Here is a 72,089-nt window from a genome sequence, read left to right on the forward strand (position 1 = left end):
GCTCCCTCCCAAATTCAAAATGCCAGAGTTTGAAAAGTATAACGGGACCAATTGTCCTGAAGCTCATATCACTATGTTTTGCCGAAGGATGACGAGATACATCAACAATGATAAACTGTTGATTCACTGCTTCCAAGACAGTTTGATCAGGTCAGCGGCAATATGGTACAACCAATTGAGCTGGGCCAACATCCACTCATAGAAGGATTTGGTGCAGGCTTTTGTGAAGCAGTACAACCATGTGATGGATATAGCACCTGATCGAATCACATTGCAGAACATGGAAAAGAAGCCTAGTGAGAGCTTCAGACAGTATGCCCAAAGATGGAGAGAAGTAGCAACGTAAGTCCAACCACCGCTTCTGGAGAAAGAGACAACCATACTTTTCATTAATACTTTTAAGGCTCTATTTATCAATCACATGTTGGGCAGCGCCACTAAAAGCTTTTCAGATATAGTGATGTCAAGAGAAATGATAGAGAATGCCATAAGATGCGGTAAGATAAAAGCGGGAGAAAGCGCCCAGAGGTCGGCCCCAAAGAAGAAAGAGCACGAGATAAACAATACAATCGTGTTTAGTAAGGGTTATTCTAAACCAATCATGGTGGGACAAGCAAGAGCAGTAACCACTAACCATCAAGGTTCTTCAAGGCAGGAATCCAATCCAAGGCCAAATGAAGAAAGACCCCAATTCACACCCATCCCAATGACGTATAGAGAGTTGTACCAAAACTTATATGACGCACATGTGGTATCTCCCTCCTATCTAAAACCCATGCAATCTCCATATCCTAAATGGTACAATGCAAATGCCCAATGCGAGTATCATGCGGGAATTACGGGGCTCGATTGAAAATTGTACTACATTCAAGAAGTTGGTTGAAAGATTTATTAAGATGTGGATCGTAAAATTTGGCGACCCATCAGAACCAAACGTAGCAGGGAATCCGCTACCTAATCATGACTGATAATGGAGTGAATACAATGCATGAAGAAGTTTGGGAGCTGTTCACATCTGTTATTAGTGAAAAAGCAACTGAAGAAGGGACCTTGATAGATATCTGCTCTTATAACCCTGGGAGTTTTCTAAGCAATAGGACCGTGGAAGAAATCTCTATAGTATTCAAAGCTTACTTAGAGTAATATTCAGAACACACTTGTTGCTTTTAGCCTAGGGGCAATGAGAACTCTTTTGTTGAATAGGCTCATGTCTGAACGTCATTATTTTAATGAAATGCATCTTTGCGATCATTTTTGAGCCAATATTCTTTCATTCTTTACAAAGAATTATTGTTGATTCTTTCATTCTTTTAGATTTCATTCTAAATCATTATTTTATTCATTCATAATCATACTGTACATAATTTCATATATTCCTTGTATATTCCTTTGTGCCTACAATAGGCCCCTAGATATCAACGACATGAGTAATGCTGCTACAGACTTAGAATCTCCTTTTGAGCGAGACATGTGTTTAGAGAGATCTCATGATTTTGAAGATGACATAGATTGTAGCCTATCTCCGGACTTATTGAGGATGGTAGAACAAGATGAAAAACAGATCCTACCTTACAAAGAATCAATGGAATCTATGACTCCTCCCTATGTGGGGCATGAAGGTTATTGGGTCGATCTCGACAGAAGATTCTAATGGTCATTGATTTATCTTCGCAGGTAGAAGCCGCTTCATATGCCAACGTCACAAGTCGACAGTCAGCAAATTCTCAAAAAATCATATGTCAGTATGGAATGCCAAAAAGGATCATATCTGATAATGTACTAAATTTGAACAAGAGCACGATATTAGAAGTTGGCAATCTGTTCAAGATTAACATCACGTCGCCTCAAAGTAAACAGTGTATTGGAGGCAAAAAAACCTCTGTCGGGGCAATGCATTGCTTTTGGGCCTATCGCGGTTTTGACTATTGAAGATAATGTTCTTTCTCTCTAAGTTTTTAGATCTAATCCCGATTGAAGAGGAATGTTCAAAGTTATCCATCATGGTCAAATGCACCAAAAGCAAATGATGTGAGCTCACAAAAAGTTCGCCCTAGAGAATTCCATGAGAGGGACCTGGTATTGAAGATCTTTCCCATACAAAAATAACTTCATGCCAAGCTGGGAAGAACCTTATGTGGAAGGCCTTATCTGGAAAAGCGTCAATTCTGATCGAAAGGGATAACAAGGACATACCTAATCCTATGAGTTTAGATTCAATAAAAAATATAAAAAAAGAGAAAAAGAGAAAAAAAAAAGAAAAAAGAAAGAAGAAGAGAAAAGAAAAAAATAAAAAGGAGAGGCCAAGGTGAAAACCCGCAAAGGGCGCCTTGAGACCAAAGGGGATTTGAGTTGAAAACCTGAAAAGGGCGGCTCAAATTTTGGAACAAAATGGGGCATGAGGTGATCAGAGCAGCTCAAATTTTGACCAAATTGAGGCATATGGTGATCTTGTTATACCTAAATCAACAGGAAAGGGTAAGCGACATCTTGGGGTATCGACAAAGCCCTGTAGATCTCCTAAACACATGTCAAACTCAGAATGGTCTTTCAAAGAGTTTGTACAGAGAAGATCAAGCTGCAATATCTAGGGCATCTAGTCCTCATACTATTTTATTGAATTTTTTTGGAATACTTCATTCTTTTTCAAGATACGTGTTCCCAATTAATTCCCCTTTTATTCTTACTATCCTTGATAATTTATCCACTTCGGGCTATGCGCTCAAATTAATTCTATTTTATCCATCGCTATGATCTTTTGCAAGCATGTTGCATTGGAATAATGATTAATGGACTAATAATACTTTCACAATGGAAGTTTTGCATATTACTCTAGAAGTTTCTAAATAATATAGGAATCTGAAACAGGACTATTGTTTAGAAAACACCAAGTTTAAAGGGTGAAATATCTAAGAAGGAAGAGTCTAACTTAAAGACTATCCTTTCGGATTTTATTGTCCAAACATTAATTGAACAAAATGGCAAGATGTCATGTTGGTGACAAAGCTTTAATGAACAAACAAGCAATGATCACTGAGTGATAAGAAGATGAAGTTCTATAATTATGCATAAGCATTTGGTACGACACCTGGGAACGGTAAGGCCAAGGAGATTCAGATCCTATACCCCTAAATTACAGTAGGAGAGATTTGAGAAAGAGCCAGATCTTATACTCGATTGGAGGAAAATGGTTCAAATTTTATGTCCTAAAATTACAGTGGCCTTAACCTTGAAGATCACAAGCGGATTGAACTTTGAAGATTACAGTGGGGGCAATCCGGTTAAGTAAGAGATGAGCATTACCAACCGAACAAGATAACATTCTGATGTGTTGGCAATAAAGCCTTATTGAACAATGAGCAATAACAACTTAAACGTTGAGGGATCATTCTCATGACATTTCTGCATTCATACAAATATCATTCATACAAGTCTAGTTAGGAGCATTTAATTCATTCTGATCATGTCATCCTAATCACTAGGCATAATTAGGTTTATAAAATAGATTATACAGGTCATGTTCCCCAGATAACAGATCAATAAAGTTACCCATACCCCTGAAGTTGCAGTGGGATAGATTGAAGTTGTCATACCAGTCCTATCTCCCTAGGCAGTAGTGGAGTAGGTCGAAGATGGTGAATCTTATCTTCCCAAGATAGTGGAGAAGTAGATTTAAGCCATCAGTCCTATCTCCGTAAGCAGTAGTGGAGCAGATCGAAGATGGTGAATCTTATCTTCCCAAGATAATGGAGAAGCAGATTTAAGGCATTAGTCCTATCTCTCTAAGCAGTAGTGGAGTAGGACGAATATTTCAGATTCTGTCTCCCTAAGCAGTAGTGGGGCAGATCGAAGATGGTGAATCTTATCTTCCCAAGATAGTGGAGAAGCAGATTTAAGCCATCAGTCCTATCTCCGTAAGCAGTAGTGGAACAGATCGAAGATGGAGAATCTTATCTTCCCAAGATAGTGGAGAAGCAGATTTAAGGTATTAGTCCTATCTCCTTAAGCAGTAGTGGAGTAGGTCGAAGATTGCAGATTCTATCTCCCTAAGCAATAGGGAAGCAGATCGAAGATGGTGAATCTTATTTTTCCAAGATAGTGGAGAAGCAGATTTAAGCCATTAGTCCTATCTCCCTAAGTAGTAGTGGAGAAGGTCGAAGATTGCAGATTCTATCTCCCTAAGCAGTAGTGGGGCAGATCGAAGATGGTGAATCTTATCTTCCCAATATAGTGGAGAAGCAGATTTAAGCCATTAGTCCTATCTCCCTAAGCAGTAGTGGAGCAGGTTGAAGATTGCAGATTCTGTCTCCCTAAGTAGTAGTAGAGCAGATCGAAGATGGTGAATCTTATCTTCCCAAGATAGTGGAGAAGTAGATTTAAGTCATTAGTCCTATCTCCCTAAGCAGCAGTGGAGTAGGTCGAAGATTGCAGATTCTGTCTCCCTAAGTAGTAGTGGGGCAGATCGAAGATGGTGAATCTTATCTTTCCAAGATAGTGGTGAAGCAGATTTAAGCCACCAGCCCTATCTCCCTAAGCAGTAGTGGAGTAGGTCAAAGATTGCAGATTCTGTCTCCCTAAGCAGTAGTGGAACAGATCGAAGATGGTGAATCTTATCTTCCCAAGATAGTGGAGAAGCAGATTTAAGCCACCAGTCCTATCTCCCTGAGCAGCAATGGAGTAGGTTGAAGATCGTAGATCTTATCTCCCTAAGTAGTAGTGGAGCAGATCGAAGACGGTAAATCTCGTTTCCCCGACATTGTAATTAAAAAGATTGAAGCCACAACGACGAATCTTACTTCCCTTGCGGTGCAGTGGAACAGATTGAAGCTACAATGGCGAATCTTGCTTCCCCGACATTGCAATTAAAAGATTGAGGCCACAACGGTGAATCTTACTTCCCTAGCAGTCCAGTGGAACAGATTGAAGCTACGACGGTGAATCTTACTTCTCCGACATTGCAGTTAAAAAGATTGAAGCTACAACAGCAAATCTTACTTCCCGAGCGGTGCAGTGGAACAGATTGAAGTTATAACGGCAAATCTTGTTTCCTCGACATTGCAATTAAATAGATTGAAGCTACAACAACGAATCTTACTTCCCTAGTGAATAGATTGAAGACAGGCTACTAATCCTATCTCCCTGGAGTTGCAGTGGAGCGGATTAAAATGATGAATCCTATACCTCTGAAGTTGTAGTAGGCCAGACTAAATTTACCATGACACGTCTTATCTCCCTGACGTTGCAGTGGAGCATACTAAAACTACAAACCTCGTCCCCCTGAAGTTGTTGCGAAGAAGATTGAAGCTACAAGTCAGATCTCTCTAAAGTGCAGTGGAGTGGATCAAAACAAGACGCAGTGGACTGGAATGAAGCTACTTGAGAAGAGAAGCATCAAATAAGTCAAGACTCGTCGAGACCGAGCAAAATTGGTCTTTCTTGGTCTTTGCTCTGTTCTCGTTACACGACAACGAGCAAAGAGGGCAATCATCACACCAAATTTTGCAGGCCCAAATACCCAAACAACAAAAGCACCCAAATATTACAAAAAAAGGACACCCAAAACAAACAAAACCCAAAATAAAATAGCAGACCCAAAAGGTCAAATCTAAACCTAGCCCAATACCCAATTAAACCCTACAAAGAATTTCAACACCAAATTAAAAAAAGGGGAAACCCTAGCCACCTAGGTTTTCTGACCCTTGCCCATGTGTCGCCGCTGCCCTCTGTCAGCCACCAACCACCTACAAAACAGAAGAGCAAGCAAAACACGCAAGCAGAGAAGGACAAAACAGTAGTAGAAATAGTAATAAAATAAAATAATGTATCAATGGCTATAAAAGCCGTGAAAACCGATTGTAAAAGGGGAGTTCTTCTTTTTATTAAAAAAATCTATTCAAAAAAAGAAGAAAACAAATATTCAAGAAAAAAGCAATAAAAGGTCTTTTCTTTTTTCATCTGATTCTATTTCATTTACATTTTTTTATTATTTTTTTAATTCGCAATAACAAAAAAGATAGCAAAAAGAAGTTTTTTTACCTCCTTTCGCCGTCGCCGGAAGGGTAAGAGGAGCCGAGAAGTCGCACTAGAGAAGAGGGGAATTTTCCAACCTCCGCTGCCACACACGGAGGCACCGGCACCGGTCACCGGCAGCCGGCTGGGTGGTCGATGGCCGGATCTCTGGCCGGCATCTGGAAAGGGGAGAGAGGGCTTGAGAGAATTTTAGGTTTTTTTTAAGGAAAAGGCAGAAAATGAAATTTTAAGAAAAAGTTTGATTTATATAGGCATTTAAAATGGCGTCGTTTTGGGCTTGCCTCTCAGGCACCAAAACGACGCCGTTTTGGCTTTGACCCGATCCGCCCGACCCACTCCAGGCCAGGATCCGCGTGTTTTTGAGCGGAAGGGCTAATTGCGTTTTCAGCCCTTCCGCTTTTAAATGATTTTGCAATTAAGTTCTTTTTGTTTTTTAATTTCGCCCTGTAATTTATTTTTCTTTACAATCTGGTCCACCTTGAAACGTAGTGTTTTGGAAGGTGGGAATATTTTCCATTTTGATCCTTCCATTTTTACGCGCGTCACATTGGGGCCCTAATTCGTTTTTTTCTTTTTTCTTTTTTTAATTTGGATCTTTAATTTTATTTCTCTCTCAATTTAGTCCCTTTCGCGTTTTATTTTTAATTTGGGCTCTCAATTTTATTTTAACTTTAATTTAATACAGTTTTCATTTATTATCAATTTTTTATATATTTATGTGTACCCTTTTTATTCATGTTTGCACACATTTTTAATTTTTATAAACGTATACATATATATGCATATTTTATATTTTTCATATTTCATAATTTTATATACGTACATATATATATTTTACTTCATGTACATACTTATATATATTCTTTATATTTTAAAATATATATTTTATATGTATATTTTTATATATATATTTTATAATTCACATATACATACATATTTTTAATTTATATCTATATACATATATATATCTCTTTACATTTTTAATTGTATTCATTTTTATTGTTATTTACATGTTCATTATTATTTTGAAAGAATGTTTTAATTCTATTCGTTTATTTATTTACAATTATATGATTGATTTGTCTCTTATATTTATTTCATTTTTGATGATTGTTCATATTATTCATATTTACATTATCGAATTAATTATTGCTTTGCACTCGTATTAACATCGTGTTTTATTCCTACTATTTTGTGTTAGATTAATTTTAGTCGATGCATAAATTATGATTTTTGAATAAGCAAAATCTCGTGTTTAGATTTGAGAAGGTCTAGCCTAACTTACTGGGTTTCGATTTTCACAATAAAATCTAAATACATGAATCTTTTCAAACTCGAGTTTTAAACAATCTCGAGAATTAAGAAAAGATCGTGTCCTAACTCACTGGGCATGATCCCCTTTTTTAAATCCGAGATAGCCAAATATTTTCTTAAATAAGTAAATTTTTGGCATGTATTCTCGTATTGGGAATTTGATACGTTGTGTCCTAACGCATTAGATATGACATGTCGTTTTCTCGAGATGAGGATTTTTCTAAAAAATAATAAAGTTAATATTTTGCGTTTGGAAATTTGAGAAAACGTGCCCTAATGTGTTGGGTTTCGATTTCTCGTTTAGCCAAATAGCCTGATATCCTTTTAAAATTTCAAAGTATGGGTTTTAGAACCATAAGGTGATCTTGGTTTTGAAGGTTTTAAGTATTGTATCCTAACGTGCTCGATGTGATATTTTTTTTTCAGAACAAGAGAATCCTAAATTCCAACCCATGTTATTCGAGTTTTTTTTAGGATCGTATTTTTAAAACTCTTCAAGGTTTTCAATATTCGACATTAAGACATTAATTAATCAACTAGGTACCAATTTTGGGCGTTACGAGGGTGCTAATCCTTCCTCGTACGTAACCGACTCTCGAACTCGTTTTTCTGAATTTCATGGACCAAAATCGTTGTTTTAATAAAATTAAATTGTTTATTAAAAACAACCACTTTTCAAGGTGACCTAATCACACCTTATCAAAAAGGATTGGTGGCGACTCCCATTTTCGTTTTCATTTTCAAAATCCAAGTCGACCCTGTTTTTTAAAAAAAATGGTGTCAACACTAAGTTTTTGAAAAGAATTTCAATTTTTTTATCATTTTAAATATAATCAAGATCAAATTGATAGAAAACAAAAATTCTGAGGACTAAATTATTACTATACCAACTAAAATAATCAAACTTTGAAAAAAATCAACTTGTCCCTTATGGTTTAAAATTTTGTTCTAACCCCAAAGATCTAGATAAGATTTAATTTAGCCCCTGATTTAAGACCAAACTTTTAATATTAATTTTAATTATAAAACCAAATTAAGATTTAACTTGGCCATTGTTTGATAAGAAATTGAAAAAAATCTAAATCATCTAAAACTTAATATTTTATTCACTTAATTTTTAAAGCATGTTTGATAAAAAATAAATTATAGAATTTCTTTCAATAATGAAGTATGAAAAATATAAGTAAATAAAGAGTTATTTATCACCTAATCTAGAATCTTTTATTTTATTTTATTTCTTTTAACATTATCTTTTAAATATTTTATCTTTAAATTTCAAAAATTTCATTTATCTCATAAATTCTACATGTCTATTTTGCAGTCCATGTTCGGAGTTCATGAACACCCCTTCCAACAATATTGTTTCTAAGATTGAACATACATTCTCTTAAAAATATTGTATTTTACAATTGTACCCAACACTTGTAACGTATACTAAACATATTTTATAACTACTTAATTTTCTAATTCTTAGTTACATAACACTTTTTGGTATATGTGAAACTCATTTTCTACTAAATAAATAAATCAGAGTAATCAAATAAATGAGAGTGTAATATGTTGACAATAATGATTAACTGCTTATGAAGACAATAATGGTTTACACGTGGGTCATAGGCTTCTCATGGCAACCCGTAACGACTGGGCTCAAACTAAAATATACAAGGAAGACCTTGACTTCCTAAGCAATACACTTGCTTAATTTCACTTCCATCTTCATCTTTATTCAAACACCAATTTCTTGGCTAGTACCCCATCACCTTTTTCTAATTTTAATTTTTTTTCCTTTCAATTTCTTTGAAAACAAAAACTAAACTCATTAAAATTGAAAGGAAAAATTCATTAATTAATTCCATGAATGGGATCATACAATTTAGAAAAAAAAAAGAAACAATAAACACTCGTCAGTGGTGAAGGACAAACTCCAACAACATGACAAAGACTTTAATCTCAGCATCAATAGAACATTATTACACACTGACAACAGGCTTTATCAAAACTCAAGCTCAACATATCTAGAGAGATTGCAAATAACTATCACAATAAGAAATCAGCCTCGGATGGTCTAAACGGTGGATAGAATCGACAAAAGAAGTGAGCATCTACCAAACTAGAGAGGATGATGACAAAACCCTCTTTAAAATCACTTCTAAAAGTAATAGTACATGCATAAGCAAGACTAAAAAACTTGTGCAAGATTAGATAAAAACTTTCAAAAATAAAAACTTATTAACAATAAGAAATTAAAAATTAAGATAATATGGGTCCAAAACAATTTGTAAAATCATAGTATGCATTATTAAACCAACGTTGATTTACTCGGTGGAGAAATTTTGAATATAGTTAATGGTTTCTATCTAGTTTCTAGGAATGCTGCTAGTGAAGAAAATGATGGTTTCCGCGTGGGTCATAGCGCTCTCATGCCAAGCCATAACCACTGGGCTCAAACCAAAATATACAAGGAATACACTTGGTTAAATTGATTTCCATCCTAACACCAATTTCTTGGTTAGTGTTCCATCACCTTTTTTCTAATTTTATTTTTTTTCTTTTAATTTATTTAACAAAACTAAACTCATTAAAATTGAAATAAAAAATTCATTAATTTATTCCATGAATGGGATTATATAATTCGGGAAAAGGAAAAAAAACAACAAACACTCATCAGCGATGAAAGATAAGCTCCAACAACACGACAACCTTAACATCAATAGAACATTATGGCACATTGACAATCGACTTTATCACAACTCAAGCACAATATATTTGAAATGATTGCAATCAATTATCATGATAGAAAAGTAGCCTCAAATGGTCCAAAGTGACAGGCAAAATCGACAAAATCCGAGAATCCACCAAACTAGAGAGGACGATGACAAAATCATTCTTAAAATCACTTGTAAAAGTAAGACTAAATGTGTAAGCAAGACTAAAAACTTGTACAAGACAAGACAAAAACATTCAAAAGTCAAGGCTTATTAAACATTCGAAGACAAACAACAAAAAAATAAAACTTAAGACAACACAAGTCCAAAGCGACTCATGAAATAATTTATTTTTCTGAAATACTCTCAAAACAGATACAGATTAAGGGTGAGTTTGCATGGGCGGTGCATTTGCCTACTGTTAGTGTAAAAACAGCGGTGGCGGTGAGATTAGATACTGAAGCGATACTGTGGCGTGAGACAAAAAGTAAACTAAACGCACTGCACTGCACCCAATCGCCCATCCAAACTCACCCTAAGAAGCCAACGGAGAGCCATCATTCAAATATCTACAATCAATCCACTTTCCAAAAGAAATTATTGGTGGCTGGTGGAGGTTCAACGACGACATACACCTTCACCTATCAGGCCCCGTTCTTTATTGCGTTTTAAATGGACTTTAGCATTAAAAAGTCCTTTTCTCCTAAAAGGAGAGAAGAACGGCCTCCATCTTCTCAAAAAATTCTCCATCTCAAACGTTATTTTTTCCTGATGGAGAAGCTGAAAATTTCACCATCTAAAAAGCTTGAAGTGCTTTTGGCTGATAAATGACCAAAATAACCTGTCTTCTCCCCCTTGGAAAAACGTTCTTTCCTCTGCTGTGAAAGTTCTATACCTATTTTTTTCACATTTTCGCTGTGAAAGCTCCTTCCTGTTCTTTGTTCCTCTTCCGCAGGTGAGTTCGTTTTCTTCTTCTTCTCTTTAATTATTAGTTATGCTTTGTTTTTATTTACTTTTTAATTCTGGCTTTTGTGCCTCTTTTGCTTTACTGTTTTGTGCCTCTACTGCTGTTTTGCTCTGCCTCTTTTTCTCGCTTCGTAACTCTTCCAAACTATTTTAGTTGATAAGAATAGAAGAATCATGGTTTTACCCTTGTGCTGTGAATCAGTCGAGAGAAGAAAGTAGAAATATGACAATGGAATTTCCATGAATTTATAGTAAACTCAAGACAACATAATTCCTAACTAATTGTCTGACTCTAAACTCAAAGATAGACTCAATAGACCACTCTTTTTCTGTTCTTGGAAGCAAATCCCAGACCTTTTGTAATGGGTATTTGACTTCAATTTGTCCCAGACCTTTTCTGTTCTGAGTTTACTTTCTATAATTTTCCATGTGATGTTGAAAATGGAAATAATCAGGCAGGTTAGAATTTAAGTGATAGGGATTCTGGGAAAGCAATATCCTCTTTGTATATCTTATGTCCAAGAATATTTTGTAAAGCGAGATGTAATTTGGCTTATGATATTGTTTTCCCCTTCTTTTACATACGTGTCTGTATCATGGCATATACAGTTGTTTCTGCTTTCATTTTTGGTTTGATATTACATGTTACTTCACTGTCATCATATATAGCTCAAATCTGTTTGCTAGACTTTAGATTTTGGCCCTATAGGATGTTCCATAATTTCTAATTTCTAACAAATGGTTGTCCTTGTTATTTAGATATTTTATTAAAAACAATCATCACATGCCGAACCATTTTGCTGGGTTTTCAGGTAATTTCTAGTAAAGGTGAAAACGGTGTCCTCCAGAATATGAACCAAACAACAGCCACAATGAAGCTTCCAGATGAAGCACCAAACTTTAATTTTCTTTGTTAGATATTTTATAGCTTTAGCAAGCTTAAATTATACAGGAAATTCTTTGATGGATTCGATGTGATCTGTTTTTTGTTTCATCTTGTTTTTTTTTTTTTAATTTATATGAAAAGCATTCAAGTATATCAGCTTTAGTTTTTGCTTTAGTTTTTGAGGTATAGAGGTAAACATTGAAACATCAAGAGTTAGTGTAAGTTTTATCCTCCCAAAGTTAAGAGAGGGGACTGCTGATGGAGTTTCCTGCTTTAAAAACATGTGTTGCATGCTTTAACTGGCCCCTCCAAATGCAAAATTATCAATTTTTGTTAGTGTTATAGGCTGAAGGATAAGAGACCAAGAATGTATTTGATAATATTGAATTGCAAGTTGATGCGAATCATAATTAAATTTATGTATCATTGCTATAAATGTAAATTGTTTGACATGCAGAGATGCTCTTGATGCTTTGGGATTGGTTCGGTACTGCTGTAGGAGAATGCTTATGACTCATGTTGACCTCATTGAGAAGCTTCTGAACTACAACAGTAAGCTGTCTTTCTTTCTTGCCTTCATTCTGTTTGGACTTCCTCTGTATCTCATGCTTCTGTTCATCTTAGTGCTGGCTTTGTTTAGAATTGCCTTCTCTACTTACTGCCTTATTTTTATTTTTTTTGTGGTAGCATTGGAGAAGTCGGAGACCAGTTGAGGAAACATGTAGAATCTAAGGGTTTGTTGCAGTTTGTGTGAGTGCCTGTCAATGATTCTCAGTTTTGTTTAAGTGGGGCCGTGTTTGAATCCAGAAGAAGGGAAGGAAAGGACTTAAATAGTACTAGTCTAGTTTGTTTTCTTTAGCTCTATGATGGATCGCTGTATGTACGAAATTAGTGGGATTTGAAATGCTGAAAGTGATTGGAATGCTTTGCTGTTTGCTGGGATAATTGTATGATCAAAGACTAACTTTTGTTAGTTGCATTGCTACAGATGTGTTAGTAAGTGTAGGATGCATGGGAATCTTAACCGAGCATTTTAAAATCAATAATGACATGACCTTCTGGTAGCTTACAAGCTAAGTGAGGGAAGTGGGAATGAAGCAAAAGACACCATTTAATTATATCCTTTCCTTCTGCTTGTCTCGACTTTCATTTTCATATGCTTATCAAATATAAGTATTATATTAATCAAATTATTTTCATATGCTTATCAAATATAAGTATGCTATTGACAAATCATTTATTGAATATAACCAAATCATTTTCATATGCTTATCAAATATAGCATCTAGTTTAATCAATTCACTTTAAATTGTAAATGCTATTGACAAATTTTTAGTATTTATATTTGGTATATAAATATTATCCCTTTTAAAACTTTAATCTAAATATATGTAATATTTTAATTGTTAGGTTTATGTTTTCTATGTTATGTTAGTATATAATATGAGTTATATATTCAAATACATTTTAAAATAAAATAATACAAATGTGTTAAAAGCATTAATTAAAAATAAAAATAATTTTTATAATAATACAATCGTGTCAATATTTAATTACAAATATTTAATTTTATATTTAAATATTTAAATATAGTTTATATGTTATAATTAAATTTTATAAATAATTAATATTAATTACTTAGAAATATTTAAAATTAATATTATATATTAAAATATTAACAATAAGTTATAATGAATTATTTTTTAATATTTTTACTAAAATATCATAATATTAACTAATTTTAACATTATTTAAATAAATATTTATTATTTTATAATCTCATGTCTAAAATGGACATTTTATTCTTCAAAAGTACTTTTTGACAGCAATGCCAAACACTCAAATTTTTCAAAAGCACTTCTCAAAAGCACTTCTGAAAAGTACTTCTCAAAAGCACTTCTCAAAAGCAATGAAGAACTGGCCCTCAATCACAACTTGTGAAGGCAATGAAGATACCCACAAAACAAATCTACAAATTGAAAAGAGAGAAGGCGCATGGAGTGAATGAGGAGAAAAAATTAAACAGAAGGTTGGTAGGAGGAAGAAAAAGGTAGGTCGTAACCAACTCGAAAACTAGCACCACTTGTTGGAAAAATCTAGTTAGAAAAATAGTTTTTAGTTATAATGAAAAATTAAAATTTTGAAAAACGAAGTCACTTTATAATATTTATAGCAATAAAATTTTCTCGAAAAGTACTTATGATTTGAGTGAGATGGATCTATATCGTTCATGGCTTTTAACCGAACTACCTTTTCCACTATTCTTGTAACACCCTCGCCCGACCCGATCGCTAGGTCCAAGCTACAGGATGCCACATCCATTGTCGGAGAAACTATCGTCAAATAAATCATAAATAAATCATTCAAACATTCATCCATGCTGTAAACACTTTCATATTATGATATATAATCAATTTCGAGCCTTAAACGAACTTATGAAAGCTCTTTTATTGGCCCGACCACGAAATATAACCAAATTGCAAAGTTTCAAAACTTCAAGAATGACATCATGATGTCATCACTTCCACGTCGTGACGTTGCCAAATAGTTTTTCATGTCACGATGTTAGACCACTCGACGTTGTGACGTCACATATTGTCGGTCGGTATTGCGACGAGGAAGCATAGTTTTCAGGAGGAAGACTCTATTTTTGGCAAAATTTGAACCATTTGATACCTATTTCGAGCTTTGTCCCAAACTTGCTTATTTTTGTGCACAAATACACAACTTTACCTACACCAAAGCATCCCAAACACATACTAAAATAATCCATTTGACCATTTCAATTCAATCACCCCAATATAACCTCAATTTATTGCATAAGTACTATTCTTTTAAGATTGTGGATCATTATCGCTTGCAACTGTAGAGCTTCTCCAGTGACGCCTTTGGCTATGGTGTTCATAACCCCTAGCCTTCCCTCTTGACGCTGGTACAATCTCAGACATGCTAATATGGAAGTAAGAAGTAGGTAAAGAGGAATGAAGGATTTCCTGAAAGTAGGGAAATGCTTACAAAGGAAGAATAACTGTAATGACAGAATCGGGGGAAGAAGAAAAAAAATGGAGAAAGGAGACCTAAGGTTAAAAAAGAAACTTAAACGACAAGGAATTTAGGGGAAATTTAATTTTTGATAAAAGGATTTGCTTTCCTTTATGTCTAAATTTAAATAACCAAATTTCCAAGAGAAGCTTGGATTTCAAAATGAAATAAACTATTCAGGTCTTCAAATATGCAACAGATAGCTATTGATCCAAGGAAGGTTTTTTCTTAAACCATTAGGTATGCAGAAAGAGCGAGAAAATCTGCCACGGCAAGCTACCAATCAAGTATCCGCTAATTAGCCTTTGCTAATAAAAAGTTTACCAAGCAGTGTCATGTTGGATGACTCCCTGATTCGAAATTTAAGTCGGGGTATTTTTGCCAAAATAACTATGATCTAGGTAGAATATAAGCCTTTAGCTTCAAGTTGAGTATGGACGAATCCACCGTTTGAGTGGAGTAGGATTGGGAGAGTCTATGAAAGTGCAAACATTGCTACATAATCAAGAATAGAACAATAATATAGTAGGAAATAAGAATTGCTCTGAGTTTGCTTCTGGATTTTTCTCACGAGAAGAAATTTTAATGACAAAACATTTTTTAGGGTGGGGAGTTGTTACACCTGATTTTCGATAAGTCCAAATTTTGGGAGGGCTTGGGAGTTAATTGAATAAAATAGTAAATCGATGGGCTCTACTAGAAAACTTGAAAATATTTGTGGCTACTTAGTAATTAATTGAGTTTCAATTCTTGTTCAATTAGGATAAAACCAACTGGTTCCTTAGTGGGAGATAAAATGATTGTCGATTGATGGCTTAATAGGGGTTTTGGTGACTGTGCGATAAGGGTTACTATTTAAGTGAGAAGCCTTAATCAGCAGAGGAAATTCTTTTCAATTTTCATTTATATTATTTTCTCATCTGCATCATCTTCTTTGGTTGCTCCAAAGAACAGAAAGTTAAAGAAAGCTTTGCATGAGGTGGTAAATATGAGACTCGAGTATAAAAAGTAGAGGATCCAGTAAGTTGGTAAGCTTTTAAGTCTCTTTGTACTTGTGAATTAGAGGAAAAGAGAAGAAATGATTCTTAAAAAGCGTCTATATAATAATGGATTCGAGGTTTTAAGGTTTGAACACCTTTATTTTAATCGAAATATATGGGTGTCATGCGTAGCTATTAGGATGAAGGAGGCTTTGACGTTTGGACACTACACCAAAACAGACTTTTAGCGGTATTTTTAGTGGCGTTTGGATAAAAAACACCACTAAAAATCAATCATTAGCGGCGCTTTAAAAAACGCCGCTAAAGATCGAGTACTAGCGGCGCTTTCTGAAAAATGCCGCTAAAAATGAGCATTAGCGGCGTTTTCTAATAAGCGCCGCAAAAAACCTAAGCCCAACGACGTCATTTTCTGAGTTTTCAAGGCTTTAGTGGCGTTTTTTAAAAAGTGCCGCTAATTCTCGGGTCTTTAGCGGCGTTTTTGAAAAAGCGTCGCTAATGCTCAGGGCTTTAGCGGCGTTTTTGGAAAAGCACCGCTAATGCTCGGGTCTATAGCGGCGTTTTTGGAAAAGCACCGCTAATGCTCGGGTCTTTAGAAGTGTTTTTAGAAAAGCGCCGCTAATGCTAGGGTCTTTAGCGGCGTTTTTGGAAAAGCGCCGCTAATGCTCAGGGCTTTAGCGGCGTTTTTGAAGAAGCGCTGCTAATGCTCTATTTTAGCTCTGTTTATTATTTAATTGGTTTATTTATATTAATTCAAACTCAAATTATTTTTAATTAAATATTCAAAATCTTCATAAAAAAATAATGACACGTAGAAATAATTTGAAATAAAAAACATAGAAAAATATTTGTTAAAAATGGAAAAATGAAAATATTGTTATTTAAAATAATTTTAAAGTTTTTTGGGTACATTACTGAGTGTTTTTTATTTACATATTAAATAATTTCTTATATAATCGTAAAAGAGATAGTATTAATTTTAAAATATTGAATTAATTATCACTATAGGTAAAGGTTTTGGTTTAAGTTATATGATTTAGAGTTTAAGGTTTAGGAGAGTTACTATTTTAAGGTTTATGGATTATGGGGTTTAGGGTTATGATTTATGGTTTATGATTTAAAGGCTGGGGTTTAAGGTTTAGAGGTTATGTGTTAAGGGTTTAGGATTTTAGGGTTTAGGTTTATAGTTTAGGGTTTAGATAAACTAGTTGTGTACTCTAATTTATATATTAATTAATTTCTTATATAATTGTAAAATAGATAATATTAATTTGGTTCTTCAAAATCGTATCGGTGTATTTAAAGCAGTTAAAGCAACATTATATTTGTTGAGGAATAATAAAACAATAATCTTGAGTTTTAAATATTTTCAAAGAATTTGACATTAAATAGTTTCTAACGTTTTAATAAGTACTGAGGTTAATATTCATTCTTATTACGCTCGAGGATATCCCTTTTTTAATAAGATTTTTTACAATATTTAACAAAAAATTCATTTTAAACTATGCCACTTAAGGCTTGATGTCTCATTTAACTATTAAATTAATGATTTTAGTAATGGAGGGACCATATTGATATAACCTCTTTAGTTTAAGGATGTAATTAGAATATTTTAAAGACTTGGGAACCAATTTAAAATGAAAATTGTAGTTTAGGGATGTATGGTGTAATTAACTCTATTAAAAATTAATTTTAACTAAAACCTAACTTGAAAAGATCATGAGTTGCGTGTTGTCGGACCTATGTATTCTATTAGCATGCATTATATTTTTTCAAGTCTAGCTTAACTTGAAATACGAGTTTTAATTTTTACCTAAATTTGTCTTTATTTTATATAGCTAACTCAAATCCAGACCGCTCGTATTATTATTAATTTAATATATATTAATTATATATTTTTTCATTTATTAAAATTTTAAACATAAATAAATTAATACATATTTTAATAAAAACACCGCAAAAAAGTCATTTCATTTTAAAAAATTCGTGCCCTTTTATCCCAAAATTTCCTGGCTGAAACCGCTAATTTTTTCTTTCGCCTCTTCTTCCCTTTTCAAACTCATTTCTTTCGCCTCTTTTTTTCTTTTTCTCGGATCTTCTTTCTCCCTCTCAGCAAAGATCTTTGATTCTTTGTCTCTTTTTCGTTCGCTCTCTGGTAATTTCATCTTCTCTTTTAGTAATTTAATTTGTTCTGTGCTGATTCATATATCGTTACTGTTACTTGTCTCGCTTTCTTTCTTTTATTTTCTGTTTTTGAATGATTATCTGCTTGGTTGCTGAGAAAATAGAGGCTGGAAACAGGCTTGTCAAACCCCCGTCGTCAGTCGCTGAGCTCATCCCTTTCCTAGACGTAATCCTTAATCCATCCTTTTACTATTTTTCCTTAACTTCGTTTTGCTTTTCGTTAATTTTTTTCCTTATTATTTGACTGCTAAAATTCTAACCTTGCAGATGGGCCATGAGTTCCTTAACTCTTAAAGGCAAAGCTTCTGATCAAGCTCCAGCCTTGGCAAATATTCAGACAGCTCAGAAGCGTCCTGTTTCGCAACCAGTTTCACAGCCTAAACCACAAGGTAGTATTCTGAACATCTATACAATAGAAATTAGTATGAAATTTTAATGAAAGTCGTGAATTTCACAGCCTCTTTGAATCTTCGGTACTTTTTCACCTTTGGTTTGGGAAGCAATATTTGGATAGAAAACCTCTCAGAAAGCATTCTAAGTTTTTTTTTTGTTAGGCTTCTAAAATTTGTAAGTCTCTTTGTCCTACCCTTTTTCTCTTGGCTTACTGTTATTTAATTGCATCTATTATATGGAAGATAGAGTCCAATATATCTGTTATTTTTAAGTGATGCTGATGTTTTTACTTGAAAACAAGCATATCATAGCTTAAATGATCTATCATTTCCATCGTTTATACTAATTAGAGATTTAGCCAAGATTTATTGTTCAACACATACTCATATCTGACACCAGTTAACCTAGGTTTCATGTGTTTCTGTTTTGTCTTTCCTTCGCATATTTTTGCTCTAAATGAATGGTCCGACCTATGGTGTCTCTGAATCTAGTTTCATCTCTAATAATAAATAGATGAAGTTTTTTTTTTCAAATTTATCTTTTCTGCTGAGAATGGGAGTTTACCTGTGAGGAGGAAATGCTGGAAGTTTCCTATAGCAATTGATGAAGACAAATGTTGTATTTCTTTGTTAAAATATTTACTTTATCTTCTGGATTTTCTGTGTGGTTGGTATCGCAATATAATAAAACTAAATCTAATTTAACCTTGTGTCAATTTACTTGCTGGCAACTAGAATTCGAGGTACTAATGGCGTCGTTTAGTTAAATATGATGATATCAGTGTTCGATTAGTTTGCTATATTAACTGGTGTAGATCAGAGTGATGGCTGATAAGAGTTAATTGATTGCCTTCCCTGAATAAGGTAAACGGGATTTTATAAAAAAATATATAAATGGATAACTTTTCTGCGTAAGTTCATATTTTGATGTAAAGTTCCATTTGAAATTTGATGGTGGGTGTGAAGGCTTGCCTGAAAATCATTAGGTTCCTAGTCTGCAAGGATATAGCAAAATTGAAAATTGTTATCTTTCTTTAAGAATTTGAACCGTGTCAAAATTTAAAGGAACCACATATGTAGCTGTTATTTCTCCTCTAACTTGCTGACTGAATTTAATTTTAGACTGAAATTGCTCGAGTGGTTGTCCCACATAAAATCACATATCGTCCTTAATGGTTGCGGATAAGTCTTCTTGTTGAAAATTGTAATAGACTTTTTTTAAAAAGTTCTATAAGGAGAAAATGAACTGTTATCGCAGGCAAGGAAACTCGAAGTTTAGTTGGATGAGCAAATGAATTTATATCGTAAGTTGGTCTCCAGTAAGGCTTCGACAAAAAATGACTTGGAAGAGAATGATAATGAATCTGGTATTGACCGACTACTAAAACAGCTACAAGAAGTAAATATGAAAATGCAAGACTGGGTCTCATCTGGTGGATCTGAAATGGTTTCTCACACCTTGACTAGAGCGCCAGAGGGTTTCTACTGAAGAACGCAAGAAAAACTTATTTCTATTGAAGAACGCAAGAAAAACTTAAGGAAATATGAGCAAGACAAACTTAAAGAATAGTAAGTATAGGAACTGATGTTTTTGTTAGCTTGAATGTGTTTTCTTGGACAAATAAGAGAAAGATCTTGCCTTTGAGTTCCATGTCTTTAACATTGGTTATCTGAAATAACATCTGTAGTATCTTGGGATTTGTCGGAACTGTTTTTCGAAGAACTTGAGATCTTTTGCTATGTTCAACAAGATTTTCTTATTCAAGAATGTGTTGCAAAAGCTACCATACTTTCCCAAGTTGTCTTTTGTTTGGTTGATGTCTTGAAAACAGGGGAAACTTGTTATGTGTCTCTAGGACAGCGAAGAAACTTTGATTTCCATGTATATGCTCATTGCTCACACCATTGCTTTCTGTTCTGTATGTGGTTAACAGAGGTTGTCTTTTGCTATATAATCAACAATATTTACTCATTCAAAAATGTGTTTTGACAATAAACATTTTAGCCTTATGTTCGGTCTCACTGTGGATAATGGCATTTGCATATAATGTAAGACTAACATGCTTGTATAGAATATGACTAACATACTTGTATAGAATACGACTAACATGGTAAAACTTAATGATCATGCATTCTGTCATTCAAAGAAAAATTGTCCCACGAGCACCTTTGATCTTTATTTTCTTTGTTACAATTCTCTTAGTATTATCAACTCTCTGATGTAGGAGCCAATGATTAACACATACGCCAACTTTAGAGATGATGTTCTTCCCCGTATTAAAAGACTTGGGTACAATGCTGTTCAGATCATGGCTATTCAAGAGCACTCATATTATGCTAGCTTCGGGTATTACCTCCATTGTAATATTAGCTCAATCTATTTGTTTCTGTGTATGTTTGAAAGTTTGTAAACTTGTACTAACTGCTATATGGCAGATATAAGTAGACACACTTTTCTGCTTATAACAAGTTGCATTTAATATTTTACATGTACCATGTGACAAACTTCTTTGCACCTAGTAGTCGTTTTGGAACCCTTGATGACCTCAAGTCACTGATAGATAAGGCTCATGAGTTGGGTATACTTGTTCTTATAGATATTGTGCACAGGTAATAGTTATGTCTGCAGGAGAATATAATTTCTAAAAACATGCCCTTCAGCTATATTTGATGTTATACTTTTTGTGCAAACATTTTCCCTGATTGTTTTGTAAATAAAATGAAAACTTAAACTCTTTTGTGTTTGTTGTTAGATTTTTTGTGCAAACAAAATTTCCTGGATTGTTTGTACAGGAAATGAGAACTTGAACTCTTATTCTTTTCCTGCTTTGGCTTTATGCTCATTTTTCCAGTAGACTTGATGCAAATATGGCCATGAGAATTTAGGCTCTTATTAGTTGTCACTTTTACTCCGTTTCTCTAGTTGATTTTTGCTTCCTAAAAAATAAATCTAAAAGAGAGAAGCAAAGTCGTAATTGATTGAGAATATATAAATGACTAGAATACTATAAAATTTCTAGTATGATTGTTCACGACCAGCTTGTTGTGAAAGCATTTATTTGCTATATCCCGTTGTTCACGACCAGCTTGTTGTGAAAGCATTTATTTGCTATATCCCCGTTCATTTTTATTCTATAGTTAAGTTGCTAATTTTATTTTCTTATCTACCTGTGTATCTGAATGATGTTTTATGAATACAGCTATGCTTCCAATAATATGTTAGATGGGCTGAACATGTTTGATGGAACTGATGGTCATTACTTCCACACAGGGTCAAGGGGTCACCACTCGGTGTGGGATTCTCGTCTTTTTAATTATGGAAGTTGAGAAGTATGTACTTCTACCTAAACATTTCTTAATGAATAGCTTGTTTAAAGATTTGGCTTCCTCCCTTCCAGTTGTAAATATTATTTCTTAATTGTTGCTTTAGGTACTGAGGTATCTTCTTTCAAATGCAAGATGGTGGCTGGAGGAGTATAAGTTTGATGGGTACAAATTTGATGGTGTGACTTCAATGATGTATAAGATTTCCTTAAGTAAATGTATTATATCTTTTATTACCAAGATTTACTTGATTAAGAAAATGCATTGTATGTTCTATTACTTAGCATATGTATTATTTATTTTAGTTTTGATTTTAAATTTTATTTTTACTTAAGAGTTCTAACATTTGGATTTTAATTGTGTTATTAATTTATTATTTTAAATTTTAAATTTAAATTCATTAATTTTATATTTAGTTTTAAAGTTAAAATTTTAGTAAAAATTTAATTTAAATAATATTTTTATTTATCTTTAAAACATAATTTAATATTTATCATAGAAATAAATATTATTTAAAATTTTTTTAAAGATATGTTTTTAGCGGCGTTTGTGTGAAAAGCGCCGCTAAAGGTCTGATATATAGCGGCATTTGTGGGAAAAGTGCCGCTAACGGTCGTGATCTTTAGCGGCGTTTGTGGGAAAAGCGCCGCTAAAAGTTATGATCTTTAGTGGTGTTTGTGGGAAAAGGGCTGCTAAAGGTCATGGTCTTTAGCGGTGTTTCTGGAAAAAGCGCCGCTAAAGGTCTTGGTCTTTAGCGGCATTTGTGGTAAAAGTGCTGCTAAAGGTCATGGTCTTTAGCGACGTTTGTGGGAAAAGCGCCGCTAAAGGTCTTGGTCTTTAGCGGCGTTTGTGGGAAAAGCGCCGTTAAAGGTCTTGGTCTTTAGCGACGTTTTAGAAAAAAATGCCGCTAAAGTTAGCGACGCGTTCTTTAGCGGCATTTTTTCTAGCGCTTCTTGAAGCATCGCAAATACTTTTAGCGGCGCTAAAAAGCGCCGCTAAAGGCCTAAAAAAGCGCCGCTAAAAGCCTGTTTTGGTGTAGTGGGACAAGCTAAGCTGGCGAGGACAAAAGATTTAAGGTGAGTTTCTATACTCCATTTTGGTTGTTTGCTACTTGAATATTCCACTCGAATGTTAGTTCTGAGTTCAACTTAAATTCCATGGTTATGTATGAATATGGTGATTGAGTATGTTTTGCATGCAAAGCATTGTATAAATATGTATACGATTGTAAGAATATTCTCTGGTTGCCAAATGGCTGTGAATTGATGTATTGATAAGTGGCATATTACATGTTATAGTAATGAGTATAATGTCTTGCATGATTTGTATGATTATAAAATGTGGACTATGAAGGGAGTCATTTTAACGGGTTAGCGAAGATAGGAATTTGGCGGAACGAAGGAATAGGCAGATTGATAGGGAATACGAGGGAGTTCGAGGGCATCGTGGAATGGATAACTATTGGTCCATCGGGGCGACATCATGTTGACGGTTATCTACTGGTCCTTTCAGGCAACACCTTGAAAGGGGTTTACTGATTCTTTGGAATCAAAAGTCTATGGTTAGCCATGGCATGATCCAGTGGTGAATAGGTAACACTATGGCGAAATGAAGTTCGCCAGGACAGTGAACCAGGAAGCTTGTCAGGGTATAAAAAGAGGAAGTCATTGTATGACTCGCACATCGAGCAACCTGACATGATGATCTTAGTAAGAATGGTCTGATGTAGGAAATCCTATGAGACTAACTTACAATTATGATACCACTAAGAAAAGGGTACTTGTATATCAGTCAAAATTCAAATTCTAGGCTGCAATTGAGGATATAATTAAAGAGGTCTTTCTTAAAAGAAGGGTTTGTGCACAGGCTAAGTCACAAGAACATAATTGTTAGGGTTATACAGAAAGCCTATATTAAGTTCAATATGGAATAAATAGGTTAGGGTATATATCTGTAATTGTGGCGAGATATCTACTAATCCACCAATGATAGTTGTCAATCTATACAAAAATTGTGTATATAATTGTTGTTTTTGAGTCAAAAAGGAAAAGGAAAAAATGAAGTTTGAAATTAAGTTGATCAGGTCAAGTCCTAAAGGAAAGTGTTATTTAGGATATCACACTTATGACTAAGTCAATGGATACATCCGCCAATGGTTAGCTTAATGAACACAAGAGAACAGTAGTAAGAGTAAAACAAGTGATTCAATGCCAATTTCCTTTGAGAAGAGCGTATGGCGTCGTCGTTGCCAAATTAACTATAGAACCTCCTAAAATAAATAGGGAGATAAATTATGTGTATCAGTCATTTATTTATTCAACTTCAAGTCATTTGCAAACACTATAGTATAGACTCTCACTAAGTATGTGAATTTACGTGTGTTTTACCTTGAATGTAGGGTCAATGAATGACTTAATAATTGTGTGGATGGATCAATTCATACACTTCCAAGTCATATGCAAATAGTGTCATGATTGTATCATGCATATAGAGGGGCACCCTAAGAGGCTACACCACGAGGGATTAGTTAAGTGCATTGTTTTGATTTTAGTTTAAAGTTGTAGTATGTGTATATTTACAGGCTTAGCAGGGCTAATTGATTGTAAAAATTTAGTACTTATATAAAAGGGAATTTATTTAAAATAATTTTTTTAAACATGTTGTTTAATCAAGGAATCAGAATAAATTTGTTTGATAAATATGATTCTACAATTTGGCGTTGTCTGAGTCTTTAACGAAATAAATTTAGAAGTAATTAAATATTACGGTTTGTTTGTGACATCCAGTACCTGATCCGGTGATCGGGTCGGGCATAGGGTGTTACAATTACCAATTCCTTCGATGTAGCACATAACATTGCCCATGTTATACTATAATTTCAAATAATTTTTTTTTTGTAATTTTATAATTAGGAATAAAATGACAAATCTTGTAAATATTGAAGGTTAAATTTTTTAATTTTTTAGATTTAAGATCAAATTGATAGAATTTGTAAACATTGGAGCGCTCAATTTGGTATTAGGCCAATAAAATAAAGCTCACATTAGACTTTTGTTAGGCAACCAACGGAAGATTGACTAAAATGGAAAAAAATTAACACTTGGATGACCAAAATAGAATGAACTAATTTTTTACTTTACCCTTTTCTTTTTGAAAATGAAATAGCGAGGAAATAGTTTTGTCAAATAAAGTTGGGGCCACTTCTTTATAGCATTGCTTTTTTATAAACATGTAGGCAAATGTTAAATAAAGGATAACAAAGACTTTGAACTTTCAAGTGAATACTGGTAGATTGATTTTGGGAATTTTTTCTATTTGCCTTTCTACTTGTGGAAATGGTTTACTTGTTTTATAAGTTGTTTTGGTCGTCAAGTATTTTCCAAGGCATCAATGGATTTCAAATGTAATTTACAGGTGTATTAGAATACAGAAGCAACGTTTTACTAACTTTAATTGCCGAACTGGAATAGCATCAAACCTTATTTAAATTACCAATCAACTTGATCGAATTTGGAAGGAGGAAATACTAGCAGTAAATGTAATAGACAAACTATAAAAGATTTATGATGCAATTTCTTGATTTTAAAATGACCAAATTTGAAATCAATGACTATAAAAGTGTATGAACAAGTTTACTTACACAGTCGACAATACAATCAGTAAAGGAGTTTTGACTTCACTTTGGCCCACCACCTTTTGGGGGTGTCTCTTGGAATGATCTTCATGCAAAAAATTCTCATGGCAAGCCGTATCGACTGTGCTCAAACCAAAAGATACAAGGAAGACCTTGACTTCCAAAGTAATGAACTTGTTTAAATTGGATTAAGTTATTATTAGGCTGGAAATCACTGACATACACCATTATCATAACCTACAGAAATAAGCTCAAAGATGCCCTCATCTGTTCATTTCACTACCCTTGTTCTATTTTGTTGAACTTTGGCCTGCAATGCAACAGCAGAGAAGTTTTAAAGCTCAACCAGTGCAGTAGCTATGTTTTGTTTAATATGTACTAAATATTTTTTTCAAGATATAATCTATTCCCATTTCAAAATATAAAAAAAATATATTTTTTGGAATATTTAATTTTAAAATTATAAATAACTAAAACAGAAAAAAAAAATAATACTTAAGTAACCAAAATAGAATGAACTGAGTAATTGGGTCACTATTCTTTTAATTCACCCTTTTCTTTCTGTAAACGAAATAGCAAGGAAATAGTTTGGTCAAGTGAAGTTGGGGCTACTTCTTTATACCGTTGCTTTTTCTGGACCCATTTTTACAAACATATAGGCAAATGTTAGATAAAGGTTACCAAAGACTTTGAACTTTCAAGTCAATAGTGGTAGATTGATTTTGGGAATTTTTTCTATTTCCTTTCCTGCTTGTGGAAATGGTTATTACTTGTTTTATACCTTGTTTTGGTCCTCAAGTATTTTTCAAGGCATCAATTTTAAATAATTAAAAGATATGATTTCAAATGTAATTTACAATGTGATCCGAGTTAAAAATATAGACAAAATTTAATTGTGTACCTGAAAGAGCATTAAATCCTATTTAATTACCAATCAACTTGAACGAATTAGGATGGAGGAGAATCCCAACTTCAGCCTGGCAGCTCATACAAAACACCAAAGCATAATTCAACCGCTTAGTTGATAATACTAGCAGTAAATGTAATAGACAAACTATAAAAGATTTATGATGCAATTTCTTGCTTTAATAAAAATGCCATTAATACCCTGATTTTAAAATGACCAAATTTGAAATCAATGACTATAAAAGTGTATGAACAAGTTTACTTACACTGTCGACAATATAATCAGTGAAGGAGTTTTGACTTCACTTTGGCCCACCACCTTTTAGGGGTGTCTCTAGGAATGATCTTCTTGCAAAAAATTCTCATGGCAAGCCGTATCGACTTGGCTCAAACCAAAAGATACAAGGAAGACCTTGACTTCCAAAGTAATGAACTTGTTTAAATTGGATTAAGTTATTATCAGGCTGGAAATCACTGATATACACCATTATCATAACCTATAGAAATGTTGGAACAATGAACAAGAATGAATGAAACAAGCAATTTCTTGTGCTTGAAGGCTCGATACTTGCTGTGAAAACAAGACAGAATTTCAGCTTAAAGAACAAAACAAAGCAATGAATAAGAGAGTATATTGGATGATGAATTCTTTGATGAATTTTTCATTAACTTAAAAAAATGGCATAATGCCAATATATATACCAGACATAAGCTGGTCAAAGAGAAACAAAACAATTACCTAAACACTACCTACTACCACTAAGTACATTGAAACTTGTTAAACTTAACTTGTACACTTTGCAAAGCTGATTTATTAGCTCAAATATTACCTAATAACATCAAGTACATTGACAGCTTAGTTCTAATCAAACTAAGTAACAAAACAAACACTTAAAGTAACCAAAATAAATCAATGACATGAACTTCAATTTGCAATTTGTTTGCTTCAGGCGGTTTACATTGCTTCTTGTCAGCATGCAGGCCAGCTTCAACACTCCTCCTTGGCTTGCATGTTGCAAACTCTCAATCTTATTCTCAAATACTCGAACCTTGATACACTAAGGGGCTTTGTCAGGATATCAGCTAGTTGATCCTCAGAACTACAATGAATCAGTTTCACCTCTTGAGCTTGTTCCATTTCCCTAACAAAATGAAATTTAAAGTTCTTTGTCCTTCCATGGAGCACTGGATTCTTTGCAATTGCAACAGCAGACTGGTTGTCACATTTGATCTCTATTGCTTCCCTTTGATGTAGATTCAAGTCTGTCATGATCTTTCTTAACCAAATGACTTGGTTAACAGCACTGGCAGCTGTTACATACTCTGCCTCAGCTGTTGATTGAGCAACAACAGTTTGCTTCTTTGAACTCCAACAAAAAATTGTTGAACCAAGGGTAAATAGATACCTTGAGGTGCTTTTCATGTCATCTATCGACCCAGCCCAATCACTATCAGCATAACCAAGTAGCTTCAAGCATTCAGCCTTGGTGAACATCATTCTAAAGCTCAGTGTGCCTTTGATGTATCTGAGAACTCTTTTGGCAGTTTGGAAGTGCTTCACATTGCAGCAATGCATGAATCTAGATAGTAAACTTACATCAAACATAATGTCTGGCCTTGTGGCAGTCAAATAAAGAGGCATCCAATCAAACTCCTATAGGTTTATTCACAAGCCTTCTTAAAATCAATTTGGCTTGACAGTTTTTCTCCAACAGCAACTGGTGTGCTTGTTGCCTTGCAGTTCAGCATAGAGAATTTGTTCAGAATCTTCAAGGTAAATACCTTCTGGCTTAAGAAGATCCCTTATTGAGTTTGAAAAACTTCCATGCCAAGGAAGTAGGACATTTGTCCCAAATCAGATATCTCAAACTTTTTCTCCATTTTGCCTTTAAAATCAGCCAGCGTTTCATAACTCTCTCCTGTCACAAGCCGGTCATCAACATACAGGGACACTATGAGCTGTGTTGCATTACCTTTCTTTTTCACATACAAGGTTGGTTCACTGATGCTTCTCTCGAACCTCAAGCTAGCTAGGTAGCTATCAATTTTGTCATACCAGGCTCTTGGTGCTTGTTTTAAGCCATACAAGGCCTTTTTCAGTTTGTACACTTTGTCCTCTTCACCAACAACTTTGAAACCTTCAGGCTGCTCGACATTAATCTCTTCTTCAAGTAAACTATTGAAGAAAGCTGACTTTACATCAAGTTGATGCATCTTCCATTGCTTCTGTGCAGCCAAAGCAACTAGCAGCCTAATTGTGTCAAGCCTAGCCACTGGTGCAAATGTCTCAAAGTAGTCAATATCATACTTCTGACTGAATCCCTTCACTACTACTCTTGCCTTCAACTTGTTCAGAGTTCCATCACCATTGTGTTTGGCTCGAAACACCCATTTCACTCCTATGACTTTCCTGTTGGCTGGTCTTGCAAATAGCTCCCAGGTCTGGTTTTTATGAATCATGTTCATTTCATCGAGCATAGCCTATTTCCATCCTTGTTGAGCTTCAACTTCTTCAAAATAGCTTGGTTCAATAGCAACCACTTCAGCCCTTTCATATATTTCACTTAAAGATTTGGTTCCCCTGACTAGCTTATGGTCAATGTCCATTTCAGGACAATTTTGATCAGCTTCAGTCTAATCAGTCACCAGGTCTTCAGCAGCAACATCTGATTCATTTTTATCCCAATTTCAACTTGAATTTTCATCAAATACAACATCCGTACTTACAATTCTTTTTTGGATGAAGGATCCAAGACCCTATAGCCTTTCTTAATACTGTTATAGCCCACTAGGATGCCAGGTTGAGCCTTCTTGGCCAACTTATCTCTTTTTACTGCTGGGACATGTGCATAGCAAAGCAGCCAAAGACCCTCAGATGAGCTAGTGATGGTTTGAACCCAAACCAGGCCTCGAATGGATTTTTATGAACCAATACCTTAGTTGGTAGCCTGTTTTGAAGATATACAATAGTGTTAACTGCCTCAGCCCACAAGATTTTAGGTAAATTTCTCTCAAACAACAGACATCTTGCCATATCCATCAAATTTCTATTATGTTTTTCACTAACACCATTTTATTGAGGTGTGTAGGTGTTGGTGAGTTGGTGCTTAGTGTCTTCTTCATCACAGAAAATCTGAAACTTTGTTGAGGTACACTCTGTCCCATTATCTGACTTCAATGTCTTCAGCTTGCAACCTATTTCTGTTTCTGCTGTAGCCTTGAACTTCCAAAATACTGAGGCCACTTCTGACTTGTGTTTTAGGAAATAAATCCAACAATACCTCGAGTAATCATCAATGAAAAGAATGAAATACCTGCTACCGTTCAAGGACTATGTCTTCATAGGGCCACATACATCATTGTAGACTAGCTGCAACCTTTTAGAAACTCTCTAGGCCTTGCTTGAAAAAAATGGCAATCTGGCTTGTTTTCCTAGCTAGCATACCTCACATACATCTTCCTTCTCAACAGAATTGGTGAAGTTTTCAACCAAGTCTTCTTTGGTTAGTTTAGCTAGTGAGTTGTAGTTGACATGGCCTAGCCTCTTGTGCCACAACTTGGATTCATCTAACACTACTGTGTGGCATTGTCTGAGCTTTTATTCAAGTATACTACAAAACTTCTATCAACCATAGTCACTGACATAAGCTTGGATCCACTTGGATCACTGATCAGACATTATTTGCCTTTGAACACTACTAAATAGCCCTTTTTCAGCAACTGAGCTATACTGAGTAGATTTCTATCAATTTCAGGCACAAACAAGACATTTGAAACAAGTTTGATACCTGTGAGAGTGTCAATCAACACATCTCCTTTGCCTTCAGCTTTGATGGAGTGTCCATTGCCAACTTTCACCATTGTTTTGAAGCTTCTGTCAATGTTCTTGAAGATAGCAGCATTAGGAGTCATGTGGTTTGTGCAACCACTGTCTATCAGCCATCCTTTTGTGGCTTTTCCTTTGGCAGCTGAGCAAGAAACTACAAAGACTTGCTCTTCATGGTCACTACCATCTTCTGCCACTTGAGCTTCAGCTCTTAGCTGTTAAGGTTGGTTTTGTCTCAGCTTGCCTTTGTTTCTACAAACTTTCTCATCATGGCCCATCTTTTTGCAGACTTTGCACTGCACATCAGGCCTAAACCAAAAATTTTCTCTTGGATGACTGATCCTTTTGTAGTATGGGAAAGGAGGATATTTCCTTCTTACTCCTCTTTTTGGCTTGTCAGACTAGACCTTTCTCCTTTTGTAGCCAAAGGAGCTCGAGGCAAGTCTGCTATTGGCTTGGAAGGCACCTTCTTGATACTTCTCCTGCCTGCTGGCCCTTCTTTGCTCTTGAGCACAAAGAGCATTGATCAGCTCAATCAAAGAGATACTAGTCAAATATTTCGAGTCTTCAAGGGAAGAGATCTTTGCTTCATATCTCTCAGGCAAAGTTGAGATAACCTTCTCTACAATTCTTGCTTTACTAAACTGGTCCCCAAGCAATCTGATGTTGTTTACTAGGGGTGAGCAAAACTCGATTCGACTCGAAAAAATAAAAAAAATTCGAATTTCGAGTTAAACGAATCGAGTTATTCGAGTTAATCGAGTTATTCGAATCAACTCGAATTTTTTTTTTTGAATTTCGAGTTTGAATCGAGTTGAGTTTTCGAATTCGAATAACTCGAATAATTCGAATAATTCGAATATCAAACTATAATATTTTACATTTTTACCCTAAACTCCCAAACTTTATTACTTTTCCCTCAAAACTTTTACTCCTTCCCACTTTCCCCCCAAAACTTTTGCTCCCTTCCCCTCCCAACCCCCCAATCTACCCAAAATCCATTTCCCACCAAAATTTTACTCTTCCATTTACTTTTTCTCAAAATTTTATTCCCAAAAACCCTCAAAACCTTTTATTTTCCCTAAAATTTTTACTCCTCCACTTTTCCCTAAAACTTTTATTCTCTTCCCATCCCACCTCCCATCTACCCCAAACCCTCCCCCTCCAATTTTTTTAATATTTTCCTCCAAAATTTTACTCCCCACATTTACTTTCCTCAAACTTTTATTCCCCAAAACTTTTATTTTCCCCTAAACTTTTACTTCTCACCCTTTACTCTCAAATAAAAATCAAAATTATCCAAAAAAATCACTAAACATAAATAGTAATAATTTTATTTATATATACTACTTATATTATTAAATTAAATTTCACATTTTATATTATTTATATTATTGAATTGTTTAGTCATATTGAATATTTATATTAAAATTAAATTCTTAATTATGCCATAAAATATTCGTGTTAAAATTTTATATTGGTATCAATTTCACATTTTATTTTTAAAATAAATTTTATTAAAAATCATATTTTTATATTTAATATATTTTTAATTCCAAAATACATAGTAACAAGAATCAAGATAATTGAAACAACTAAGCAAACAAATAAGCTAACCAGTATATAAAAAATTAATAAATAAATTATGAGGTGATGAAAGTTAATAAAAAAATTGATTAAGGTGGACAAATTTTATTACGATGGGTGACAATGGTTACAAGGACCCAAAATTATTTTTAAAATTTAACTTGAACAAATATATTCGATTCGGTTCAATTCGATTCGAATTCCATCTCACTCAACTCGATTCGAGAAAACTTCAAATAAAGTTAGGATGATAAAATGAGATTCAAAAACTCGATTAACTCGAAAATTTTTAATTCGATTCGATTCGATCGAATGCTCACCCCTATTGTTCACTACAGCCATGATTTTGTCTGAATATTGCTTCACTGTTTCTTTTTCCTTCATCTTTAAATTTTTAAAGTCCCTTCTCAAATTCAGTAGTTGTTGCTGTCTTGTTCTTTCAGTCCCTTAAAACTCCTCCTTCAACCTATCCCAGGTCTGCTTTGGTGACTCACATGTCATGATCCTTGTGAAAATCACAACAGATACATTGTTTTGGATACAAGACATAGCCTTGTGTCTTTTGGTTCTTTCATCTGTGTGCTGCCTGATCTGAGCCACTGTAGGATTGGCTCTTAGTGGTGCTAGTTCAACATCTAAGTTAAAAACCTCCCACAAGTCGAATGCCTGCAGGTAGGTCTTCATTTTTACTACCTAAATGTGGTAGCCCTCACCATTGAACACTGGTGGTGGAGCTGGAGAGAATCCAGATGAAGACATGGTTTTTAGACTTGAAAAATGACAAGTCCACTAAGAAATAAGCTCTAGATACCGATTGTTGGAACAATGAACAGAAATGAATAAAATAAGCAATTTCTTGTGCTTGAAGGCTCGATACTTGCTGTGTAAACAAGATAGAATTTTAGCTTAAAGAGCAAAAAAACAATGAATAAGAAAGTATATTGGATGATGAATTCTTTGATGAATTCTTCATTAACTTAAAAAAATGGCATAATGCCAATACATATACCAGAAGTTGGTCAAAGAGAAACAAAACAATCACCTAAACACTACCTACTACCACTAAGTACATTGAAACTTGTTAAACTTAACTTGTACACTTTGCAAAGTTGATTTATCAGCTCAAATATTACCTAATTACATCAAGTACATTGAAAACTTAGTTCTAATCAAACTAAGTAACAAAACAAACACTTGAAGCAACCAAAATGAATCAGCAGCATGAACTTCAGCTGCAACTGCTTGGCTCGGGCATTTTTTGTTGCTTCTTGTCAGTATGCAGGCCAGCTTTAACAAGAAATAAGCTTAATGAAGCCCTCACATGTTGTTCTATTTTATGTTTTGAACGCGTTCATGGTTGCCATTGGTCTAACTTTGGGTACCAATTCAACCGAATTGGTGACAACATCTTCCTTAGAGATGGAAGCAGAAGTTCTCCTCCATACTGGTGGGTGGCATTGAGACGTCAATCACACCCCGAAACATTGCAAATAGTAAGGTATATCTTGCAATGAAGCTGGAAGCGTCACCCGCATTGATTGTACATGGTTTAAGCTTACTGGAAACATCCTGCCTCAAATAGGTGCTTTCTCATCCCTCAAGTACCTCAACCTTTCTCTCAATAGTCTAACAGGCTAGTCACCTCAATCTTTTAGAAAACTTACACATTTAAAAGAGCTCAACCTTTTCTATAACTCTTTGGAGGGTTCTATCCCTTTACCCTAGGGAAACTTGAAGAGCTTGAAACTTTTGGACCTATAACATAATCATATTACTGGTATTATCCCTTCTACCTTGGGCAAATTAACTAACTTGGAATTGTTGAACCTATTTGAAAACCAATTTATTGGTCCTATTCCTTTTAACCTGGGCAACTTAATCAACTTGAAACTGTTGGACCTATCTGATAATCAAATTACGAGTCATGTCCCTTCTATCCTGGTTAACTTAACCAACTTGAAATTGCTGAACCTATGTAAAAAACCAAATTACGGGTCATATCCCTTCTATCATAGGAAACTTAACCAACTTGAACTTGTTGAACCTATTTGAAAACCAAATTACCAGTCCTATCCCTTCTACCCTGGGCAGCTTAATCAACTTGAATTTGTTGGACCAATCTAATAATCAAATAACAAGTCATGTCTTTCTTCCCTGGGCAGCTTAACCAATTTGAAATTGTTGGACCTATCTTAAAATCAAATAACGGGTCATATCCCTTCTACCATGGGCAACTTAACCAGTTTGAAATTGTTAAACTTATCCGAAAACCAAATTACTGGTCCTACCCCTTCTACCTTAGGTAAATTAAGCAATTTACAAGAGTTGGACTTATCCTTTAATTAAATCACTTAGGCAATTCCTCATGAATTTTGAAACTTAAAGAGCTTGGTAGCATTGAATCTAAGTAAAAACAAGCTCAATGGTTTGGTCCCTTCATCCTGTTAATACAAATTTCCGGTGAGGAAAATCTTGAACACACGAACGGAACTCAAACAGAAAAAGAAGAAATAGGACAAAACTCCAAGGCGTGTATCAAACCATTATCTTTAATGTTCTATTCGCCTCCACCTATCTTCAGTGTGCAAATGAGTTCCAAGAAAATTAACCTCGATGATACAGTGAAGCCAATGACTATTTACGTTTTGCACTGACGAGAAAAGTCCACTACGCACTAAGCAATGTATAACAAGAAACTCAATTTCTATAAAGGATTTCTACAATAATACTTTTTAGAATAATCTAATAATATTAGAAAATGAAGGAAGGAAAGAAAGAATATTAGAATTTGTTGGTGTGATTTCCAAATGAAATCTCATTCCTATTTATAGGAATTTTCATGTCTCTTCATATAGACATCTTTCAATAGGTGTCTTTCTTGATAATAATGTCTTTAAAATAAACACATAAGTATTCATTTAATGTTATAACTATTCAAATAATATTACTTAAATAATTATAATTCTTTTTCAAAAATCAAATAATATAACTTTTGATTAATTACACCCATTCATTTATAGTTATTGGAACACTATAAATATTTGAAAATGTTCCAACAATCTCCTCCCATTTTCAAAATATTTTAGATTTTGATATTCTCGGAAATCAATTTGCATAAATGAAGGCATCTTACGATTGAACCTTCACTTAGTGAAAACATGTTAAAGTTAATCGAAATTGCATGGACTAAGCTTTGAACTAACTATTCCATTTGATTAACCGAACACATCTCACACAATGATTTCAACATCGGTCAATGCATAGTATCTAGGGACACTATTATAGCCATGTGTCTGTATCCTCTTTACATGAGTGCTGTCAGAGCCAAGCCCTTGAGCTCCTAGAAGCGGTCGCACTTCCACTCACATAGGTTTATCCCGTCAAGAGTGTTCCCGTAATTATAACACTCTAACATATTTATGTTATGGGTCCATTAAGAGTAAATTATTCATCCTTCCCTTATCATTACGGGTACCTAGCACTTTAATCTTAGGATGGATTTATTTATAGTGCTAACAGTCACATACTAATAATGTGCTTTCTCTCATTGAACTCAAGACTTGATGTTATACCAAAAGTTGATTCGATTTTCCATCATGGGTGACTTTAATTAATGGCCTTGAGTCCCATCCCTTTTGAGGTCCTTTTTACTGCATCTCTAGCAAGACTTTTTGCCAAAGGATCCGCCAGATTTTCACTTGACCTCACATAATTAATAGTGACCACTCCATCAGAGATTAATTATCGGGCATAGCTATGTCTTAATCTAATGTGTCTAGACTTTCCATTTTATACTTGGTTATATGTCTTCGCTAGAGTAGCCTCAGTATCGCAACGGATAGAAATAGGCGAAATTGGCTTAGGCCATAAAGGTACATCATAAAGCAAATTTATTAATCATTCTACTCTTTTAGATGCAGCGACTAATGCAATAAATTCTGCTTCCATGGTGGAATCAGTAATACATGTTTGTTTTTTAAAACCCCAAGAAATGGCTCCTCCACCAAGAATGAAGATCCATCCACTAGTAGATGCATGATCTTCCAAAATTGTAATCCAACTAGCATCCGAATACCCTTCTAAAACTGGAGGATATCCATTACAACACAATCCATAGTTAATAGTTTTCTTTAAGTACCTAAGTACTCTATTCAAATCTTGCCAATGCAAACTACTTGGATTACTTATGTACCTACTCAATTTCCCAACAGCATATGCAATATCTGGTCTTATACAAGTCATTATGTACATAAGACAACCAACTAGACTTGTATATTTCAATTGATAAATTTTCCTACAGCATTAGATACTAATTTTATTTGAGGATTCATGGGTGTAGATGCTTGTATACAGTTGAAAAGATCAAACTTTTTAAGCACCTTTTCAATATAATGTGATTGTGATAAAGCTATAGTGCTTTCATCTCAGGTTATTTTAATCCCAAGAATAACATCTGCTACACCCATATCTTTCACAGCAAAGTTGTTTGTCAAGAATTTCTTTGTGTTTTCTATTTGTTCCAAATTTATGCCAAAAATGAGCATGCCATCTATATATAAGCAAATTATGACACTTTTTCCATTTTCAAATTTGTTATATTTGCACTTATTGGATTCATTTATTTCATATCCATTAGCTAAAACAACCTTGTCAAACTTTTGGTGCCATTTTTTGGTGCTTTTTTAAGTCCATATAAAGATTTAACAAGCTCACATACTTTATGCTCCTGTCCTGGAACAACAAATCCTTCCGGTTGTTCCATGTGCATTTCCTCCTTCAATTCACCATTTAAAAATACAATTTTTTACTTTCATTTGGTGAACCAAATTATATATAGAGGTAAGTGAAATTAAGAGTCTAATTGTAGCAGTTCTTGCTACTGGAGCATAGGTATCAAAGTAATCAATACCTTGTTTTGTGTAAAACCTTTGGCTATCAACCTTCCTTTAAATTTATCAATGGTTCCATCAACCTTCATTTTGTTTTTGAATATCCATTTACAACCAATTGGTTTGGAACCTGGTGGAAGACCAATTAAGGTCCAAGTTTGATTTCCCATAATTGAATCCATCTCATCATTTATTTCTTCTTTCCAAAAAGCAAAGTCTTGAGATTTCATTTCCTCTTCAAATATAATAGGATCAGATTCCGTATTATAACAATAAGGTATTGTATTGCATATACTTTCACATTTTCCTTCTACAAGAAACATAATGAAATCTGGTCCAAAATCTTTAACCTTTTTAATCCTCTTACTTCTTCTTAATTCTTGACAAGATCCATCATTATTATCAATTTGTTTCAATGGAATATCATTCTCATTTGAAGAATGAATCAATTGATGTGCTGTAATTGTCTTGAAATAAAATTAAATCTATTTTTATCAAAAATAACATCTCTTGATTCAATAACAATATTAATTAAAATTGAATCATTTGGTTCAATTACGATAAACCTATATGCCTTGCTATTATGTGCATATCCTATAAATATGCATACAGTTCCTCTTTTACCTAACTTTTTACATTTAGGTGTTGGAACTTTGACAATAGCTCTAAAACCACAAACCTTCAAATAATTAAGGTTTGGCTTCTTTTTCTTCCATTGTTTATAGGTGGTTATTTTAGTTTCCTTATTAGGAACTCTATTCAATATATGATAAGCTATTAGAAAAGCTTCTCCCCAAAAGCCTTGTCCAAGACCTAAATATGATAACATTGAATTTACCATTTCATTCGAGACTCAATTTTTCCTTTCAATTACACCATTTTGTTATGGTGTGTAAGGGGTTGAAACTTGATGGACAATTTCAGTGGATTCAAAATAACTTGGATTATAGTATTCTCCACCTTTATTCCTACCTTAAGCACTTGATAAATTATTCACACTGAAGTTCAACTTCAGATTATAAACTTAAAATTTATCAAGCGCTTCATCTTTTGAATACAATAAATATACATAATAATATATAGAACAATCATCAATAAAAGTAACAAAATATTTCTTTCCACCTCTGTAGGAGTATTATGCATGTCACATAAATCACTATGTATCAAATCCAACAATTTTGTTTTCCTTTTAACCTTAGGGAAGGGTTTCTTGTAATTTTAGTCAACATACATGTATTGCATTTTCAATGTTATTATTAAAAACAGAATTAAATCTAACTTATACATGTCATTCAATTTTCTTTAATTCAAATTACCTAATCTATAATGCCATAAACAAAAGATTCAACCATATAAGCGAAATAATATTTTTATTCTTATTAATACTATTGATTTTGAACATACTCACACATATACCCTTTCACTATAAAAATTCCTCCCTTAGACAAAATAAACTTATTTGCCTCAAAAACAAGTTTGAAACCAAACTTATTCAACAGACTTTTAGACACTAAATTCTTCCTAATTTCTGGTACATAATATACATCATTTAAGGTTAAAACCTTTCTAGAAGTGAATTGTAGTTCAACAGACCCTTTACCTTTGATTGCTGCGGTGGAAGAATTTCTCATGTACAAGACATTGTCATTTTCAAATTGTGTGAGCTTTGTGAACATGCTTTTGTTTTTGCACACATGTTTGGTTGCTCCGGTATCAATCCACCATGTATTATCAACTTGTGCCCAATTTGCCCCATAAATGACCTCGTTTTGGTAGGTGTTGAACAAACCATCAGATAAACCATTCAATATGTGACCCAAGCACATGTAATCAGCATTGTCCCATTTTTGTCTTTCTCAGGTTGCAGCAACAGATTCATTTTCATTCTGTTCAGATCTTGGAGTATCCAAAACATAAGCAATCTTCAAAGTTGATAAAAAAAGTGGATCTTTTTCTGCCATCGTTGAAAATTGCAACCATCAAACCAATCAAGTTTGACAAAGTTGGAAGCCAACTCCCATAGTGTTTCACTTTCATGTGTTGTGGTAGTCATCATTAAATATAACCTTAAAAATGTTAGTACAAATATCCGGTATCCGGTGAGGAAAATGTCGAACACATGAATGAAACTCGAACAGAAAAAGAAGAAATAGGACAAAGCTCCAAGGCGTGTATCAAGCCACTATCTTTAAGGTTATATTCACCCCCACCTATCTTCGGTGTGCAAATGAGTTCCAAGAAAATTAACCTCGAGGATACAATGAAGCCAATGATTATTTGCGTTTTGCACTGATGAGAATAGTCCACTACGCACTGAGCAATGTATAATAAGAAACTCAATTTCTACAAAGGATTTCTGCAGTAATACTTTATAGAATAATCTAATAATATTAGAAAATGAAGGAAGGAAAGAAAGAATATTAGAATTTGTTAGTGTGAAAGAATATTAGAATTTGTTAGTGTAATTTCCAAATGAAATCTCATTCCTATTTATATGAATTTTTATGTCGTTTCATATAGACATCTTTCAATAAGTGTCTTTCTTGATAATAATGTCTTTAAAATAAAAACATAATTATTTGTTTAATATTATAACTATTCAAATAATATTATTTAAATAGTTATAATTCTTTTTCAAAAATCAAATAATATAATTTTTGATTAATTACACTCATTCATTTATAATTATTGGAACACTATATATATTTAAAAATGTTCCAACAATCACTAGCTAATTTATCTAGATTGAGATCTTTGTTTCTTGATTCAAATCATTTAGAAGGTCCCTTTCCGCAAGAAATGGAGAATTTGAAAGGTTTAAGTTTCCTTGACCTCTCCAGTAACAAATTGATTGACCTATTCCATCTCGAACTGGGGATTGCTCAATTTTACAAATATTGTCTTTGAGTAACAATTATATAACTGGAAGCATTCCCTTTCAATTTTCATTTGTCCTTATGATACTCTTAATCTCAGTTATAACTTCATCGAGGGAAAAATACCGCATCAATTTGATAACGATGTTAACATCAACATTTTGGATCTTAGCTACAACAATTTGACAGGCAAGATTCCTAAATCTTTGAGGCCATTGAAAGAAGTCAATTTGTCCTATAATTCTCTAGTGGGACCTATTCCAGAATACCTGAGTTATTGGTTTTCATCTGATTTATTTTGGGGAAACAAGTATTTGTGTGGAAACCTACCAGATTTCTCTCCTTGCCCTTGAAATCATTCTTCCAGTTCTCTGTTTTTTGGCCTTCTTGACTTTAGGAGTTTTACTCTTCCTTAGATCCAGAGCCAAAGATAACATTCCTGAACCAAATGTCAAAAAAAATGGAGATTTATTTTCAATCTTGAACTTTGATGGAAGAATTGCATTTGAAGATATCATTGAGGCGACCAACGACTTTGACATCCGATACTGTATTGGGACTGGTGGTTATGGTTGTGTTTATAGAGCACAATTACCAAGTGGAAAGATTGTTGCCTTAAAGAAACTACATCGTAGAGAATCAGAGGTCCTAGCTTTTGACAAGAGTTTCAAGAATGAGGCAAAAATGTTATCAGAAATACGACACAAGAACATAGTGAAGCTTCATGGATTTTGTCTCCATAATCGTTGCATGTTTTTAATTTATGAATACATGGCTGGAGGGAGCTTATTTTGTGTCTTCTTAGACAACACCGAAGCACTGGAGTTGGATTGGATTAAAAGAGTAAAAACAGTCAAAGATACAGCATGTGCTTTATCTTATCTGCATCATGATTGGCACCCTGCAATAGTTTATCGAGACATATCAAGCTATAACATTTTATTGAACTCCAATCTTGAGGCTTGTATCTCGGATTTTGGCACAGCTAGACTCCTTGATCCAGATTCATCCAATCAGACAATGCTTGTCAGAACCAACGGCTATATTGCGCCAGGTCAAGTTTCCAAACTTTGAGTCTGTTTTTGTTTGGTTTTATTCTACTTTGGGTTGTAAGTATGCCTTATAGGTATTGAAAATTAGACGCCTGATTCTTAAACCATAAAGAAAAGTGGCATCTTAGCTATTTTTCAAATGCTTGTGGTTAAAGATGAGCAACAGTTTATGGATATAGTGCCATGATTACCAAGTGCTGAAGTTCTGTTGTTATAAACACATTCTTTCAAATGATTTTAATAACTATATTTTAATTGCATTCTTTCATTAAATGCAGAACTTGCTTATACTATAGTGTAACTGAAAACTGCGATGTTTATAGCTTTGGAGTATTGGCACTTGAAACACTCATGGGAAAGCATTCCAGTGAACTCTTGGTATCATTATCGGCATCATCTTCCAAGAACATAATCTTAAGTGATATTTTAGATCCACGCTTATCGCTTCCAAGCGATCGAAGAGTTGCAAAGGATATCGTTTTTGCAGCAACAATGGCCTTTGCTTGCTTAAGTTTGAACCCAAAGTTCCGACCAACAATGAAGTGTGTATCACGAGAGCTTCTTTCCCGGAAAAGACTGGTAGCACACCGTCTCCAAGCTGTCTCACTGCTGCAACTCAAGGACCGTGATCTGTATATGGATGAAGGCAGAATTCAATCTCAGAATTCGGGGGATATTGTTGAAATCCAAGCTAGTTCTTCAACTTGATTTTCATGTATAGCATTATTTGAACAAAGCAAGGCATCTTTGCGTTGTTTGACCTCTTCACTTCCATTCTTTCCATTCAATATCAGATGCTTGTTAATTCTATCATTAGAATTTTGAAAACTGCCCTTTGTGTATGGTTTTGCAGATCTATTATTATCAATAGTTCTAGTGATATGAAACCATGTCATATTGATCAGTAGTCTTACAAAAGTTCATCGGTGACTACCAACCATGTCCTGCCAATCACTGTATAATCAATTTGAAAACAAAATTTTGGGTGATTGTTTGATCAAAACGAATAAAGTGAAAAAATTTCGAGTTAGTTTAGTTGACAAGTTCTATTTTATATTTAACTTAATTTGAATTTTTTTAATAAATTCAAGTTAAAGAAAATTCAAGTCAAATCAAATATAATAAAATTTTAAAAATATTAAATAGGTGAACTTGAAATGTTGTAGATAATATGACGAAATTTTAAGTTGAAGGGCACATAAATTTGGCTCATATGTATTTGAAAACTTTTTCAAAGAAAATAAGGAAAATAAAGGATAAGTTAGTATAATCAACTTAATTTGGTAATTTATTTACTTACGACCTCAATTTTATTATTTTGAAAGTTTTTAAAATATATAATTTAACATTTTATATAATTTAAAGAAATTTTTAGTTTAGGTCATTTTAGTTTTGAAAATTTTCTTTACTTTTTTATTATACTTTGTAATTTTCATAAATATTTTGAGTACTATGTTGAATTTTTTTATGACCAACTTGCTCATTTTAGAAATTGATAGGGACCAAAGAAGTATTTACATCAATTTATTATTCGACTAATTCGAGTTGTAAAATTCAATTCAACTTAAACTCAAAAATTAAATTACTAATTTGAGTTTATGCAAAAAACTAAATAATTCGATTAACTCGAAATTTAAAAAAATCTAATTTTTCAAATTCAATCAATTTTATTCAGTCTTAAGTCAACTTTTATTTGAGTCAAAACTAGAGCTAAATGTATTTTTGCAAAATAGAAAATTATTTCCATGCTCAAATTGTTTGGAAACTAATCTCAAATTTGCATATCTAATGACTAAAGTGAAAGACAAAAAGCCCATGGCTTGACTTGAGTTTGACTTCTCTAATTACATCTTTAATTATTAACCATGTTCATATTTTCTTAAACACTATAACTGAGAAAAAGATTTACTTGTGAGTAGGGTCTAAATCAAACACATATACTTTGTAATGGTAGAATTAAGTTTGAGCTATTAAGCTTTATTTGAGTATATTAATATTTGACTCGAGCAACTCGAATTTAGTTGAAATATACAAAAAATGATAATAGTAACTAATCCGTGAAAAGATATTTTTAAATATGACTAACACACCTTATATACTGCTATATTGACTGCTAACCAACTATTACAACATCCATGCAACTAATTATGGTTTCGTTGCAACTAATTATCGTTTTAGCGGTTGCTAACTATCATTTTCAACAATACAACTAAGCAATATATATACTAGCAAATTTGAGTAGCAATAAAAAGTTTGAAGTTGAACACAATACAAGTTTTAGGTGAGCATGTGTAATCAAATAAGATTGAATTTTTTATTTTTAGTTTTATCTTATTTGAATTTAGACTTTGTAAATGAAATACAATTGAGCTTGTGTTTAAATTCCTCTGACTTTGATTATCATGAATAAGACTTTACTATAAATGCGATTACATTTTTAATTAAATTTAAATTCGTTCGAATAAATATTTTTAAAATTAAATTAAAAAATCGAATCACCCAAATTGGAAAAAAATTAAGAAAAAACCCGAGTCTTAAAACTCATAAATAATTTATCTAAACTCAACTTGAGTTTATTACTAAAAATAAGATAATCAAATTGTATTTTTTCAAACAAAAGCATATTCTAATAAAATATTAGTTGACTCTAAAAACTCTATTGACAATTTACCAAAATTATTCTAAAATGTAATTTATTCTCATTTTAAAAATAAAAATAATAATGGATTACATAAATGGAGAAAGCTACATCACATATTTTTCCATATGAACTATTGTATTGTAAATTTTCCTTTCCATTAGTTCGTTCATTTTGCAATTAATTTGGAATTTGTCTAACATTTCTCTACAAATTTTAATATCTTTTCATCCAGATTATTGAAATATCAAGGATAATAATTATGTACGTTTGAAAACTTGGAAAGTAATTGAGTTTATTTAGTGTGGTATTCATATATTTCTTCATGTTATTTTCATGTTTAACTTAATTTAAATTTATATAACTTTAAAAGATTAATTATTTGCATTATAAAATCACGACATTGTTTATTTATTCATATCACATGTTTTTCATGGGAATAAATTATATTAGGATGATCTTAAAAGTATGGTTTTAGGCATAAATAAAATAATGACACGTCATAAAATTTTAAAATAATAAATTACTATTATACACTCGTATATATCTAATATCTTCTCCAACTTAATTTAACTTTAATTAAATTACTTATATAATTAATTTTTAAATTATAAACAAACATCTTTTCTTCTTTTGCAAAATTTAATCATTCTTTTTTTTTCATAAGTTAATATTTTTTATTTTTGTGCAACCAATTTTTTTAAAAAATTAGTAATTTTATGCAAAATTTTCATATTATTAACACATAATTTCAGTAATTATTCTATCCGAGTTTAAGGTTTAGGGTTATAGTGTTTAGGATTTAAGTGTAAGGGTTATTGGCTTGAGTTTAAGGTTTGGGGTTCTTAGTTTTGGGTTCAAGGTTCGAGATACTAAATTTAGAGTTTATGGTTCATGGTTATGAGTTTGAGTTTAGGGTTTGAGTTTCAAGGCTTTGGGTTAAGGACTTGAGTTTTAAAATTTAAGATTTTAAAGTTTATGAGTTTAGGATTTAGGGTTTGGGTTTCTATGTGATATTATTATGCGCGAAATATGTAGCGAAAGCGAGCGAAATTCCGATAAGTATATATGTGTTGAATTGTGGAATGGGATATTATTATGACAGGTAATATGTGAGAATACTTGTATGTGATATATGATGTATTGATTTTAATGCGCACATATGTGATCAGATATGTGATAGCTCAATAAGCATTATTGTAGCACTTAAAGTGCAATTAAATGTGAATCTGATAAGCATGCTTTGTGTACAAGTTTTAATGTAAATTGATGAATATGAACAGAGATGATGTGCATTAAATCAATAATTAAAATTGTGTAATTGTGGATATTTTGGTCTTGTGATCTCTTGAAACCGTTGGATATAGTTGGCATGTCATAGGATTGTGAGTACTCACCTGTATGTATAGTGTTTTTGGGCATTGAAGCCCTAGGACAGGTTGGAGAGATAAGGGAATGTGAACTAAGCTCCATTCAACAGGACATGTTTAGTGTGTTGGAAACTGTTGCTTTATGCTTCACTTTTGGGATATGTTCGACTCTACGAGTCATTTGGTGTGCTAGAGATTCGTGCATTCGATGTGTGGTGATAGAGCCCACTTTTATGTTTCATAGCCTCAAATGCCAAATTATCATTTAAATGTGATCTTATATATTGTGATAATACGATGTGAGATGGATGCATAAACATTTGAATAATATGCTAAATGAGTTTATTTATGTTTCATAAAATGTTAGTATGTTCTCATAATAATCGTATATGTAATTGTGGTTTGGGTCATCTTTATTTAACTTGTGAATGCATGTGAATATATGAGCTAGACTTGTGAGTTATTAAATATGTATACACTATTTAGTCTTGATGAATTATTGTTAAATGAATTATATATGTAAGCGAGTTGAGTGTAATTGCATGTAAGAGTATATGCTAGTTTTATGATTTAATGAAACGTGAATATGTTATAGCATGCTCTTATTTAACTTTTGATGTTGTGTATACATTGCGGTTATTCTGACATTCACTGAGCTTGTTTAAGCTCACCCACTCCTTTTAAAACCATTGCAGATATTTAGCGTTTGTGGTGTGAGTGATACGGGGATACTAAGGAAGTGATCTAAGTTAGGGTTTAGTATTTGCGTAGGTGGTATTAATATTATTCTTTGAACTGTGGGGATAAAGGTTTAAGCAACCAATGGAAGAGTGACTAAAATATTTAATTTTGAAAAATTAAATGACTTTTATGAAAAAAATTAATACTTAGGTAACCAAAATAAAATGAATTGAATCATTAGATCACTATTCTTTTGCTTTACCTTTTCTTTTCAAAAACAAAATAGTGAGGAAATAGTTTTGCCAAGTAGAGATGGGGCCACTTCTTTATACCATTACTCTTTCTAAACCTATTTTTATAATTATGTTTATAAACATGTAGGAAATAGTTTGAGGTTTAAGAACCAAAACAAGTTCTCAAGCGAGCATGCCTAACAAATAAGATTGATTTTTTTTAGTTTTATTTTATATGAATTTAAACTTTGAAAATGAAGCACAATTGAGCTTGAATTTTAGATATTGTATTTGAGCTCCTTGACATGATTAGCACAAATAAGAATTTTTGAAAATTTAATTACCAGTGTATGTTAAAAAAATAGAACGTCGCCAATGACAATGTATCTCAAAGAAAAGAGAAAGAAAAATAAAGAGCACATAGATTTTTATGTGAAAACCTTTTTGAAAAAAAACCATAGACAGAGGAGAAGATAATTCACTATGTCGAATTTGAATGAATACAAGATGAGTAGACTATGTTTATTTATAGGCTTAAAAAACCATATTCTAATAGAAAGAGTGTAGTAAGGTTGAAACACCTTATTCTAATCAGTATCAAATAGATGAAGTGTAATAAGGTTGAAAAACCTTATTCTAAAATAAAATAAAAGAACTGCAGTTCTATATGCATTTTACTTTTATTTTATTTTACCTATGTTTTATTTTAACAAGGATTCAGGTCACTCAATTCTAACAATCTCCACCTCGAATTCTCAATAAACAAGTTCTTCACCACGAACTTTAAACGAATAAGTTATCTACCATTTCCATGAAACCCCTTAAGGGGTATTTTTCAACAATAAACACCAACCAAGTCTAAGCAATGCTCAAATTTGGTTATGGGAAGTGACTTAATCATTATATCTATAAGATTTTCATGAGTACTAATTTTGCTCACAATAATATCACCGTGAGCAATAATATCATGAACAAAATGATACCGAACACCAATGTGCTTTATTCTCTCATGAAACATTTGATCTTTTGTAAGAAAGATGACACTTTGACTGTCACAAAATACTGTACTGATTTGAATATCTTCATTAAGTTCACTAAAAATTCCCTTCAACCAAATGACTTCTTTACAAGCCTCAGTAATTACCATGTACTCAGCTTCAGTGGTAGACAAAGCAATTGTAGTTTACAAAGTGGTTTTCCAACTAATTGCACAACCTCCGATTGTAAAGACATAGCCTGTGAGAGATCTTTTTCTATCAAGGTTGTAACACCCCTTACCCGAGACCATTTCCGGAGTCGAGCACGAGGCATTACTTAGCTTATCTTACTAATTCAAAGCATAAAAACTTGTTTTGAAAATTAATTTCACTATTTACTGCAATCTGTCCAATCGCGCAGCAGTTACTAAATTAATTATAAATCGGGCTACGGAACTCGAAATTTAACTCTGTAAATTTTATCTGAAACTAGACTCATATGTCTTCCTACCATAAAATTTTTAGAATTTTTGGCTCAGTCAATTAGTACAGTTTATTAGTTGAAGTATCCCCTGTTTCACCAATCGATTGCCCTGACCTCTTGTCACTAAAATTAAAAATTCTCATTGTGGGATTTTCATATAGTGTTACCGCTTGTTTCTACAAGAAATAGACTCAATAAGGATTCTATAAATATAAAATAAAACTCATAAATATTTTTTTACCATTTTTAGTGATTTTCTAAACTCAGAAAAGGGGACTCCAAAAACAGTTCTGATTTTGTCTCACTAAAATTCACATATCTTAAAATATAAATTTACTTTTGCTAAACCGTTATTTTTCCATGAAAATAGACTCAAAAAGATTTCATTTCATATATCATTCACTCTCTAATTAATTTTATACCATCTTAGGTGATTTTTCAAAGTCACATCACTGTGCTGCTTGAATTCTGTTTCTTTACAAGATTTTACCCTTTCATGATTTCCATGCATAATTTATCACCTAGACTTTTATAACAACAAACATCTTCATACTTAACCATTTTAATAACCATTCATCATCAGATACTCACACACCATTCTTTAGCAAAATCATAATTACAAACATGCAAAATAACTAAGTCCCTATACATGCCATAACTCAAACGTTTTTCATCATAAAGTACCGAGCAATTGTTCTTGATAGTGTAGACGATCTCTGACTTCTTTAGGATCCTTAAAGCAGCTTTGCAATACTATAAGAGAAAGAAAAATAAAATAAGTAAGCATTAAGCTTAGTAAGTTTACTAGCAAATAAATAACAACATTTAACACAAATGATTATACTCAAATGTCAAGGTCTCTAATTTACTCTTTAATTAATCTCATTCTTATTCTCTTGCTTGTTTATTTAGTTAACTCGTGATCATAACTTACTCTTCCCTTGCTGAAACGTTGAGTATCAATTGATAATATAATAAGCTCTTAACTCTTATAATTTACCTAAGCTCGCCATTTATGCTTTTAACTGAACTTTCCTGAACATGATTTGTTTATTAGCCCGTTGAGCTACATTGGAATAATAAGGATACTCGGGCCTCTTCTGATAATAACATGCCAAAGCCATGTCCCAGACATGGTCTTACATGGGATGTTCTCATGTCGGTGCCCATGCCATGTCCCAGACATGGTCTTACGGGGGACCTCTCATCTCGGTGCCAACGCCATGTCCCAGACATAGTCTTACATGGGACCTCTCATCTCGGTGCCAATGCCATGTCCCAGACATGGTCTTACATGGGACCTCTCATCTCAGTGCCCATGCCATGTCTCAGACATGGTCTTACAGGGGACCTCTCATGATCTCAAGGATGCCAATGCCATGTCACAAACATGGTCTTACATGGGATCTCTTTACCCAAATGTCATGACATTCGTATCCAGTACCATCCTTATGTATCAACCGGACTTTTTAATTTTAATTCTCTATCATTTCATGCTTGGATCATCATCAAATAAATTCATGGAATAAATTCATAGTTGCTGTAAAATAGCAGCATTAATAATAATTATTGGAATATTGCATTTATTTACCGTAAACTTACCCCGGGACCAAATATAGCCCAATTCGCCAACTTAGTCTTCAACTTTATTCTTCCCTTTGTCTAACCTCGAGTTACATTCTTCTTGATCTAAAATATCAAATTTAACTTATTTAATACTCACATTTATCAAAACAGCCCTCGACTCTAACTTTGTCAAAATTATGATTTTGCCCCTAAACTTTTACATAATTACATTTTTGCCCCAAGGCTCAGAAATTAAACTTCATCCCTTATTCTTATGTTTTATGACATGCTGAACAATTTTCCCTTCTATGCCAACATCAAATTCCCACTTTAACATGTACTTATGAACATTAGGTATTTTTACCGATTATGTCGTTTTACTCATTTTCGCTTAAAATCGGCTAGCAAAAGTTGTTTAACATAATTTATAGCTTCATGTTCTATCATAAAATATCAAAATAAACACTTTTCACCTATGGGTATTTTTCCAAATATAAACCCTAGGTTAAATTATTACTAGAAAAAGCTAAATTAAGCTACCGAGATTACAAAAACGTAAAAAAACATTAAAAACGAGGCTTGGGATCACTTACTATGAAGCTTGGAAGTTTGAAAACCCTAACTATGGCTTCCCCCCTTTCTGATTTCGTCCAAATGAAGAAGATGAGCACAATTTGCCATCTTTTTCCCTTTTAATTCATTTTAATTACTAGATTACCAAATTGCCCCTAACTTAAAATTTTCCTATTTCACTTATCTCATGTCCATTTTTGTCTACCAACTTAACCAATGGTCTAATTACCATATAAAGACCTCCAATTTAAATTTTCATAACAATTGGACACCTCTAACATGTAGAACTCAACTTTTGCACTTTTTACAATTTAGTCTTTTTGACTAAATTGAGTGCCCAAACGTCAAAATTTTCGAACGAAATTTTCACGAATTCATTTTGTGAAATCGTAGACCATAAAAATATAAGAGAAATAAATTTTTCTTCATCGAATTTGTGGTCCCGAAACCACGGTTTCGATAACCTTGAATTTAGGCCATTACAAAGGTCTCCAGCACAATCAGCACCAACATATCCAATGACTCCATCTATAATTCTTCCAAACTGTAAGAAAACATCAGTAATACCTCGTAAGTATCTCAAAATCCACTAAACTACTTTCTAGTGTTCTTTACCAAGATTCGCCATGTGTCTGCTAACTGCACTGGCTGCATATGATAAATATGGACATGAACAAACCATAGCATGCATGAGAGATCCCATAGCTCAAAACAAAACGATGATCAAAATTTTGACTTTCTTTTTCGAAAACCACTTTCTTTTCATGATTAACAGAAATTCGATAATAACTTATTTTATGTCTAACAAATCGTGATTAAATTGTTGTTAAAATTAAGTTCAAACTAATTGATATCTCCTAAATTGGTTTACAACCATTTCAGATTAAACAAATTTTTGCCCGAATTTACAAAAACATCATTGCAGCAAAAAACCATTGTATAACCATAATACAAAATTTATAAAAGTAACACTTTATAATTTGAGTGTTTATGTAAACATCACAGTCTCAAGAATCCATGTTATTTAAATAAATAAAAAAACATGCATGGAAACACCCGTTTAATTTCAAACCGAAAACCCATAACTTTTCACAAAATCCAAGTCCAAACTCATACCACCATTCGTAAAATTTATTTACAATCCGAATAAAAATAGTTTACTAAAACTTATAAAGACTTTATTAAAAAAACCAAAACGTGTCATTTTCAAGACCTTCGGTTTGCCGAGTCCAACACCTAACCACGTGTATTACTTGAAAAGGGAAAAACTAAGGGAGTGAGCTGCGAAAGCTCAATGTGGGTCTTAGACAAACATAATTAGACAGAGTTGAACAGTTAATAAAATTTACAATTACCATAAACAATTCGATAACAGAGATTATAACATATTAGCGTATCATAATATAACAACTCTTAACATATATTCAAATCTTATTCATGTGAAGTTGCTCAAACATACTAAAGTCGAGATCAAATCATAATCAGATAGTTATATGTGAAGTACCTACTTAAAAACAGAACTATTGCAATTCATGTACAAATGCACTTGTCCTAGTACCAACTCATCCAACCTCTACACACCATCTTCAACCATCCGTCACACACCAAATAGGGTATTCTAACCATTTCCAATCTTTACACACCAATATTTGGGTAATGGCAGACTCATCCAACAGAACACACCTTATTGTGGTCATTTGCCACTTAAGTTATTATGCAGTCAATCTGCTAATATGATTGTGGTTTAACCACCATATTTTAATAATGCAGTTAATATTGTCAAATCAATCTTCCTTCTCTCCAAACAAATCTCAAACTCAAATGCAGATGCAAACAGTACCATGCATACAGATTTACAAAATGAGATAAGCTCATTTTTTATTTTTGTAATCAACAATCATATTGACAAGCAGTTCAGATTAGCAAAATCAAAATCAGACATAATCGTGTGTAGTTACAAAGTAGAAAAAGCGACATTGTACACAAGTTTCTAATAAACTCAGCATTTAAGCACTTACACAAATAACAAAATTAAATCATACGAATTCGTATAGACAAATAAATTCAAGTAGTAATACTCCTTTACTAAACCTCCCTCGAACAATAATAACGTCTCAAACACTCCTACAAAGGCTTAAACGAGTAATGGATTACTCGGGGACCAAAACGAGCCAATTTGTGAATAAATAGTGAAAATTGCAAAAACTGGACCACATGGCTGTGTGGTCAGGTCGTGTGGAAGGGTCCAGACTGTGTGACAGGGTACACGGCCGTGTGGGTAGATCGTGTAACTGACTAATCTCGTGTGACAAAATTACACAATTTTAAAGTAAGGGAGACACAACCGTGTGGCTGAACAATTTGCTCGTCTGACTGAGGAAGACGCTCATGTACAATTGACAAATTTTTCAACAGGGATAACACAGTCGTGTGGCCAACCCATGTGACCCACTCCAAGCCGTGTGACAAGAAATTACCCTAACTCTTTAAGCGGCACACGACCATGTGGCTGCCCGTGTGGTCCAAAAACCACACCCAAATCTATTGCAAAAATCGAATTTCAGCATTAAACCGATCCCTAATTACAAATGTTAAAGAACACACTTGAAAATGCAATTCCAAGCACCAAATAATGACAGATTCGCCTTTACGCTACCAGTTTGAAAACTTAATATCACATATGTACAAAACCTATAAGAATTCCATCATAACGACACTACAAAAATCGAATAAAAGTTTATCTAAAACTCAAGCAAACAACACTTACACTACGCCCGTTTCAAATCCTTGATTGAACGAGGAACGGAGGAAACAAATGAAACCTTTGAGAGCAGCAATCAACAATACTGTCGAAACCAAAAAGAGAGAAATTGAGAAACAAAAGAGAAAGAAAAAAAAACTAAACAAAAGTCCTAATCTGAGATTTTGGAAAAAAAAAAGGGGAAACCAACGTGAGAGAGTAGAGTGGAGGAACGTTAGAGAAACTATTGGAATTTTTTTTTATTTCAAAAATCAAAAATTAAAACAAATAAAATCTAAATAAAGTAAAATGTAACTCAACTTTGGCCCATTAGATTTTTATTTTTATTTTTAAAGGGGACTCAAACACAAGATCTAAAGGTAAGTTAAAGTTTTACCATTGAACCAATAAACTTATTATTACTCTAGAACGCAAAAATAAATTTAAAAAGCCATTCGAGTCACTAACCCAACTAGCATACCATAATTCTTCTAACCCTAAATCTCGAGGTGTTACACGACTCGAACTCGAAATTCAAATTACTTAGTTGAGTTGACTCAAAAAACTTGAATAAAATTAAGTTTTGTTCACTCATACTTTTAATAGTTTTTATATTTTTGATATTTTTATTTTTATTTCTAAATTTTTAATATTTTCCATATATTTTTATTGATTTTAATAATTTTATCAATTTCCCACCATTTGTCACAACCACATTGTACATGTGGTGGAGATAACAACTTCAAATTTTATAACTTTTTTACAATTCTTCCTACATTTTAATAAATTTTCTATATTTTGCTTATATTTCTAATACTTTTCTATAATTCTTTCATTTTTTAATAATCTATTTTCTAAATTTTAAACATTTTTCTATATTTTATAATCTTTTAATAATCTTTATTGATTTTAATTTTTTATTATTTAAAAAAAACCAAGCTTAATTACTTTTTATTTTTAAGTTCAGGATTCCTTATACAATTTCTCTTTCCATTGATATGGTGATTTGGCAATTAATTTAAGACTTCTCTAACATTTTTCCATTGATTTTGATACGTATAATTTTTTTCCATTTCATATTTATGTTGATGTTCCATTTCACACCTACTTGCTAAAGAAGGGATCAAGAAGGAAGGAGGGATTTACCTGGCGGAGGAGGTTCCAGCGTTTGCAGAGATGGCACTGGCGAACGATATATGATGGGTCGATCCACCTCACTAAGACTGATGTTTTAAAAAGGGGTGCTGAAATTTCGACTACTATCTGCCTCTGAGGAAGGCTTGATTTGTTATTCAAAGTTAAACATCATCTAATTTACTTCAAAAAGATCATCTAATTATGACCAAATGCATTACGTTGCAAGAAATGCATGAAAACAGTATTATATGAATGGTACTAAGTTGGAGTGCATCTTAAATTAATATAGATTAAATCTTAAAATTATACATAAATTTGATTTAATGTGTAATTATATGTATAAACTGTAATTTAGTGTAATTATATATGTAAAACTTTAATTGTAATTCAAACTTATTTAAGCTTATTAATATATGCTCATGATAAAAGGTAATAAATTATGTATATTAAAATAAAAATAAAGCTTTAGCTTTTATTAATCCAACATATATGGGTTTAACTCTATTTTTATTTAAATAAAAAATTGCAATATTTTCAAATAATAATTATAAAAATAATTTGTTGGTAAATTAACACAATTAAAACTTTAAATAATAATATAGATAATCTCAATTTTTTTGTGTCCCCCTGGTAAAGGGTGTAAGATAATCTAATTTTATTTTAGACAAAAAGAAAAAGTTAAAAGCGTAATCCCTGATGAGGTGGCAAGTAAAAAGAAGCCCCAAAAATCTCCAATGCCTACTAAAAATGGGGATAACGGTTTTTGAACCTTTAAAACCTGTCTCTTTCACCACATGTCTTTTCAATCCACCACGTGATGCTCGCCAACGCACCGTTTTCATCCTCCCTATAAATTCCTCCCCGCCAAATCACATCAACAACCACCCTCGTCTCAATCCATGGAGCCCAAGGAGGAGCTTCCACTTACGGAGGTTGAGAGCGGAGATTCATCGACGGAGGAGGCGGAGTTGGAGTCCCCTAGGTCGGTGGTGTTACAGATGAAGAAGAAACTAGACAGAGTACTTCATAGTCAGGTTTTGAGAATTAGACAGGAAGATTCGCATCTCGGCCAAGATTTCATCGCTGCCGGCGATAAAGCGATTAATAAGAACCAAGTTGTTTTTGGAGGAGACGTCACTGGTGGCGGTGGTGGAGTTTTTACTGAAAACACACGACGCAGTCTCAACCTGGTTCTTGTTTCGAAGCCGATCTTGCCTTCCTCCCCTCTCAGCGGCAAGAACAGCGTTAAAAAGGCCTTGTAATGAAGCAACCTAAATCAATCACGCTGTCAAGGTTTCATTTCTTCTTGGTTTATCTTTTAAACGTTCTTTTCTTTTCTTTTTACTTTTACTTTTTCTTTTTCTTGAGCTGTTTGGTTGCTGAGAAAACTTAATTCCTTTCTGAAATTATATATAGTTTTTTTTTCTTCTCCTTTCTAATTGTAAATGACAGGTAGTTTTTAAAGAAAGGCAGTTTTAAGCATAGGAAAGCTTGAAGATCATTTTAATGGAGTATCTAGATTTTAGTTTTGATTTCTTAATTAGGGTTTAAGAAGTCTTCTTTTAGTCTGAATTTGATTAGATCATGATATACAGAACAGTGTTACATGTACAATGGAATTATTCTACATCTTAAAAGAGTGTAGTAAACAACAGTTTCCTTGTAAATAATTTCTAATTTTCTTCTTCTTATCAAACAATAAAACAAACCTAACCAATGATTAAATATTATTATTTTTATTGAAATATTCATTTCCGTAATACATATTTTTTTCCTTTTTGAGCATTTAAGTTTATATTCATACAACATAAATAATTTTAAATTAATTAATGAGATGAATTAAGATTTAGTTTGATTGACATCTTTTTATTGTGACGAACGTGAGTACAGTGAATTCGGATATGTTTAAATATTTTTATTTAAAATTTTGAAAATGTATAAATACACATTATATAAAACAATTTTTCACTGTCAAAATAAATTCACAAACAGATGATCATATTCTATATAATGGAATTATTATATTTCTCACAACCATCGGTAAATTTACTACCGGTGTTTTATTTATATTTCTATATACTAAGAGTATAACAAAAGGTTGGTTGAGTTCGTCTTAACAAACAAAATTATTTAAAATTTAAGAGTAAATTATACAGTTAAATTATTAATAAATTTATATTTTGGTCACTTAATTTAAAAAAGTTATAAAATGGTTATTGAATTATTTGAAATTTTTCATTCAAGTCACTTGGTTGTTAAAATTATTACTATTTGCGTTGCCTACACCAGTCGGAAGCTCTCCTTCCCCTTCTCTCCTACAGTTCAGTGTTTTCATGAAACATTAAATGTAACAACTTTACATACTAAAATTCAAACAGTTTTCTTCTTCTACTCGTTGATGGGTATTAATCCACCATATTGATCGTAAATCGTTACTTGGAGCTCATTAGCTAGATTTAAAAAAAAAAAAAACTTAATAGCCTAGTGACTTAAATAAAAACTTTCAAATAATTCAGTGACTTAAATGAAAATTTTTTTATTAATTGAATGATCATTTTATAATTTTTTAAATTAGGTAACCAAAATGCAAACTTACTAGAAGTTTAATAAACTTAGATGTAGTTTACCCAAAAACTAAATAGTTTAAATTAGAATAAAAAAATGGAGGGTTTCTTTTAATTTTATAAATAAATAAATAAATCTTTTAATAAAAACAAAATAAACCGAGGGTTTTTCTTCTTCTATCGTTCAATTTAAAGATTTAAAAAGTAAGCGTTATATATAAATAAATAAAACATATTTTCACTATGCACGTATCAAAACTAAATCCACAAAGAGATTATTATATTCTATATAATGGAATTATTATATTTATTACAAGCATAATGAATTAAACTTACTATCACCGTATTATCTATACTTTTATATACTTAATACTGGTTGATTGAGTCGGTGTTACTATGTTAATTTGATATAATTTAAAAATATAAAAGCTTTTTGTTGGTGTTGGAAGAAGTTTGGGGTTAAATACGGGCTTGAAGGAGCTCAAAACATCAAAACAGTGCAGTACACTAGGGGCAAGGTATCGGCACCTTGACCTGGAATTAGCAATTTAACTATTGCCAAACAATGTTTCGATACGTATAAGGTTAGGTACTTGGACCAAGGTCCCCTGGAGCAAAAATCAGTCCAAAACCACTTTAAAAAATCCCCAAGCAACATTAGAATATACCAATAAGTAGTAAATCATTTTAAAGCACATTCAAATGACATTTAAACCCATACCTATCAAAAGAACATGCACGACCAATTCAACAATTAAACTATAACTTATAAATCATCAAATTTAATAAATTTGTCACTTATTAATATAGAATAAATAATTACAAACTCTTCTAGCATGCACATTCCATTACATTAACATATCTAAGTACAATATTTCATGTTTTACCCTCTTCAATCTTCGACTTGTGATGCGATTCTCCCAAATCACAAGTTCAATCATCTCGAAAAGGCTCTCACCTACATGTTTAAACAACTAAAACGGTAAGAATGGAGAGCTTCGTAAGTATTGTTGGATTATCCTACCTTATCTTAGTAGTCTTTTAAAAACATTATGCCTATTTCATTAAAGCCACATAATAAGGGAGATTTCTTTCATATCTTATTAGCACATCATTAATGCTGAAGCCACTTGAGATTATTTAATCTCCTTTATTCCATTACATATCATGGGTGGTACCACTTATGATGTTTTTCCTCTTAAAGTGAGCATTCATTTATAGCACTTTTTATTACACTTTTTTTATCCGAATGATACACATTTTTAAACAATTTAATCACTTAGCTCTTATGGTTTCTCTTAAAAGTCCCTTGTTTCATTTATGCACCAAGTGACCAATGTTAAGTTTCAATTCCACTTTTTTCATGAACAAGTGTTTAATCACCTTTTTTCAAAGCACATATTGTTTATTTCACACAATGTATACCTATTAAGAAAGCTTATTATCACAATTTTAATTCATTTCCTCTTAGTAGACCTTAATAAAATGAAATTGATTACACAAGATCCTAACCGATCACACCAAGAATAACGTGCTAGAAATGCTAATGTTCGAACACCGTAGAAATGAATCTATAATGCACAAAATTGCTATGCCCTAAAGCTTTAAACACAATTTAAAACCGTATCTTCTAACATACGCGTGCTAATGACCTCTATGGTATGTCAATTGTGTCCTCACTAACCACTAAATTTACTAGAGCATTACACTATTTAGTCACTTAGGCCGTTTCTAGATTTCACGGAATGGTCAATTAATGTTTGCAACATGTTTTACATGTTCATATATAAATAAAGGTATTTTTTATTTTACAATATAAAGAACATTTCAAAGTCACATAATTTGGGAGCTCTTAGAGTATCTGTAACGCCTTGAATAATTCAAGTCTGGTTTTTGTGAAATTTGACACAGACGTGTATTTGTTTTAGTGGTTAAGTGTTCTAGGTGTGTGTGTGTGAGGTCTTGGGTTCAAGTCCCACATTTGGAAAATTTTGTTATTTTTTATCCAAGCCTTATCCCTGTTGGGTGGGCTTATATAATATTGTTTGTAAATTGATATTACAATGAGTTAGCATATTAGAGGTCTTGTTTTTGAATCCTTGTGTGTGCGTGAATGTTAATCTTTTGCGCCGATTGTGTGATAGAGGTTCAACGGAAGAGAAAATATAAGGTAGTTGAGAGTTAGTGGATCGGTTGGTAGTGGGATCATGTGAGGGGTTGGGATATTATGGGGTTCTAATTTGATTTGATTTTATTTTTATATATTTTCTCTCTTCTCAAAGTTTTTGACGTCAGTTTTCACTTCTCCCCTTCCTTCCCTCTGTGCTTTTTGTTTTGTTCCTTATTTCGAATCAATTGTTCTAATCGTTGGGGTTCGTTAATTCGTTTGCTCTCTTCGTTCGTTTGGGTAAGTAAGTTCATCAGTGTGTTTCTTTTTCTTTTCTTTCCACTTGAATTGGTGTAACAGTGTGAATTTGGGGATGTTAATGTTCTGTGGAATTATTGCGTAGGAGAAGACGGTGAAGCAGTGAGTTCTACTCCAATAGTCTAATTTGTGCATGTGATCGGGTTTGATAGTGGTAAGTGTGTGCGCGTTGCTCGGTTTAGTATTGATAGATTTGCAATTTGATTGCTAAAAAGGGCATGCCACATGAGCGTGTGGGTTTTGGGCTAGGCCGTGTGGGCCTAAAATTTTGAAATTTATCTAGGGTCGCATGGGTCGTTCCGATCGACTGTGGGCCTACCGTAGGGTCGATAAGGGCTAATCAAACCATTTTTAATGTGAGCTAATATTCTGATAGTCTGATCTGAGTAAAAATTGATATGTATGTCTAATCGTACTATTTAAATATGTATGTTATCTGTATACGAGCATGTTAAGCATGTTAAATCTATTATTTTTGTATCTGTATTTTGTATTTGCATTTAGGATGAGATTTGCATATGTGGAGGAAGTGATCTGTACGGCGACCTTTTTCCTATTATCTGAAAGCTTAGCTGCATATTATTTGTTATGTGTCACATCTACACTATATGTGTGTAGGGTTGGGTGGGTGTTTTTAACCCCACATGGTGTGATGGGATGGATGGAGATGGTATGTAGAGGATGGGGGTAGGATTCTGTATATCTGTTATATACATCTGATTCTAATATTTGTATCTGATACAGACTTAGGTCCGATTCTATTTCTGTTTGTATTTGAGATTCTGTGAATGTTGCATGACTATATCTGTTGAGTTACACACAGGGTTTACGAAAACTCACATTTTTTTGTCTGTACTGCTCAGGTAATCTCCAGACTTAGTATTATCGGTGACCACTCGATAGAAAACGGTTTTTATTTAGTATTATCAGTTTTATTTTAAAATCTGGTTTTTCTTGAGAGTTTGTAATTTTTGGGACTCTTTGAACTGTTTGGTTTTAAATTTTGGGATTTGGATTTTATTTTGCTTTCTTTTCCGCTACATTGACAAACACACTTTATCCAAACAAACAATTTTAACAAATAGTTTTTCAAAACACAAGCTTGGTTTCAAATGGTTTTGTTTTAAACGGTTTTCACACTTCTATTGCGAAATAATTGACCAACTTTAAAGAACAACATGTAACAGTTTCAGTAATATATATAAATGAATATGTTTTATAAAACTTGGACATTTTATCAAATAACTAAACATTGATTCATCGAAGTTTCATCGATTTCAAAACCCTTCTTCGTAACACTCCCAGATTCAGCCATAACGTCTAGGTTGAGTTTAGGGTGTTACAGTATCCATCCATTATCTTGTATTTTCATTTTTTTTTCACATATTCATCTATTAATATCTTTAAGTACTTAGTGCTTTCAACAATATTTTTCACATGCATGTGTAAAAGCATTTCACGTTCCATGATTTTTTTTTCCGTTGTCTCTTTTAAGACATTTCATTGTATCAAATTTTAACATTTGGCTCGTTTTAGAAATAATATACATTTCATCGTATTATGCTATAGTAATAAATTTTTTGACACAATATGTTGAGAGTTAAAGTTACTATTATGAAAATTTTAAAAGTTGTCAAGTTATGTTTCCATTACCTATTCAAAGATTGGTGACCAAAAAGAAAAATTCGAATAGTTGAGTAGCAAAAAAAAAGTAGAATAATTAGATGACTATTTTGTAATTTTCATAGTTAAATGACCAAAATAAAATTTACTAATAGTTTGTTGACTACCAAGGTAGTTTACCCACATTACTTTTTATGTAAAATTAGTAATGAAATGGAATAAAGAATATTTTCTTCAATTCAAAAGTTTCTCTATAACCCATGCTTTTATATATTGTATACGGTAATATATTTTCATCACTTATAAATAATTATTAAGTCTTAAACTTATAATTTTCAGTTAAAAGCTATAGACTTTTGTTTTCTCCAATAACTGCAAATATCCAGTGCTTTTGAGGTTGCGGGTTTGAAGTCTATTCTCTTATGCATGTTTTATATTTATGGTTTAGTTGTTAATTTTATGCTATGGATATTTATTCAATGTTTAGATTCTTTGATGCAAACTCATGAATATTTGGATTTTGCATTTTATGGTTAAATTATGATTATATGATTTATTTTATAAATTATGATATATGTCAATTATTAATATATATATATATTTGGTGGTTACAAAATTTTATAAGTATTCATGCATATAAAGGTTTTTATGCTAACCCACTCAATAAGGCAGTATGAGTATGAAAATATGATTTTCTAAACATTTTCAAATACATAAAACTTTAAAAATATAAAAATACTCAAGCATTCGATCCTTACACTCGAATCCAAGTGGCATAGATTAAAACCGGTGTTTATTTTTTCTTTTCTAACAAAATCCTAACCAAATAACTCACATTTATAATCAAACCCTAAAAAAGCTGGGCTTATTAAATCATAAAATAAATAAAATACCAATAAAACATAAAGCACAGCAATCATTTGCTCATAAGAATAGAACTAAAAATTTAAAGAAAAAGAAAAGCGAAATAAACAAAATGAAGGGAGAAACACGCTTCGAAGATCTAATAACGGAAGAGGTAGCGACGACGAGAGAAAATGCGATGAAGAAAGAAGCTAAGACTCGTTGGGCTTCTCTAATAACTAGAAAACAAACACAGAAGATCGATACTTCTTCCCAAACCCTAGACATGCAAAAATCCCCAAATTCCCCAAATTCCCAAACAAACTGGTTCAAGCTTGGTGATTGAACTTGGTATCTAAACCCCAAATTCCCAAATTACATTGAACCAAAACCCTAAATCAAGATACAGTGTTTCGAAAGAAAAAAACTCTTACCTTTTAACCACAAATTCCGCAGCTTTGATAGTATCCTGTCAAGATTGACTAAACCTTTGCTTCGTTTGTGATGATTTCTGAGTTTTTTTTCACGATTTTTGGGGAAAAATTGGGGGGGAATTTTTGGGGAGAAAATACCCTTTTCGGCTAAGTGTTGGGAGTAATTGGGATGAAATACAGAATGAACAATTGCGGCGTTTGTAATATAGCGCCACTAATGCCGTTAATGTTGTAGAAAAACGGCAGAGTTTTTTTAAAACTGGAAAGCAAATTTGCGGCGTTTTTGCATAGCGCCGCTAAAACATACATTTTCTGGCGCTTTTACAATTGCACCGCAAAAGCCAGTAAATTTCCGAACAAAAACTACATCGTTTTGCCCAAACTATTCATAATTTTTTGCGGCGTTTACGAATAAAACGCCGCTAATGCCCATATTTCTGGCGTTTTTGTAAAAAGCGCCACTAAAAAATTAAATTCTTCTACTGAAACGGCACTGTTTTTTAGAAATTTTAAAATATATTTTTTAATTCATATTTAAAAAACACAATAAATAATTACAAATTGCGGCGTTTTTAGCGGCGCGCCACTAATGTCGTTAATATGCCATAGAAAACGACAACGTTTTGATTAAACTACAGAGCAACTTTGCAGCGTTTTCTTCCTAGCGCCGCTAATTCCCAACTTTAGTGGCGTTTTCGCCCTTGCGCCGCGAACGCCGTTAAATTCCCAGCCAAAAACTACACCGTTTTTACCAAATTATTAATAACTTTTGCAGCGTTTCTCACATCTTTTACTTATTTTTTTATTTCTTTCTTCTATGTTTCATTAGAATTTTAATTAATTAATTATTAAAATTTTAAGTAATGTTTAAAAGTATTTGATATGTTAACACCATTTTTTTGATGAAAACGGGGTCGATTTGGATTTTGAAAAATGAAAACGAAAACGGGAGCCGCCACCAATCTTTTTTGGTGAGGTGTGATCGGGCCACCTCGAAAAATGGTTGTTTTTAATAAATAACTTAATTTTATAAAAACAACGGTTTTGGTCTACGAAATTTAGAAAAATGAGTTCGGGAATGGTTACGTACAAGGAAGGATTAGCACCCTCGTAATGCCCAAAAGTTGGTACCTAGTTGATTAGTTAATGTCTTGATGTCGAGAATTGAAAACTTTGAAAAATTTTAAAGATACGATCCTTGTATTAAACATTAAAAATTTTGGGAAAAGAATCATATTTTACGTTAATCGAGAAAGAGAATCGTATCCAGTAAGTTAGGACACAATATCTCGAATTCCCAATACACAAAAAAAATGCTTATTTAAAAAGTATTCTTAGCTATCTCGGATTTGAAAGCGAGATCACAACCAGTAAGTTAGGACGCGATTCTTTTTCCAAATCCCGAGATCATTTAAAACTTGAGTTTGAAAAGATTCGTGTATTTAGATTTATTGTGAAAATTGAGACCCAGTAAGTTAGGGTACGACATTCTCAAATCTAAACACGAGATTTTGCTTATTCAAAAATCGTAATTTATGCATTGAAATAAATTAATCTAACATGAAATAATAAAACATGATGTTAATACTCGTAACAAGACGATATTGAATACAATAGTGCAAAAATAATACGAGCAATGGCAACAAAAATAAGATAAATACAAGGTACAAATCAATAACATACGAAATAGCAACGATACAAGCAAATAAAATTAAAGCATTCATTCAAATCAATAATGACAGTGAAATAAATAAATAAATGAATAAGGATATAAAAAGTAAAAAGATATATGTGTGTGCATAAAATTATGAAAATGTGAAAAATCTATGTACGTAAAAATATATGTAAATATGTATGTGTACATTTATGTATATGTATAAAGTTATGAAATATATAAAATATAAAGGTAGGTATATGTATATGTTTTATAAAAATAAAATGTACACATATATATTATGTGCATGGGTGCATAAAAATATAAAATATATGTATACAAGGATATATAAATATATAAGATATAAATTATATAGATATGGAAATTAAAAATACGTATATAAAGATATTCAAATAATATAAGGTATAAGATATAAAGTATATAAGTATGTATTTCTGAAAATTAAAAATATATATATAGAGGTGCAGCTATATACATAAAATAATAAAAGATAAATGTGTGCATATATTAAGAAAATAAAATATGTGTATACGTATATTAAAGTATAAAGTATAAATAATATATATCTAAGTAGATATACATATGTAAGTAAACTTGAAAATTATATGAGTACGCATATTATAAAAATATGAATGCGTATATATATATAAATTATGTATATATATAACATAATCTAAAAACAGTACAAAGGGGTAAATAATGATAAGGCAAATAATAATAATAAATGCAATAACAAGAATAATAATAATAATAATAATAATAATAATAATAATAATAATAATAATAATAATAATAATAAAGGATTAGATTGAAAACAAAACAAAGTCCTAGGGGAGAAATCAGAATAAAATAAAGCAAAAGATTAATTTGGGATGCATGTGAAAGGAGGGGGACCAAAAAAGGAAATACCCCATCCTTCCCAACGCATCACTTTACGCGGGACTAAAATGAAAAAACGATAAAACTATACGGCTAAATTAAAAATAAAGAAAAGATGGAAAGAGGGGCAAATTGCAACGCGCTACAAAATCAGAGGGACCGCGCGCGCAAATAGCCCTTTTAAAGAAAACACGCGGATCTTCCCTCAGGGTCGGGTCACCGCGAGGGTCTAAGGCAAAACGGCGCCGTTTTGGCTATTGTTGCTCAAGCCCAAAACGACGCCGTTTCATGGGCCCTATTTAAGTTAAAATTTTTTAAAAATTTTCATTCTTCATCCCTTCCTAAAAAAAAAACTCTCTAAACTCTCTCAAGCCCCTCTCCTTCCGATCTTGGCTCCAGCCAATGACCACCGTGTCGTACTCCGATCGCCGACGTCGGCGCCGCCGTGCACGGTGGCCGGCAAAGGAAAAAAAATTCCCCTTTTTTAGATCTCGGCCCACTAAACTCAAATCCGGCCTCAAAACACCCAAAAAACAAAAGGAAAAGCTCTACCAGCCCTCTCAACGACTGATTTTGTCACCGGAGAAGAAGCCTCCGACGACAAAGGCACGTAATGACTATGGTGAGTTCCTCTTTTCCTTTTTTGTGTTTATTTCCATATGTAAAAAAAATGAAAGAAAGAATAAAAATGAAATAAAAATAAAATAAAAACAAAAACAGTAATGAACCCGTTCAAAATCACCTTCAAAGTTCCTTCTTTTATTTCTGATTCTAGTAAAAAAAAGACCCTTACAATCAGTTTTTGCTTGGCTTTTATAGCCATTTTACAAGTTTTTTTATATTTTCTTGCTTGCTACTGTTTCTTTGTGTGTTTTCTTCTCATTGCAGGTGGAGCAGGTGGCGTTGGAGGTGGTGGTGGCAGAGTTGGTGATGGCAGAGGGTAAGTGGTGCGGCGCCTAGGGTTAGGGGGGATTAGAGTTTTCTGAAATTTTTTAGTTTTTGGGCTGGGTTTTTAATTTTTTTTGGCTGTTTTGATTTGTTTTATTTTCTCTAATGGGCTGAGAAAATTTGGGCTTCTACAGCTGCCCCTCTTTGCTCGTTGTCGTGTAACGAGAACAGAGCAAAGACTAAGAAAGATGAAATTTGCCTGGTCTTGCCGAGTCTTGACTTCTTTGAGTGCTTCTCTTTTCCAAGTAGCATCCTTCCAGTCTACTATGTCGTTGCTCTAATCCACTCCACTGCCCTTCAAGGAGATCTGACTTGTAGCTTTAATAAAGTCTGATGCGATCTGCTCTACTGCAACTTCGGAGAGATAAGCTTCACCCTTTTCGATCTGCTCCACTACTGCTTAAGGAGACATGATCTGCAATCTTTAACCTACTCCGCTTCTGCTCAGGGAGATAAGGCTAGTGTTCTCGATCTGCTTCCTTGCCAGTACAAGAAGACAAGATCTGCAATCTTCGATCTACTCCGCTGCCAAATACAGGAAGACAAGATCTGCTATCTTCGATCTACTCCGCTGCCAAATACAGGAAGACAAGATCTGCTATCTTCGATCTACTCCGCTGCTAAATACAGGAAGACAAGATATGTTATCTTCGATCTCCTCTACTGCCAAATACAGGAAGACAAGATCTGCTATCTTTGATCTCCTCCGCTGCCAAATACAGGAAGACAAGATCTGCTATCTTCGATCTACTCCGCTGCCAAATGCAGGAAGGCAAGATCTGCTATCTTCGATCTACTCCGCTGTAAAATACAATAAGACAAGATCTGCTATCTTTGATCTACTCCACTGCCAAATACAGGAAGACAAGATCTGTTATCTTCGATCTACTCTGCTGCCAAATACAGGAAGACAAGACCTGCTATATCTTTGATCTACTCCGCTGCCAAATACAGGAAGGCAAGATCTGCTATCTTCGATCTACTCCACTGTAAAATACAATAAGACAATATATGCTATCTTTGATCTACTCCACTGCCAAATACAGGAAGACAAGATCTGTTATCTTCAATCTACTCTGCTGCCAAATACAGGAAGACAAGATCTGCTATATCTTCGATCTACTCTGCTGCCAAATATAGGAAGACAAGATCTGCTATATCTTCGATCTACTCTGCTACCAAATACAGGAAGACAAGGTCTGCTATCTTTGATCTACTCCGCTACCAAATATAGGAAGACAAGGTCTGCTATCTTTGATCTACTCCGCTGCCAAATACAGGAAGACAAGATCTGCTATCTTCGATCTACTCCACTGCCAAATATAGGAAGACAAGATCTACTGCTTTTAGTCCATTTCTCTGTAATTTCTGAGAGATAGGACTTGATATGACGGCTTCAATTCATCCCACTGCAACTTCAGAGGTATGGGTAACTTCATTAATATGCTCTGTGGGGAACATAACCTGTAAAGTCTATTTTATGAACCTATTTATGCCTAATGACTAGGATGTTATGATTAGAACGAATCAAATGCTCCTAACTAGGTGTGTATGAATTATAATTGCATGAATACAGAATGTCATGAGAATGATCCCTTTTTAATGTTAAGGTTGTCATTACTCGTTATTCAATAAGGTTTTATCACCAACACGTCAGAATGCTATCTTGGTCGGCTGGTAACACTCATCTCTTACTTAGCCGGATTGCCCCCTACTGTAATCTTCGGAGTTCAATCCGTTGTAATCTTCAAGGTTAAGTCCACGGTAATTTTGGGGACATAAAATTTGAGCCATCTTCCTCCCACTGAGTGTATGACTTGGCTCTTTCTCAATCTTCTCCCACTGTAACTCAAAGATACAGGATCTGAATCTCTTTGGTCTCCTACACCATTCCCAGAGTGTCGTACCAAATGTTTATGCACAATTGTGGAACTTTCTCTTCCAAGAAACCTCTTTTTACCACTCAGTGATCATTGCTCTTTTGTTCATTGAAGCTTTGTCACCAACTCGACATTTTGTCGTTTTGTTCAGTCCATGCGTGGACAACAAAGTTCGAAAGGATAATCTTGATTTAGACATTTCCTTCTTAGACATTTCGACCTTTAACTTGGTGTGTTCTAAACAATAGTCCTGTTTCAGGTTCCTATATTATTTAGAAGCTTTCAGAGTAATATGCAAAACTCCTTTTGCTTGAATATTATCAGTCCATTAGTCATTATTTCAATGAAAAATGCTTGAAAAAGATTACCAAAATAGACAAGATGGAATTTTATTGAGAATAAGGCTCAAAATGAATAAATTAATCAGGATAGCAAATTTTGCTAATATTCAAAATGAATAAGATGAAAAGGATTATCACAATGGATAAGATAAAATTTTATTGAGAGCAAAGCTCGGAACAAGTAAATTAATCAGGATAGCCAATTTTGCTAAGATCAAAAATGAATAAGATGAAAAGGATTATCACAATGGATAAGATGAAATTTTATTGAGAGCAAGCTCGAAATGAATAAATTAATCAAGATAGCAAATTTTGCTAAGATAAGATGAAAAAGATTATCACAATGGATAAAATGAAATTTTATTGAGAGCATAGCTTGAAATGAATAAATTAATCAAGATAGAAAATTTTGCTAATATACGAAATGAATAAGATAAAAACAGGTGTCCCAGATATCGCAGCATGAGCTTCTCTGCCCCAAATTTCTTGAGGACCCTTTTGAACTTGATATGTGTCTAGAAGTCCTAGAAGACTTTGTTGATGCCCCAATATGTAGCATCTCTCCTTCTTATTAATTCAAAGAGGACAAGGCTACCGCATGCCCCACTTTTGATTAAAATTTGAATTGCCCATTCTTGGATTTTCAATTCAAAACCCCTTTGGTCTCAAGGCGCCCTTTGTGGGTTTTCACCTTGGCCTCTCCTTTTTCTTTTTCTTCTTTTCTTTTTTTTTCTATTCTTTTTTCTTTTCTTTTTTCTCTTTTTTTTGGACATTCCTTGATTGAATTCGCACTCGTAGGATCAAGTAAGTTCTTGCTATCCTTTCTGGTCAAAATCAACACTTCTCTAGATAAAACCTTCCACATAAGGTTCTTTTTAGTTTGATATCCTCTTTCTTCTAAAGTCCTTTTTGTGTGGAGAGGATTTTCTTCAATACTAGGTCCTCCTCATGGAACTCTCTAAGGCGACCCTTCTTTGGTGAGCTTGCGTCTTTTGTTTTTGATGCATTTGACCCAGACGAATAACTTTGAACATTTCTCTTCAATTGGGATCTAATTCAACACTCAGAGAGAAGGAATCTTGACCTTAATGAGTAAAACTGCGATAAGGCAAGGTGTTGCCCCAATAACAATTTTTTTCTTCCTTTTTTTGTTTTATTTTTACTCCCACTGCACCGTGCCTTTTAGGGCGAAATGTGTTAACCTTGAACAGACTGCAAATTTCTAACATCGTGTCGTTGTTCAATTTTAGTGCATTGTCAGATATGCTCATTTTTGGCATTTCATACTGACATGATTCTTCAAGAATTCACAGTCTATTGACTTTGCGACATTGGCATATGAAGCAGCTTCTGCCTACTTAGTGAGGTAATTGATGACCATAAAGATAATCGTCAAAAACCTTAGGTGAGATCGGCCCTATGACATCTGTGCCCCACATAGAGAAAGGCCATGGCTTCTATTGATTCTGCGTAAGGTAGGATCTTGTTCTCCCGTCCTTAACAAATCAGGAGATAAGCTACATTCTCAGTTATCTCCAAAGTCTTGAAGTTTAATCTGGACACATATCTTGCTCAAAAGAAGGTTCTGAGTCAATAGCAGTGTCGTTCATATCAGTGATATTTGGAGACCTGTTATAAGACGAAAGTAGAGCCAAAGAATAAAAGAATCTACGAACATTTATCTGTATAGTATGATTATGAATGAAATGGAAACAATAAAAGAATATTTGCTCGAAGTGAGAAACAAAGATGCATTTTTTTTGAAATAAAGATATTGGACATAAGCCTATCACACAAAAGGATTCTTATTGCCCCTAGGCTTATAACAATAAGCGTGTTTTAGACATTACTCTAAATTAGCTCTAAAAAGTATAGGGATCTCTTCCGCAGTCCCACTGCTCAAAACACACCTAAGTATGTAAAGGTAAATATCTAACAAGGTCCTTTTTCAATTGTTTCTTCGTGCGGCGTTGATGTGAATGTTTCCCAACACTTCTTCGTAGATCACACTCGCCTCGTTATCAATATGATTGGGTAGTAGATTTTCTGCACTGGAGGCCTCATCGAATCTAACAATGCCTATTTTAATGAATCTTTCAACTAGTTTCTTGAAGGCAATGCAATTCTCTATTGAATGCCCCGTAATTCCCGCATGGTAGTCGCATTGTGCGTTCGTGTCATACCATTTGGGATACAGAGGCTGTATGGGTTTTTTAAGTAATAAGGAGCAACAACATGCTCATCGAACAAGCTTTGATACAGCTCCTTATATGACGTCGGAATTGGTGTGAACTGGAGCTTCTCGGTACCTGGTTTCACTCCAGATTCTTACTTTAAAGGACTCTGATATCTGGTGGTTTCTATCTTTGGCCGGCCCACAGTGATTGGTTTTGAATGGCCCTTGTTACACCTGTTTGCATTATCCCTCCTATTCCCCTTCTTCCTTGGGGCCTCTATAGTATCTGGGTACTCTGCCCTCACCTGCTTCATTGCAACAAGAAAATTGTTCCTCAAATTGGATCTTGGGCCCGTCAAGCCACTCACTGGTGCTATTGTACCAGTCTGATATTGTTGAGATCTTATGGTAAAGAGTGCCCCTTATGGGTGCCCATCTGGCTGGACCTAGATACTTGTCGGAGTATAATCTAGGGAATAGTCAAGATCCTCATTATCAACCCCAAAGTGGACCACCGAGTCCTTCCTTTTTTCTAACTCTCCAGCTAGCAATCGGTTGAACTGGCTCATCATTGTTCTCCGTAATTCCAGCATCTGATCTCTCATCTCCTGTTGAAATTCAGTCAATTGCTCCTGCATCTACAATTGCATTCGCTCTAATTTTTCCAACGTTTGTTCCATTTCTCTGACTTTTGTTTGGATACCATAAGGGTGTTGGGTTAGTTAGTTTTCCAAGTTAGCTGAAATAAATGCAAATAAATGCATGTAATGCAAATGCATGAAATGAATGCCTAAAGAGACGTTGAATCTGATTCAATTACATTTAGAAAAATTTTCTAGAAAGCAAATTCCTTTACATAAAGCAGAGGCATGTACGGCTTCGCCCTTATATTCCAAGAGACAATATCGATCTTTTTCTTCATCCGCACGTTTGAGGTAATCTCGCCAATAGATGCCATTGCCAGCTCCTTTTCTTGATCTTGGTCGCGATCCACCATATACCCGTCTTCATAAGGCTCGTCAGCTTCTTTAAGGGGTTGGAACGTCGAAGGCTCTGAGATGATCGCCTTGAATCCTCATGCCAAGAAGTAAGGTTACGGACTCTTCCATCGCTCTTCTTATGTTTCTCAGAATATAGTCAGGCAACCGTATTATCTTCCACTTTATCAAGGAACCCGTATTCCATGACAAACTTTCTAATTTAGTAATCAAACTTGAATCAATATCTCCTTCCTAAGATGCAAATACAATTCAATCTCAATCAAAACACCACAGGACGGGTTAGTAGAAAACATAAACAAGCAAGGAAAACAAAAGTACCTAGTCGGGTAACCACTAGGGATTTGGAGTGGCTCTACCTATGGTGGGCTCCTAAGGTCTTCTACATGTAGTTTGGCTCTAAAGGTACCCGAACCAACAAATTCCTCAATCTTCACCCATTATAGGCTCATACGGACTGAGTTCAGTTCAGGGGAATACATTTCCCTATGGCTGCACGGAGATGAAAATCTCACGAAGACATAGGTACAGATGTATCCCGAAAGCAATCCCCTATCCTGCACGGAGGTGAAAACCTCACGAAGGACTAGTTTCTCACTCCCACTTAAAAGGGAATAATCGAGCGATTATGTAATGCAATATGCAGAAATATATCAAAATTCAAACAATTAGAGCAATTACAAACCGAAGTAATGATAATCGTAACAAAAACAAACAAACATACAACAAAATGACCGTAGCTTTGAACCAAGCTTTCGGGTGACCTCTAGGCCTTTGATGTGGTTCTACCTAGGGTAGGCTCTTAAGGCTCATTATATGTGGTCCGGTTCTAAAGTAAGGGTACCTGAACCGGTAGATTCCTCAATCCTCACCCATTATAGGCTCATACGGACCGAGTTTAGTTCAGGGGAATACATTTCCCTATGGCCATGCGGAGATGAAAATCTCACGAAGACATAGGTACGGATGTATCCCGAAAGCAACTCACTATCCCATGCGGAGGTGAAAACCTCACGAAGGCGTAGTTTCTCACTCCTATCTAAAAGGGTATGACCGAGTGGTCATGCAATGCAATGCGCAGAAATATATCCAAACTTAAACTAACACAGCAATCACAATGATGAAAATTGTCATAAAGACGAGTGAAAATACAACGAAAGGATTGTATATTTAAACCAAGTTTTTGATTTTTGACAAAAGGAGAAAAAGTAATCAACTCGTGGCTTGACTCTCTTAATTTGGGTCCCCAGTGGAGTCGCCAAGCTGTTGACACCATTTTCTTGATGAAAACGGGGTCGACTTGGGTTTTGAAAAATGAAAACGAAAATGGGAGCCGCCACCAATCTTTTTTGGTGAGGTGTAATCGGGCCACCTCGAAAAATGGTTGTTTTTAATAAATAACTTAATTTTATAAAAACAACGGTTTTGGTCTACGAAATTTAGAAAAATGAGTTCGAGAATCGGTTACGTACGAGGAAGGATTAGCACCCTCGTAACGCCCAAAAGTTGGTACCTAGTTGATTAGTTAATGTCTTGATGTCGAGAATTGAAAACTTTGAAAAATTTTAAAGATACTATCCTTCTATTAAACATTAAAAATTTTGGGAAAAGAAGCATATTTTACGTTGATCGAGAAAGAGAATCGTATCCAGTAAGTTAGGACACAATATCTCGAATTCCCAATACACAAAAAAATGCTTATTTAAAAAGTATTCTTAGCTAGCTCGGATTTGAAAGCGAGATCACAACCAATAAGTTAGGACGCGATTCTTTTTCCAAATCCCGAGATCATTTAAAACTTGAGTTTGAAAAGATTCGTGTATTTAGATTTATTGTGAAAATTGAGACCCAGTAAGTTAGGGTACGACATTCTCAAATCTAAACACGAGATTTTGCTTATTCAAAAATCATAATTTATGCATTGAAATAAATTAATCTAACATGAAATAATAAAACACGATGTTAATACTCGTAACAAGACGATATTGAATACAATAGTGCAAAAATAATACGAGCAATGGCAACAAAAATAAGATAAATACAAGGTACAAATCAATAACATACTGAAATAGCAATGTATACAAGCAAATAAAATTAAAGCGTTCATTCAAATCAATAATGACAATTGAAATAAATAAATAAATGAATAAGGATATAAAAAGTAAAAAGATATATGTGTGCATAAAATTATGAAAATGTGAAAAATCTATGTACGTAAAAATATATGTAAATATGTATGTGTACATTTATGTATATGTATAAAGTTATGAGATATATAAAATATAAAGGTAGGTAT

The 72,089-nt window shown here is 33.4% G+C and overlaps 4 protein-coding genes and 1 long non-coding RNA gene across 15 annotated transcripts; 4 read left to right on the forward strand and 1 right to left on the reverse strand.

The window, feature by feature from the left end:
- The first annotated feature begins 10,754 nt into the window (after positions 1 to 10,754).
- Positions 10,755 to 12,883, forward strand: LOC105798225 (uncharacterized). The gene is made up of 3 exons (XR_001134979.2): positions 10,755 to 11,001; positions 12,356 to 12,450; positions 12,586 to 12,883. It is a non-coding gene; the product is annotated as an uncharacterized LOC105798225 (long non-coding RNA).
- A 5,029-nt stretch (positions 12,884 to 17,912) lies between these two features.
- LOC105798226 (1,4-alpha-glucan-branching enzyme 1, chloroplastic/amyloplastic) lies at positions 17,913 to 22,195 on the forward strand. 11 transcript variants are annotated; one of them, XR_008188991.1, is made up of 9 exons: positions 17,913 to 18,093; positions 18,227 to 18,288; positions 18,390 to 18,511; positions 18,580 to 18,689; positions 19,773 to 20,083; positions 20,740 to 20,861; positions 21,038 to 21,124; positions 21,715 to 21,844; positions 21,945 to 22,195. XR_008188991.1 is itself a non-coding variant. In XM_052621425.1 (8 exons), the coding sequence occupies exons 3-7, from the start codon at positions 18,397 to 18,399 to the stop codon at positions 21,839 to 21,841; spliced, it is 561 nt and encodes a 186-aa protein (XP_052477385.1). In that variant the 5' UTR covers positions 17,913 to 18,093; positions 18,227 to 18,288; positions 18,390 to 18,396; the 3' UTR covers positions 21,842 to 21,844; positions 21,945 to 22,195. The 11 variants fall into 11 exon arrangements, 4 of the variants coding, with proteins under 4 accessions (XP_052477385.1, XP_052477387.1, XP_052477386.1 ...); XM_052621425.1 differs by lacking the exon at positions 19,773 to 20,083; XM_052621427.1 differs by lacking the exon at positions 19,773 to 20,083 and having other exon boundaries at positions 21,786 to 21,844.
- A 6,664-nt stretch (positions 22,196 to 28,859) lies between these two features.
- On the reverse strand, positions 28,860 to 30,482 carry LOC128032530 (uncharacterized). Its single transcript, XM_052621135.1, has 4 exons — positions 30,465 to 30,482; positions 30,078 to 30,419; positions 29,824 to 29,973; positions 28,860 to 29,012 (listed from the first exon to the last, which is right to left on the reverse strand). Exons 1-4 carry the CDS (start codon positions 30,480 to 30,482, stop codon positions 28,860 to 28,862), a joined length of 663 nt encoding a protein of 220 aa, XP_052477095.1.
- A 54-nt stretch (positions 30,483 to 30,536) lies between these two features.
- Positions 30,537 to 41,456, forward strand: LOC105797409 (MDIS1-interacting receptor like kinase 2). Its single transcript, XM_052621136.1, is given in 5 exon segments — positions 30,537 to 30,805; positions 39,657 to 39,745; positions 39,831 to 40,610; positions 40,887 to 40,898; positions 40,901 to 41,456. Coding segments are annotated over 5 exon segments (1,566 nt in total). The 3' UTR covers positions 41,317 to 41,456.
- A 12,408-nt stretch (positions 41,457 to 53,864) lies between these two features.
- On the forward strand, positions 53,865 to 54,677 carry LOC105797819 (uncharacterized). Its single transcript, XM_012627728.2, has one exon. It carries the CDS (start codon positions 53,907 to 53,909, stop codon positions 54,267 to 54,269), a length of 363 nt encoding a protein of 120 aa, XP_012483182.1. The 5' UTR covers positions 53,865 to 53,906; the 3' UTR covers positions 54,270 to 54,677.
- The last annotated feature ends 17,412 nt before the right edge of the window (positions 54,678 to 72,089 follow it).

Source organism: Gossypium raimondii, chromosome 9, assembly GCF_025698545.1.
Source record: "Gossypium raimondii isolate GPD5lz chromosome 9, ASM2569854v1, whole genome shotgun sequence".
NCBI classification, from domain to species: domain Eukaryota; kingdom Viridiplantae; phylum Streptophyta; class Magnoliopsida; order Malvales; family Malvaceae; genus Gossypium; species Gossypium raimondii.

Excerpts from the sequence above, each read along its gene's own strand:
- LOC105798226 (XM_052621425.1), top strand. The coding sequence starts at position 18,397 with ATGAGTTCCTTAACTCTTAAAGGCAAAGCTTCTGATCAAGCTCCAGCC. Across the intron at positions 20,862-21,037 it reads TCATATTATGCTAGCTTCGG|TCGTTTTGGAACCCTTGATG; the intron begins GTATTACCTCCA and ends TGCACCTAGTAG. Across the intron at positions 21,125-21,714 it reads CTTATAGATATTGTGCACAG|CTATGCTTCCAATAATATGT; the intron begins GTAATAGTTATG and ends TTATGAATACAG.
- LOC128032530 (XM_052621135.1), bottom strand. Across the intron at positions 29,974-30,077 it reads TGCTGAAAAAGGGCTATTTA|CTCAGACAATGCCACACAGT; the intron begins GTAGTGTTCAAA and ends CTTGAATAAAAG. Across the intron at positions 29,013-29,823 it reads AGAAGGAAGATGTATGTGAG|ACTGAAGCTGATCAAAATTG; the intron begins GTATGCTAGCTA and ends GTGACTGATTAG.
- LOC105797819 (XM_012627728.2), top strand. The coding sequence starts at position 53,907 with ATGGAGCCCAAGGAGGAGCTTCCACTTACGGAGGTTGAGAGCGGAGAT.